Source organism: Quercus suber, unplaced genomic scaffold (genome assembly GCF_002906115.3).
Source record: "Quercus suber isolate HL8 unplaced genomic scaffold, Cork oak 2.0 scaffold_423, whole genome shotgun sequence".
In the NCBI taxonomy this organism is placed as follows: domain Eukaryota; kingdom Viridiplantae; phylum Streptophyta; class Magnoliopsida; order Fagales; family Fagaceae; genus Quercus; species Quercus suber.
Window position 1 is genome coordinate 19,860 of NW_027069874.1, and position 71,447 is coordinate 91,306.

General features: G+C 33.9%; 5 protein-coding genes and 1 long non-coding RNA gene across 16 annotated transcripts; 3 read left to right on the forward strand and 3 right to left on the reverse strand.

Annotated features, from left to right (window-relative positions):
• Positions 1–6,692: 6,692 nt before the first annotated feature.
• LOC111986448 (E3 ubiquitin-protein ligase RMA1H1) lies at positions 6,693–10,255 on the forward strand. 2 transcript variants are annotated; one of them, XM_024018081.2, is made up of 3 exons: positions 6,693–6,870; positions 8,193–8,482; positions 9,277–10,255. In XM_024018081.2, the coding sequence occupies exon 3, from the start codon at positions 9,317–9,319 to the stop codon at positions 10,079–10,081; it is 765 nt and encodes a 254-aa protein (XP_023873849.1). In that variant the 5' UTR covers positions 6,693–6,870; positions 8,193–8,482; positions 9,277–9,316; the 3' UTR covers positions 10,082–10,255. The 2 variants fall into 2 exon arrangements, with proteins under 2 accessions (XP_023873849.1, XP_023873848.1); XM_024018080.2 differs by lacking the exon at positions 8,193–8,482.
• Positions 10,256–24,576: 14,321 nt separating this feature from the next.
• Positions 24,577–27,777, reverse strand: LOC111986447 (pentatricopeptide repeat-containing protein At2g20710, mitochondrial). Its single transcript, XM_024018079.2, has 2 exons — positions 27,389–27,777; positions 24,577–25,952 (listed from the first exon to the last, which is right to left on the reverse strand). The coding sequence occupies exons 1-2, from the start codon at positions 27,653–27,655 to the stop codon at positions 24,708–24,710; spliced, it is 1,512 nt and encodes a 503-aa protein (XP_023873847.1). The 5' UTR covers positions 27,656–27,777; the 3' UTR covers positions 24,577–24,707.
• Positions 27,778–28,884: 1,107 nt separating this feature from the next.
• Positions 28,885–32,455, reverse strand: LOC111986446 (pentatricopeptide repeat-containing protein At2g20710, mitochondrial). Its single transcript, XM_024018078.2, has 3 exons — positions 31,756–32,455; positions 29,627–31,014; positions 28,885–29,247 (listed from the first exon to the last, which is right to left on the reverse strand). Exons 1-2 carry the CDS (start codon positions 32,056–32,058, stop codon positions 29,782–29,784), a joined length of 1,536 nt encoding a protein of 511 aa, XP_023873846.2. The 5' UTR covers positions 32,059–32,455; the 3' UTR covers positions 28,885–29,247; positions 29,627–29,781.
• A 7,914-nt stretch (positions 32,456–40,369) lies between these two features.
• Positions 40,370–46,098, forward strand: LOC111986449 (uncharacterized). Of its 9 annotated transcripts, none has more exons than XR_010624241.1 (6): positions 40,370–40,574; positions 42,795–43,698; positions 43,940–44,011; positions 44,209–44,319; positions 45,307–45,630; positions 45,708–46,098. It is a non-coding gene; the product is annotated as an uncharacterized LOC111986449 (long non-coding RNA). The 9 variants fall into 9 exon arrangements; XR_010624247.1 differs by lacking the exon at positions 43,940–44,011 and having other exon boundaries at positions 40,371–40,574; positions 42,795–43,396; positions 43,459–43,698; XR_010624243.1 differs by lacking the exon at positions 43,940–44,011 and having other exon boundaries at positions 40,372–40,574; positions 42,795–42,856; positions 42,920–43,698.
• Positions 46,099–48,590: 2,492 nt separating this feature from the next.
• On the forward strand, positions 48,591–50,242 carry LOC111986450 (basic leucine zipper 25). Its single transcript, XM_065761639.1, has 5 exons — positions 48,591–48,855; positions 49,312–49,369; positions 49,486–49,561; positions 49,653–49,778; positions 49,907–50,242. The coding sequence occupies exons 1-5, from the start codon at positions 48,672–48,674 to the stop codon at positions 50,132–50,134; spliced, it is 672 nt and encodes a 223-aa protein (XP_065617711.1). The 5' UTR covers positions 48,591–48,671; the 3' UTR covers positions 50,135–50,242.
• A 3,604-nt stretch (positions 50,243–53,846) lies between these two features.
• On the reverse strand, positions 53,847–57,703 carry LOC111986454 (uncharacterized). Of its 2 annotated transcripts, none has more exons than XM_024018089.2 (4): positions 55,743–57,703; positions 55,349–55,588; positions 54,807–54,926; positions 53,847–54,103 (listed from the first exon to the last, which is right to left on the reverse strand). In XM_024018089.2, the coding sequence occupies exons 1-4, from the start codon at positions 56,880–56,882 to the stop codon at positions 54,095–54,097; spliced, it is 1,509 nt and encodes a 502-aa protein (XP_023873857.2). In that variant the 5' UTR covers positions 56,883–57,703; the 3' UTR covers positions 53,847–54,094. The 2 variants fall into 2 exon arrangements, with proteins under 2 accessions (XP_023873857.2, XP_023873856.2); XM_024018088.2 differs by lacking the exon at positions 53,847–54,103 and adding an exon at positions 54,423–54,720 and having other exon boundaries at positions 55,743–57,701.
• Between the last annotated feature and the right edge of the window lie 13,744 nt (positions 57,704–71,447).

Here is a 71,447-nt window from a genome sequence, read left to right on the forward strand (position 1 = left end):
AAAATAAAAAAATAATTGTTCTCTAACTTCTCGTGGGCATGCCAACAGTTTGTACTCCTCAAGTTTTTGTCCAATTTGAATTTGAACATGGTTTACGGAACATTATATGTGAACCATGATAACTTCTCGTGGGCATGCCAACAGTTTGTACTTTGTAGTCCTCAAGTTTTTGTCCAATTTGAATTTGAACATGGTTTATGGTACATTTTATGTGAACCACGATGTGTCAAAATGTAGATTTTCATGCTTGTAGATTTACATAAAACCATGGCTGCTCGTTATTTTGTATTGTGTATCAATGCACAAAGACCCCGTGGTTTGTAAAACCACCCTCCTTTGTATGGGGGAATCTTTCTCCTATTCACTTCATCGGGAATCTAACAAAAATTATATTTTGGTGAGGATAACGATAAATCCTTTTATCTCATTTTAAGTTGTTTCATCAACTACCGTATCTCTTTATTTTTATTGGGTTCGATTCATGTGTGTCCTAAGGGTACATATTAAATTATCTACTTTTAAAAATATTTTCTTGAGAATTAAAAAAGTTGTTAATATTTTTTCAATTCTTGATAAATTTTTTTCCAAAAATAAAAATTATTGTGTGCCCTTAGGGTACACATTAGTAAAATCCAATTTTATTTTATTATACGTTTGATGTGGTGAAATTTGTCTGCTTATTTTACTATTTAGTTTATTTTTGCTACTACTTATGAGTCTCATTGTACTTTTTGATACTATTCATGAATCTTACTGTACTGTAGATAAATGTAAAAATTAGCTAAAATAGTACAATGAGATCCATGAATAATACTAAAAAGTGAAGTAGGGCCCATGAATAGTAGTAAAAATAAGATAAATAGTAGCAAAAATAAGATGAATAGTAAAATAAGCTGGTTTTTTAATTTTTGCCAAACACACACTTAGAGTTTGTTTGGGATCTGCCTATTTTGTTGAAACTGAAAATTTTTTGTCGAAAGTACTGTAAATAAAGGTAAAAGTTAGCTGAAATAGTACAGTGAGACCCATGAATAATATCAAAAAGTGTAGTGGGATTCATAAATAGTAGTAAAAATAAGTTGAATAGTAAAATAAGTTGGCAAAAATCATCTTGCCAAAAAGACACTTAATATAACTATTTTGAAGGGTTGCCAAGGGAAGTTGATTAATTAAAACATCAAGTCATCAAGTTTAGAAGTTGACTTAATAGTATGCCATTATTCCCATATGCTGTTATATACATGTATAAAGTTGTATGCAACAGAAGGACCGAAAGTGGAAAAAGAGGGAGAGAGACATATTAACCCTACCAACAACGTATTGGTGTTGTGGTGGAATGTCGAGAGAGAGAGAGAGAGAGAGAGAGAGAGAGAGAGAGAGAGAGAGAGAGAGAGAGAGAGAGAGAGAGAGAGAGAGAGAGAGAGATATTAACCATACCAACAACCTATTGGTGTTGTGGTGGAATGCCCAGAGAGAGATAGAGAGAGAGAGAGGTGTGTTTGTTTGGAGGTAAAATAGAGTGGGTGAAAAACTTTGAAGAGAAAATAGGAATAAAAACTTTTTGGAATGTGTTTGGTTAGATGGAAAGAAAAGAAAATAAATAGTGGGACCTAGGTATTTTCTTCTCAAGTTCACCAAAAAGTTTTCTCTCCAAAATGGAGAGAAAACTGAAGGGAAAAATTAGACATTATTTTTAGACAAAAATGTCCATGTGCAATGTTGCTCTTTATCTTTTTTCTTTTTTCCTGGACATTTCCTCTTCTTCCAACCCCCCCCCCTTTTTATTGGGCAAGCTTCCTACACCTGCAATGTTCATATATATTTTTTTCTTTTGCTTTCTTTTGTGTTTTTTTTTTAGATATGATTTTTTTCTAGACATGATTTTTATTTTTTAATAAATTTAGGCGATTGATTTTTTTTTAGTTGTTTATCCTTTTTTTTTGTTTTTGTTTTAATTGAGCATCATTTTTTAACAAGGGTATATGCGTAAATTTATACAAACTTATTTTTTCCATCCTTCCAATTTTTCACTCCCAACCAAACAAAAATAAGGAAAATTAAAACATTTTTTATGCTCTCACTTTTCCATCTTTCCACAATTTTCTATCTTCCCACTTTTCTACCCCTCCAACCAAACGAACCCTAAAGGAAAAATGCATTATTTACCAAGGTGGTCTAGTGATAGAAAGTCCTCGTGTCCATATTATGAATCCGAGATTGTGAGTATGAGAAATGACAAGTTCTACTATTACATGGGCAGTCTCACGCCGTTCATGAATAAAAATTAAGTGGACCGTGTTAGGAATCCCTATAGGTATATAGATAAGAATTGTTGTAATATTGCATTTAGTGAGTTAGTTATATTTCCAAGCATGTTAACTACATTTAACGCATATTGTAATTATTAATGCATATAGAATAATAGGATCATTAGGATAAAGTCATATACGCTAATAGAATAATTTTATGGTTATATTAATACCTATTTGTAATCACATTTTCATTATTAAAAAATACACCAATTTTTTAATTTATTTCTTTCTGGCAACTTCAAATTAAGTCAATTTTTTTACTATTCACATACACTCCCCAACAATTTCTATCCACTAAGTTCGTAACATGCCGGGGTCAGTAACCACACAAAGGAGTTTTTTTTTTTTGTCTTTAAAAAATAATAATGAAGGGAAAATGCTAAATATTGAGAATAGTATAGGTTTTTATTTATTTATTTATTTTTCAGATACAACAGTATAGATCTCTCATTTATTGCACTATAATAAATGGTGTGTGTGAAAGGAGAAAAAATGGTCACGATTCTGGCTTGCAGTTGTTAAACGATACTGTCAAGAGTCAATTCCATTAAGAACCTTCGAGTGCTTGATGAAAAAGGAAATCCAAATATATTTTAATTTTGATAAGACGCGTGCTCGTACAAATTGTCTAATTCTAGAAACCCAGGTCCCAGAAATTAATTAAGCTGCGTGGATTGTGTTTTTGCCCACAATTATTTCTCGGAGGCAGATAATTACTATTAACTACATGAGTCATGCAGACTTGTAGTTGAACATTCTGATATTTAATAAAATCTAGTATTTCCTATAATATATATATATATATATATAAACTACATGAGTCATGACATGACAATAGCAAATTAGGACCAATCAAAAAAAAAAAAAAAGAAAAAGCAAATTAGGAATGTCTAAATCAGTTTAGCCCCAACGCCTTCCCAAGCTAAATCGACGTATAAACTACTTTTCCATAAACACGGAATGGACTGAAAATTCATATTTGATGCCCAAAATTGCTTTTTATATTTATTTTCTTAAAAAATTTTATTTTATTTAGTTTATTTGTTTATCTAAAATTTTTATTTTTTGAATCTCACTTCTTTATTTTCTATCGTTTGTCTCAAAAAAAAAAAAAAAACAAAAAATCTTATCAATTTTTAGCAAATAAACTTTTCAACCAAAAAAAAAATAAATAAATAAATAAATTCCATCACTAAGATCTGCGAATGGAATCAAATTTTATTTTAGTAGCTTAAGCATTTTCTATTTGCTAATGTTGGTAATAATTAGACCATATTGTGAAAAGAGAAACATTGAATTGATGTCTAAACCAAAAAACTGTACATCATAGAATTTTGTTACAAGAAATAACCTAGAATAACCGTAATATAAATGTATTAGGATTAGTTTACTTGTTATTCTTTGCAAGTATAGTCAAATGACTTCTTTTACAAGTTTATGACAACAATAGGCGTAGGATCAAATGGGTCTAACATTCTCCTCAGACTCATGTGGCAAACAGACAACTTTGAGCTTGGAAAGAAGGGTGTGAAAGCGATTTGGAGCAAGCAGCTTGGTGAAGATATGAACAAAAAGTGGCTATCAGATGATTTGGAGAGAAAGCTTTATATCTCACTTTAAGCAAATAAGCTAAACAGACACACACTGTCCTCCAATTGTTCACTAGCTTATTTAACTTAACCTGTTGCACTTCTAATTATAAGACAAGTATTTTACACATTTAAACACTTTTTAAATTTTAATTTTTTTTTTGGTTAATGAAAACTTATAATATATATTATTTTAAGAAAGGTGGTCAATGTCTAATTTAATCAAGGAAGAGAATATGATGTAATTTGAAACCACTAAATCTAGTACTAGAAAAAATTTCAAATTTGTTGATGTGATTGGTATTGATGATGCAATTAATCACCGCACACCTTTAGTGCGATGACTACTCCACAAGTATAAATGTTTGTAAGGTGCGGAGGGTAAGAGTCAGGTTTCAAGTCTCTAGGAGGGAGTTTCACACATATATACACTTAGATTATAGTAAAGTGAAATTTCTATCTTGTATATCAAAAATAAAAAAAAGTAATAAAAACAAAGAATTGCTAAGGGTGTGTTGATCTACATATGCTTTAGTTGAAGATTTATACCTCCTTTGTACTCATTGGGAGAGTGGATTACTTAGTCATTGTAGCCTCGATTTTAAATTTGAATTGTAATATCCCCTTCTATTTTAATGGATATCCTATGATGGTAGGGATAGGGTCCGATGATGTTGATGGTGGTAGATCGAGTTTAAAAATATTCACGTACAAGATTAGTGGGCTTTTGTTGATTTCTTGCCTAGAAGAGCTCATTTGTCTTGAGCTCTTCGTGCTTTGACTAACCTACCACATTATCTTGCTCGAGATGTAGAATGATCAAGTTTTGTCAAGGTGACATTATCATCTTACCAATCAAATCATATATAAAAAAAAAGGTTAGTAAATAGAAGTCATGGTTATGCAAAGTGCCTATAGTTACTTTGAGACAAAGTGTTTACAATTATAAATTACTGTAAATTAAACTATATTACTAATAATAATTTACTCTACATAATACTCTATTATTTAAGTTTGAAGATATTTTAGATTCTATTTTAACTAAAATTCTATTATCAAAAGTTTCAGAGTAATATACAAGTTGAGTTTTAGAAGCCATGGTTACCCAAAGTGACTATCTTTACTTTGTGACAGATTTTGTTTATTGTAAATTAAACTTTACTACCAATAATTTACTCTACATAAAATAGTATTATTTAAGTTATTAGAAATTTAAAATTTTATTTCAACTAAAATAATATTATTAAAAGTTTTAGAGTAATACATTCTTGTAGGGTCTCGTTTCTCTACGTAAACCCAAAGACAATTAATTTGTAGAGTATGGGTTGAAGAACTAGAGTGGACAAGGGAGTTTTTCCGCAAAAGATTATCACTTCTTTTCTTATTTCTTCATCAGCTTCGCCCACATTTCATGCCCCGTTTCATACCCTCACCCTCTATTATATAGCCACTCTCACTCTCATCCCTACCGTCCACGTGCTCCCCATCCGTGGACGTGCTCAAGTACCTGTCACGTCAGGCAGCTGCTTTTCATCTCTGTGTGAGTGGCGGTAGGTCATGAAACACTGTTCAGGTGTCTTCTCCACATAAATGCGGCCAGAAAAGCTGTTGCAATGCATTGAATACGGTGGCAGCAGCCTTTCCCTCAGATATTTCTTCATCCTTATCGTTTTTGAGTGTGCTTTGAGCTTATCTTGATCAGGTGGGCTCCTCGGACGATCAACCAGGCCTTTCTCCGGCTCAATTAGTCTCCGCTATCATACCAGGGTAAAACTTCCTTCTCGGACAGAAGATGTCCTCCTCGGACTGGAGACATCCTCCTCGGAAAGCAATGACCCTCTGCCCAGAGGATTCCGCTCCAATCTGGACCTTGCATTCTACTCATCCTTCTCTTCGGATGTGAAACAGTTCTCTCGTGGGTGTTCGGCCCGTTAATTTGGGCTTGATCCTTTTATCCCCCACAATTCTCATTTCTCAAAAAAAAAAAAACATTCTCATTAATTAATTATTAAGATAATTCCTCGTAAGTTAAATTTTATTATGTTTACTCTACATAAAATTTTTAAATAAGTTTTGCATCACAGGAGCATAATAATATATAATATAAATACTCCTATAAAAATGAGGTTTATTAAAAAGAAAAAAGAAAAATTTGGACATAAATAAATGATGGTTACTCTTTTCATATTTGTGATAAATCTCACTATAAATTTAATGGTTGAATTTCATTATAAATACAAGAAGAATAATCATTCCTTTTTATTTTTAAAAATATCTAAAAATTACTGTGTTAAAGTCTGCGTCCTTGTGACAAAAATATAAGGTGGTAAAATAAGTTTAGCATGGTACTAATAAATAAATAAATAAAATAAAAAGGATAGGGGAGAAGTACTTGTGCCACGTCAAGAGGCTAGCGAGAGAGAGAGGGAGAAGGGCTGTGACGTGTGGCCATGTGGACGTGGAAGAAGCAGATGCAGCGGCAGTGGCAGAGAACGATGAAGTGCAATGTTTATCTTCATAAATAAAGAAACTAGAAACTAGAAACTAGAAATAAAGAAATAAAGATTTCTAGAAACTATAAATTCATCAAATATATAATAAGTAAATAAAAATAAAAGAAAGCTAAAGCAGTGGGTTTGTGTCGTGTGTCGTGGCCTTTCTCTTTCTATAAATTATAATAAATATAAAAATATAGTAGTAAAAAAAGAAAAAGAAAAGAAAAAAAAGAAATACTAATATAAAGTAGTAGTGGTGAGTAGTGCAGTAGTAGTTTTTATAAATAGCTAGTGCTCTTTTCGCCTCTACCACCCTACTTCTCATTCATTTTCTCTCGCCTCACCTTTCACCCAATTCCCACGCAACTTCTCTCTCTCTTTCTCTCACATTAGCCATTGGCATAAAAAGCTATAGCTAGATAGCCTCAAAGGCATATATTACAGACAAAAACCAGTCTCTACTCTCTACCATTGGTACGTTTCACAATCTCTCTCTTTCTCTCTTATTTTCTATGTACTTCTCTAGAAAATCTAATGAGTTTAGATCTGCCCATGAAATCCCTTTAATTTCTTTTTCTATTTCTCTCTGCTTGTCTCTGGGTTTAAGCTTAAATAAAACCTCTGTGCCTTCTCTTCTTGAATGGGTTAAATGGACAATCTGGTTCTTTGGTTTACTCATAAGTGCCCCCCCCCTCCAAATTCAGTTAACCAAGTTTTGTTGCTGAATCTTTAAGTACACTACTTAACATTCAATTTTTTTTAAAATGATTTTTCGGATCCGGGTTTTGTGTCTTTCCTATAATTTTATATCATTATTTTAAGTTTCATATGGTTCTGGTTGTTTCAATGGAACGTTAAAGGAAATAACTTTGTTGGAAATTTTTTTTTTATAGAATATAAAACCTCGAGAATTTTAAAAAAGAAAAGATTTTGCTATCTGGGTTTGTTCTGGTTTCTGCTATATTTTCCTTTAATGATTTAAAGAGTTAATTTTTACTCCCAAAAAAAAAAATCAAAAGTGATTTTGTTCCTTCTAATTAGTTTGGATAAACTTCAGCCTGCAATCAACTCTTTTTGTCTGCTTCAAGTCTATGGCCGGTTGCCTTGTTTTTCATGTTTCCATAAAGTAATTTAAATGCTGTGTTAGAATCCTTTGGTTTGTCATTTGTGTTTGGTCGGCCTTGTCACTTGGAAATTCTTGCTATTGTAGGTGATTCCTAAGAACTTTTTGCTCTGCTAATGCATAAGGACTTGTGTATGTGTATCCGTGTATATAAAGGTGTACAACTTAGGAATAGTAGGAGCTTTTGTTGTTATTGTTGTTTATCTCCTTGATTCTAGCTATAGGCAGCTATAGGGGGCACTTGTAGAAGTTTGTTCTTCACTAGTTGAGGATCTAGTGCCTTGCTTAAGAATTAGACTCATCCTTAGCTTTGCGTGCTCTATTAAGTCTCCAAGTCACATGATTTGATGCAGAATATGAAACTTGCATCTCTACTGGCACGTATAAAAGGTTTGAGATCTTAGTTTTGTGATATAGGATCACAAATTCTGTTAAATGTTTAGATTTAGTAATGTTCCTTGTATACATGATAGTTGGGAATGTTATAAGTGATCAATATTTGTTATTTTCTGTTGTGTTATGAAGTCTGAAATAATAGATCTTATTGGCTCAATGATTAAATTGGTTCCCCAATCTAGTACGGCTCCTCCGTAAACCTAGACCTCTATTGCTTAAAAAAAAATTATTGTTTAAAGTTCACAAGTCTTCCAAATGAGACCTTTATTTCTTGCAGGGTGATTTTGCAGCTAGTTTTGAACTGGCAAATTAAATTATGTCAAGCTTTTAGATATCTGTTAGGTGGCCCACTCATTGAATTGGAAGATGAATTGAGCAGTAGTTGGATGAGAGCTGAGCTCGTCAAGTTTATGTTGGAGGTTTTATAAAAATGGATAGAGGACCTCATGTTTAGGCTAATTCTTACCTGCCAAAAACTGTCAGGCTCACTTGATCCAAAGAGAAGACACAGGAAATTGTTTGCTGTATCCTCAAACAGAATAATTAATTCTCAAAAAAAAATTAGAGGTATTGCTGTTGTTTTGATGATGTTGGGATATTTTTTTTTATGTTTATAGAAGTTAATTAACCTATCTACCCCACCTGCTCCGCTCCCTTTGTCTGCCTAAAAAATATTTAATAATTATGGTATCTAGGACTTAAACCGTGATTGAATCTCTATGGAAGCTTTTCTAGAAGGCCATCTTCCAATTAATTATCTCCAGTCTTTTAATGCTAATGAACTCGCTCTCGTGGAGATTGGATTCTTAGAATATTAAAAGCAACATAGAATAGTTTTATGAATTTCTAGAAGAACCAATTGCTGAGTGCTTCAATCTCCAATGTTCTGCCTCTATCAATGCATAATTTATTGCAATTTGATTAGATTTAACTCAGTGGGCCTCATGTATTCATTATTTTATCTCTCCCTCCCTTTGGCGGATGGAGATTTTTGTTTCTTTTTGCCCTTTGGCCCCTTCGGATGTTAGGAATAAACTATGGGTCTGATTTCATGAGTTGGTGGTTTTATAGATTACAGTAGATGTGCTTTTAGTTGCCGCTGGAATACAGTTCCATGTTTGAGTTTTCTGTCTTGAAATGTTAAAAGAGTGCCATAACAAGAGTCGTGTTAGTGGGGTCGAATGTTTTCTTGAATAGATTGTCAGCATCTTGAAATTTTGTATGTGTGAGAAATCAACAACTAAAAGTAGTTTGAGATATCTTATCTTTACTTTTAAATTGAAATTTTTTTCATTTAACATACTAGTGATCTGCAATTAAATGTATTTGTGACTAACGTTGTTTTTGCTTATGTATCTCAGATTTAGGCATCAAAGGAAAACGCAACTGTGCAACAGATAAATGGCCATAGAACAGTACTTTGAGGAGACCATGACTCAAACTGATTCCTTTGGCGAAGATAAGTGGAAATCTGTCTCGGATATAATCCCAGATTCCGAAAATAATGCTTCCAGTGGCTTTGACTGCAGCATCTGTCTTGAACTTGTGCAAGATCCAGTGGTTACACTCTGTGGTCACCTTTACTGTTGGCCTTGCATTTACAAGTGGCTTCATTCCCAGAATGCATCCACTGAAGACGAAGAGCAGCAACAACAGTGTCCCGTATGCAAAGCTGAAATCTCTCAGTCTTCCCTAGTCCCACTTTATGGCAAGGGCCAAACCACAAAGCTTTCTAAAACCAAGGCCCCCCATCTTGGCGTAGTCATACCTCGAAGACCTCTTGGTCCTGCTTGTTGGGTTGGTACACCAAGATCAACAAGCCCAACAAGAAGTCCCCACCAAACTGAGCAACTTTATCATGGGAATTATTCATATCAATCACAACTATACCAACCCAACTCAGGCGGTTATACTACTTCATCCATGACTCCAGGTGGTACGGTGACAAATTTGCTCGATCCAATGATTGGTGTGTTCGGAGAAATGGTTTATGCAAGGGTGTTTGGAAACACCATGACAAATTTATATACCTATCCAAATTCTTACAATCTTGCAGGGAGCAATAGTCCAAGGGTCAGAAGGCATGTAATGCAGGCTGATAGGTCACTCAACAGAATCTGTTTTTTCCTCTTCTGTTGCTTAGTTCTGTGTCTACTTTTGTTCTGAGTCTCTTGCTTTTCCCGTTGTATACCTGTAAAAAAATACGAATGTCTGAGATGAACTATATGCTTATTCAGCCGGATGTAGTAGTAGTTAGAGATGTTGCATTTCCAGAGCTGCAATAATGTGATTACCAGTCTTTTTCTGTGCTTTATAATATACTCCTAGCTCTTTGGTGCATGTGTTGATGCTAACGGTGCGATGGAAATTTGCTTATTTTACTAAAATTAAAATTTTTATGTTATACCGTAAACAAAAGTAAAATTTAATTGAAATAGTATAGGAGATTTATGAATAGTATTAAAAAGTATAGTTTATGAATAATAATAAAAATAAACTGAATATGAAAATAAGTTAGTAAAAATAATTTTTGCTAAACACATAAGCTGGCAAAAATAATTTTTGCTTAACACATTAAGGTGCGGTTTAGATGATTGAAATGCAGATATATATATATATATATATTTTTAATACCAGCTACTGGTGCACTGTTTATGTATTTTTAAGATCAGCTACTGTTCATAGGACAGACAGTGCATCAATGCATATAATCAGTAAAGAAATATGAACATTAAAAAAAGGAGTAAATAGTAAATTTATTATTATTTTTTTATTATTTTCAGCATTCAGCAAAATAAATGGTATTTAAACAGACCAAGAGTTTGCTTAAAATTTATTTATTTTACTGAAATTGAAATTTTTTTACTAGAAGTACTATAAAAGTTAACTAAAATAGTATAATGAGATTCATGAATAGTATCAAAAAATACCATGGGGCTCATAAATAGTAGTAAAAATAAACTGAATAGTAAAATAAGTTGGCAAAAAGTATACACTAACTTTTAATGTGCGTTTGACGATATTTATTTTTGTCAACTTATTTTACTATTCAACTTATTTTTGTTACTATTCATGAGTTTCACTGCACTTTTTGATATTATCCATAAATCTCACTGTACTATTTCAATTAACTTTTACCTTTATTTATGTTATATTCAACAACAAGTTTTTAATTTTAGCAAAATAAGCGAATTTTTAACGAACGTTTAACCAAATGGTATAATCCTAAATGGGTGTTTCAGCCGGAACCTCGGGACTCAACTGTCTTGATGTTTTTGACGGAAATATATAAAATTCTTCAAATCCCCAAGTCCAACTGTAACTATTTTCATAATAAGTTCACTGTAGTTATCTAGGAATTAACGTCAAGTGAAATGTGCATGTGATTTGTTTTTTTGATTTCATGTGCATGTGATTTCTACCTTCAATAACTCATAACTTAATTATTTCTTATAGATTGTCTCTAAACGTCAACACAAGCGGCTGAAAAAAAAAAAAAAAAAAAAAAGAGAACCAAAACGCCAACGCCAGACGCAGACGTGCAATCCAAACTGCACCTAAGGTGCGGTTTAGATGATTGAAATGCAGCTATATATATATATATATGTATATATATTTTTAAGACCAGCTATTGGTGCACTGTTCATAGGACATAGACAGTGCACCAATGCATATGAACAGTAAGGGCATATGAAATTTATTATTGTTTTTTTATTGTTTTTAGCATTTAGCAAAATAAATAGTATTTAAACATACCAATGATTTGCTTAAAATTTGCTTATTTTACTGAAATTAAAATTTTTTTCCTAGAAGTACTATAAAAGTTAATTAAAATAGTACAGTGATATTCATAAATAGTATCAAAAAGTATTATGGGGCTCATAAATAGTAGTAAAAATAAATTAAATAGTAAAATAAGTTGGCAAAAAGTATACACTAACTTTTAATGTGCGTTTGAGGATATTTATTTTTGTCAACTTATTTTACTGTTCAACTTATTTTTGTTATTATTCATAAGTTTCACTGCACTTTTTAGTACTATTTATAAGTCTCACTGTATTATTTCAATTAACTTTTACCTTTATCTATGTTATATTCAACAAAAAATTTTTAATTTTAGCAAAATAAGGAAATTTCTAACAAACGTTTAACCAAATGGTATAATCCTAAATGGGTGTTTCAGCCGGAACCTCGGGACTCAACTGTCTTCATGTTTTTGACGGAAATATATAAAATTCTTCAAACCATCTTTCCCCAAGTCCAACTGTAACTATTTTCATAATAAGTTCACTGTAGTTATCTAGGAATTAACGTCAAGTGAAATGTGCATGTGATTTGTTTTTTTGATTTCATGTGCATGTGATTTCTACCTTCAATAACTCATAACTTAATTATTTCTTATAGGTTTATCTACATTTAAGAAGAAGAGATGTATTTTTTTTTTGTTAATAAAATATTATAAAATGTAAGTTCTAATTAACTTAATTAGTAAAAATAGCTTAACAAGAAATTTGTGGTTCAATTTTAAATTACTTCAAAAATTGATTGGAGTTTTAGTTTGATAATATGAAACACAATAATTAGAAATGGACATAATAAGTTAAAACTCCATATATATATATATATATACTCCCTCCGTCCCATTTTTTTTTTTTTTTAAATGTATAAGTTTTCAAAACTACCCTTAAAAAAATTTATCAAAATATTGAATTAGTAAATTAATAGGGGTATAGTAGGAACATTAATAAATTAATGACTTTTATTTTTAAAAACAAGACAATATTTTGGGATATTTCAAAATAGAATAAAGGACAAAAAAAATGGTACGAAGGTAGTATAAAATTTCTTCTTCGTTTCGTGCATGACTTCACCTTCAATTAGTTTGGGTATGGTTGGTTTTAGGTATGGGCAAGCCGCAACGGTTACGCTCAAATGGAGAATTGCATACGTTGGACAGTGAAGACCAATGCTTGCAAGCAATCCTTTACATACGTCTAAACCTAATTATCTCCACGTCTACAACTAATTGTGAGCAATGATGTCAGGTACTTCAAAGGAGGATTGATGATAAGATTTAGTTATCTTTCTTTCATATCATATCCCACATTTCTGTGTAAGAAGTGGAGTGGGGTACCCACCATAGCTAGAAAAGCTTGATTTAGATGAAGACTAATTGTCGACATAAGTTTGTGTTGTCAACTTTGATAAGGGACTAATAAGGGTTAATATTCAAAAAAGCAATTAAGCAACTAGTCTAAAGATTCGATTATAGAAGTAGGCTAATTGGTTAACTAAAAAGGACCTGTCCAAATACGAAACCAATAGGCCACGATGGTCACGGTGCAAATGTCAGTTCTAAATATCTTTCTTTCATATCATATCCCACATTTCTGTGTAAGGAGTGGAGTGGGGTACCCACCATAGCTAGAAAAGCTTGATTTAGATGAAGACTAATTGTCGACATAAGTTTGTGTTGTCAACTTTGATAAGGGACTAATAAGGGTTAATATTCAAAAAAGCAATTAAGCAACTAGTCTAAAGATTCGATTATAGAAGTAGGCTAATTGGTTAACTAAAAAGGACCTGTCCAAATACGAAACCAATAGGCCACGATGGTCACGGTGCAAATGTCAGTTCTAATTTTTTTTTTTAATTTTTGTCATCTATGGCTATTTTTTTTTTTTTTTTTGTAATAAACAAGTTGATGAAGATGGGTCGAAGCAGCTGGTGGTGGTGGACGATGTGGCGGCCGTAATAGGGAGGTTGAAAAGACAACGTTCCAAAAAAAAGACTTAAGAGGTCAATATGTCATGGCTGTCGCTATTGCTTTTGACGCCTCCAGCTCAGGTTTGGGAAAGCAGCCAAAGCAAGTCACTGCCCATTCCTAACTTCATTTTGTTACTTTTAGCAGCCACCTCCCTATCTTTCTCACCAAAACAAGTAATTTTTCATTCTTTTGGTATAGGTAATAAGACTATAGAGTAAACTTGTTTTTCAATTTTCAATCACGTGGGTTTGTTTTACACGGAACTTTTCGATGAGTAATAAGCTTTTTCAACAGTAAGATTTTATATCATATCATAGTACCTACTTCCCTCAAGCCCCCAATTCAGGCAGTGCCCCTTATTTTTAGCTACAAGTCACTGTTTGAAAACGTTAGAAAGCCCCAAATGAACTCCCAATAATAGGTTAGATTTCAAATGACTCTTCTTTATTGCTACAAGTTGGGCATAGAGGTCAAATCTTGAGTGTCATTGTGAAGATTCCAAGAAGCATCAATTGAGCTAAGGATGATTAGTAGTAATTGGACATCAATTGGGGGATTTAATTCTAGTGCCTTTACCTTTTAGTGGGTATGTCCCTCCAAACTGTGGACCCAACCCGCCAGTCCAAACCGTCTATGCTTTGACTCGAAAATCGGACAACCTAACACCTATAGTGATTAGCAGCGGGTTTTCACGTTTTAGAAACCAACTTTGGCGAGTTGCATAAAATCCTAAATCTAACCAAATCAACCAATCCTTATGCACTAAAGTCATAGTTCTCTGTCGGTATTAGGTAGTCTCTGGTTATACCTTGCCAAATTCGACGAGAACTTATCGAGATATAGCCAAATCCGGTAGAATTTCAATCAAATCCAATGAGTTTCGGCCAGTTTACTCTTCTTCAATTCTAACTGACAACCGACCACCACTAGCGGAGATCCAACTTCTGCGAACCAAGTCCTTTTCCTGGTTGGTGGCAAGTCTAATTCTTGGAGGCCCATAATCATTGAGACGAGTTCGAGTTGAGCACAAACTCAATTAGTGAAGAGTCTTAGTTTTTAGTTCTGTCTATAAACAAAAATTTGTAAATGAAAATGTATATAGTTTAATTTTTATTTATATATATATATATATATAATTTTTGAACCAGTCAATAGAAATTATTCTCCTCTCAAGAAAAAAAGAAAAAGAAAAAAAAAAAGAACTCCAGCCAAGATGATGTGACATGGTTTTTCTTGATAACATTTTGGCCAGGCTGGTAGCCTCTCATTTTCTTTCTCCAGCTGGGTATGGAAATCTTGTTTTGTTTTGGTTTTTATTTTATTTTTTTATTTTTATTTTTTGATATTAATCTTGGTTTTCAATCATGTAAAGTTTTCCTCATAAATGGTAGTAATCGTATAGGGAACATAAAGTTCAGAGAAGCAAGATCATTTCGTGCAATGTGAGCTTTCAGATAGTTGGGCAATGAAATTATGTTTGTGTTTTCCTTTTTTTTTTGGTTGTAGAGAGGGGGGTGTTTAGAAATAGATAGAATGGTAGCCCCTATTTATCATTATGGGGAGATGTCATTATTCACATGAAAGGATTTTTTTTTTTTTTAATATTAATACTGATATTCAATTATTCACGAGAAATAGGCATTAATTGCATAAGCATCAATATACCGTATAGGAAGGACAATCCTTTTTCTGTCACATAAATGAATATTGGTAATTGTCACGTCCTATCATATTTATGGACTGAAAATTCTCCCAAAAAATAGAAAATAAAAAATCATGGAATGGAAACAATGAGTTATAATATTTAGGATTCGTTTAGATATAGTTGAAAATTAAAAATTGAAAACTGAAAACACTGTAATAAAATAATTTTTAAATGTATAAATAGTATTATGAGACTTATTTTTAATGAAAAAATTGTTAAAAATTGAGTTTTGTAGGTTTGTAAACAGTGCACGAATGCACTATTTATGGACAAAAAGTCAACAAGTGCGGCTAGCCGCACAGTAGCCGCGTTACTCCACCACGCTTGAAAAGAAAAAAAAAAAGGCAAAACGCGATGGCAGAAACGTAGACGCAGAATTCAAACACTCATTTAAAGTTTCTCTCCTAACTAGTTAGATTTAGAGAGAAACTTTACACACTTTTCATATATTTTTATATTGAGTGTGAATTTTAAAAATTTAACCGTTAAATTGCATGTTCTTATTATATTCTTCATGCATGTAAAATTTCAAGAAAATAAAAAAAAATTAATTATTATCTCATCAAACAAATGTTAAAATTTCAAATTTTTAATGATCTAAAATTATGTATACAAAATAAGTTTATTGATTGAATAATAAATAATATCCAATTTGAACGAAATTTGATATGCATGTTAAGAACAAAAGGAATATGAAATTCAACGGTTAGATTTTCAAAATTCACAAAAAAAAAAAGATATATGAGAAGTTTAAAAAGTTTCTCTCCAAACCAATTTGGAGAAAAACTTTGTTCATTCCACCCATGTGAATTCGAATCATGGAGTGTGAAACAATGGATTTGAATCATAGAGTGTGAAACAATGAGTTAATATTCCAACATTGTGGTCACCTCAATCAAAATCCAACTACCATCCCCCTGTCTAAAAATTTAAATTTAATTTTGGTTCCAATTAACGTGTGACCTACACATATACACATATATTAACCATCTATTTTGTTGGGTTCAAATTCCATTATTGTTGAGTGACCTCAATCAAAATCCAACTACCATCCTCTAATCTAAACATATGAATTTAATTTTGGGTCTGGTTAACATGTGATTTATTTTGAGAAAGTTTTTATGGAGAATTGAAAAAACTGTCAAAACAGTTAATCATTTTTTTATTTTTCCATTAAAACTTTTCTAAAATGGTTTGCTAATTATGCCCTAAGAGTAAACATTAGTAAAAACCCTTTAATTTTAGGTGTCTTAACTTTTAACATCTCTGGGGTCACAGTGACATTTAATAAAGAGTCCAGAGTCATGTTGACATGTTTTTAAGGCAATTATTAATAAATTATAATATAAAAATTTTGACACCACTTTCATGAAAAATATAAAAAGCTGTCAATAAAATTAATTCCGTTATCATTTTCCTATTAAATATTTTTAAAAATTGTTCATAAACCAATACCTTTATCATTTTCCTATAAAATATTTTTAAAAATTGTTCATAAACCAATACCTTTATCATTTTCCTATAAAATATTTTTAAAAATTGTTCACAAACCAATACTTTTAAGGCTTAACATTTCCTCTTAAATAAAATGTTGTAAGTTCTTGTACAATCTCTCATTTCACATTCAGAATAGGAATTCAAATTGTTCATATCCTTTCAATAGATTATGGTGACATGACATCATTTGTATTTGTAAGAGTCGCGGTTTACTAATCAACAGTTGAATTAATTTCTGATTAAATTTCAATAGTGGGGGCCTCTATTTAGAAACTCCATCTAGAATGCTGAATTTTTTGATGTAAATCAATGCACCCTACTCCTAATTTCATGGGTTACTATTTACTAGTATGAATTTCGGCTTGCCTTTTATCTGCCTCCGGCGTAGCATTTAGTCTCTCTGTCAATTCTAACCGCTTTATAATCTTGTGTTTTATGACTTTGAGGTCATTTGAACTTGATATTATATGGTTAATTCATTAGCTTTTAGTCAGTTTGTCAAATCAAAATCGCTTAAATTCATGTTCTCCATGCTTTTGCAATTTTTTCAACTTCTAATGCATTGGCATTTCTATTTGTTGGAATTGTTCTTAATTTTTGTTGGCTGTGATAATTAATAATTTCAAGTATGAACAAAGCTAAAGCAACCTTTCCTTCTAATGAGCTGTCCTAGTTTTGAATTCATGGTTCTTACGGATTCAAAGTTTCTAACCTTAGTGACTTACTAGTTGGTCCATTGTCAATTTGTCATTTCATTAATTCACTCACCTATTTTTGATCTTGGCAATGAAGCATTCGCTACCATGTAAACATGGTTGGTCTCATATAGCTGAGAAAAACTGGTAGAGGGTCAAGTTTTTGGATTAATTATTATTGGGTCATATTTTAGGTTTGGTTTTTGGTGGAATAATGACAGTTCACTAGCCCCAAAAGTAAAAGATTGTTGGGGAATTTATTAGGTTATCCTAAAACAAATTTGTTTTAGACTTGGGAATGTTAATCTTTGATTTTTTTTTTTTTAGTTTGATCAAACAGTTAGAAGCAATAGATTCATTTCGTGTCCTAGGTCGAAGTAACTATAGAGGAGGATGCCTTTCTTTTTCATTTTAATATTGCCCATAAGTAAAGAAGGAAACTTTAACCATAGTGGATCGCTTTGGCATCAAGCAAATAAAGTATAATTGAAATTTGCTTCATAAACTAATATCTTAATTCTTAAAGCATAGACAATATATATGATAAAGGCCACCATATCTGTTCCATGACTTGAAAAGATAGCACATCTAATTCTTATTAATTATTCTTTCCAAAAGCTCCACAGTAAGTCTCAATAATTAAGTTATACATAATGTTTCTTTCTCTTTTCCTAGTAGGAGGAGGATCCCACGATGCTTCGTGCATCAAAATATAGTTATAAATATTTAAAAAGCTCATAATTCTAATAATTGACTACTACTATATGTCTTTGTCTTAATATGTGGAATATTGGGAAGGTGTAAGAGAAAGACAAAGATAAACAACTTTATTGGAGACAAAAACAAAAAGATAAAGTAGGAAAAGCTGTTATTTCAATAGATAAAAAATCCAAAACTTTCGAATCCAACTTGATCCATGTTCTTTCTCCCAAAAAAAAGTTGATCCATGTTGAAATGTCATAAAAATTCTCACGTTTACAACACATTAATTCCTTTTCCACACAAAAAAATAAAACGGCGATTGTTGTAAATGTTCTTTAACCGATTAATTTAAGCAAATTGCTCCACGGATTCTTTGGATGAAAAATATTCTTCAGTTTAAGACTCTTACTAATTAAATGTGTTTCACACTTTGCCTCTTGCTTTTCACCTTTAAAGCTATCTTTGTATTTTACCTTAAAAGCTTTTCAAATTTCCAAGATGTGTTTGCACTTTGCAGTGCAGTGTTTTGTAAGGACGATAGGACATTTCATATGGTACAACTAAATTAAACCATAGAAATATCTTAACCACCGACATAGTCAAAACATGATTTTCTTGTGTTTCACATTTAGTCAATTTGTTTGTCCCCAACCCCAAGCGAGGCCCGTGATGATAATGTAAACTGCATTACTGCAAATTTATGAATCGAGCATGTTGATCATGCTCATATGTGAACAATTTGGTGTTCAAGCCCTTTAAGACTGAGGATTAACACATTGTTGATTGCTCTTCTAAACCTCTATCGCTGAACTTCTGAAGTATGTTCAGATAGCTTTTCCATCGGTTTCTGCAATATCAATAGCAACTCTAGGCCATAAACTGTAGTTACATATAGAAAATGAGTTTTAGGATTAACACATTGTTTATCAAGGTACTTTGTCCTATCAAAGTAGGAAAAAAGCTTACCATTTAACAAACAAGAAAATAAAAAAACATTTAGCACCAAACCTGATGAGTCCATAAAAACCATTAAAATCTCCTATCTTAAAGGATGATAAATGCATCATTAGTAGATCATCAAAGAAAGATGAGTAACCGGTCAACACATTTAATAATGACTATCAAAGGTCTTAAACTCTCCCATTAAGACAAAGAACGTTACAATTAGGGTAATAATCATCTTTATTTATGTCCAACTGCTACCTAAGTCACCTACAAAAGGGACAATCTGTCCGTTGGCTAAGGTATGTCAAAAACCACTACAAAATGCTATCTATAGTAGAAAAGATATGGACTGATACTAACTTAAGCATCGGAGACTCTCCTACCAGGCACAATTCGATGGTCTCTTCGATCAACTCTCTTTATCTTGCAAATCCTACAAGATTGTCTAAAGCTTCGGATTTGACGAGTGATCCAACTGACGATTTTGGCTTCATCAAAACCAATTTGAATAATATACATAAATATTCTTATAAATCGTTGCATAATAGGCTAGAGGTGATTTCTCTAAATTGGTCTGGAGCTAAATTTTGTCCTTAAAAATATGTTGTAAAAATATGGCATAGAAAACGTAAATAGGATTTTATGCAATTTTGGTTGTAAGAATTTTTATGCAACCCATTATGTGGCTGTTAAAAAAACTAGCCAGATGTGCTTATAGTTTCACGTGACATTTTTAATGATTTATGTGACTTACTTAAATAAGGACAAGTTTGTAGCATAAGTTTACAAATTCACTTAATATTTTTTTATTGGATGAGAATTTTGACAAATCTACTATTAGATTACATTTTCTTCTTATATCTTCTATGCTTGCAAAATTTCTAAAATATCAAAAATCAATAACTATGTCATTATCAATTATTTCAATTGCAAGTTTTTGTTGAATAAAATTATGCATAAAAAAAAAATTATGGATTATATAGTAAATAACATTTGATTGACACAAACTTTAACATGTGTGTTAAGAATGTAAAGAATATATAATTCAGCAATTAGATTTTAAAAACATTTAGCAATATTAATTTTTTTTAAAGGAAGTTGTAGCATTAGAATAAAGCCAAATTTATAATCAAACAGTCTTTTTTTTTTAAAATGTTCTTTAACCGATTAATTTAAGCAAATTGCTCCACGGATTCTTTGGATGAAAAATATTCTTCAGTTTAAGACTCTTACTAATTAAATGTGTTTCACACTTTGCCTCTTGCTTTTCACCTTTAAAGCTATCTTTGTATTTTACCTTAAAAGCTTTTCAAATTTCCAAGATGTGTTTGCACTTTGCAGTGCAGTGTTTTGTAAGGACGATAGGACATTTCATATGGTACAACTAAATTAAACCATAGAAATATCTTAACCACCGACATAGTCAAAACATGATTTTCTTGTGTTTCACATTTAGTCAATTTGTTTGTCCCCAACCCCAAGCGAGGCCCGTGATGATAATGTAAACTGCATTACTGCAAATTTATGAATCGAGCATGTTGATCATGCTCATATGTGAACAATTTGGTGTTCAAGCCCTTTAAGACTGAGGATTAACACATTGTTGATTGCTCTTCTAAACCTCTATCGCTGAACTTCTGAAGTATGTTCAGATAGCTTTTCCATCGGTTTCTGCAATATCAATAGCAACTCTAGGCCATAAACTGTAGTTACATATAGAAAATGAGTTTTAGGATTAACACATTGTTTATCAAGGTACTTTGTCCTATCAAAGTAGGAAAAAAGCTTACCATTTAACAAACAAGAAAATAAAAAAACATTTAGCACCAAACCTGATGAGTCCATAAAAACCATTAAAATCTCCTATCTTAAAGGATGATAAATGCATCATTAGTAGATCATCAAAGAAAGATGAGTAACCGGTCAACACATTTAATAATGACTATCAAAGGTCTTAAACTCTCCCATTAAGACAAAGAACGTTACAATTAGGGTAATAATCATCTTTATTTATGTCCAACTGCTACCTAAGTCACCTACAAAAGGGACAATCTGTCCGTTGGCTAAGGTATGTCAAAAACCACTACAAAATGCTATCTATAGTAGAAAAGATATGGACTGATACTAACTTAAGCATCGGAGACTCTCCTACCAGGCACAATTCGATGGTCTCTTCGATCAACTCTCTTTATCTTGCAAATCCTACAAGATTGTCTAAAGCTTCGGATTTGACGAGTGATCCAACTGACGATTTTGGCTTCATCAAAACCAATTTGAATAATATACATAAATATTCTTATAAATCGTTGCATAATAGGCTAGAGGTGATTTCTCTAAATTGGTCTGGAGCTAAATTTTGTCCTTAAAAATATGTTGTAAAAATATGGCATAGAAAACGTAAATAGGATTTTATGCAATTTTGGTTGTAAGAATTTTTATGCAACCCATTATGTGGCTGTTAAAAAAACTAGCCAGATGTGCTTATAGTTTCACGTGACATTTTTAATGATTTATGTGACTTACTTAAATAAGGACAAGTTTGTAGCATAAGTTTACAAATTCACTTAATATTTTTTTATTGGATGAGAATTTTGACAAATCTACTATTAGATTACATTTTCTTCTTATATCTTCTATGCTTGCAAAATTTCTAAAATATCAAAAATCAATAACTATGTCATTATCAATTATTTCAATTGCAAGTTTTTGTTGAATAAAATTATGCATAAAAAAAAAATTATGGATTATATAGTAAATAACATTTGATTGACACAAACTTTAACATGTGTGTTAAGAATGTAAAGAATATATAATTCAGCAATTAGATTTTAAAAACATTTAGCAATATTAATTTTTTTTAAAGGAAGTTGTAGCATTAGAATAAAGCCAAATTTATAATCAAACAGTCTTTTTTTTTTTAACTGGACAAGTATGCTAATAAATTATAATATAATAAAAGAAATAACTTCTATTTTTGCATATAGTCATTCTTTTAGTCCCGATCTTTTTGTTCAAATTCGCAAGAGCAAGGTTTTTATGCAATATGGATTGCAAGAATTTTTATGCAATCCACTTCGTGCTAGTTTAAAAAAAACCATCTACAAGTATTATTTAAGGGACAAAGTGTGTGTGTGTGTATATATAGATAAAATAATAAAGATTATAATAAAAAAGAAATATTTATGTTTAATATGGATAGCAAATGGAACTGACAATATTGATTTTTATAATTTAATTTTTGTACATAATGACATACCTTATCCAAATAAACAATTATACTCTTAGTAAAAGTATTGATCTTAAGTTAAGTTACAGTATTTGTGTTATAAGTATAATTTAGAAAACTTTCAATACGTGTTTTATACATTTAATTATTAAAAAAAAAAGCATGTATTTTTTTGAATATTTTTGTTTCATATGGTAAATGGGATTTTTCTTTTTATTTATTTATTTTAAATCATACATACATACAATATACGGTATAATAAATTTATTTTACTATGTAAAATCCATGTGAAACACCTATACATAAACTGACTAATTTTTATCAAGTTGCCAAATTATGACTGAATTTGCCAACTGGGGCATTCTAAATAAAATTAGCATAATAATAATTCTTCAACCAGTATTTCAAATATAAAGTCAAATATATATTTTGAAAGAAATATTATGCCGCAGAAGATGTTTATCGTTGTAGGCTTGTAGCTGAACTGAAATGCCACCAGTCCTGGTAGTCAGCTCGTATATAGGGTGCATCCCACCCAAGAATCATTATAGAAGGAAAATGATGCTGCAAAATGTGCTCAATCCACTGCCATGTAGCCCTTAGTGTTGAAGATTTACAAGTTATAACTTCCTTTGAACAATTCCTTTTTGTGATGATGGAACATTTCTGTTGTCATATACTCTTAGTAAAAGTATTGATCTTAAGTTAAGTTACAGTATTTGTGTTATAAGTATAATTTAGAAAACTTTCAATACGTGTTTTATACATTTAATTATTAAAAAAAAAAAGCATGTATTTTTTTGAATATTTTTGTTTCATATGGTAAATGGGATTTTTCTTTTTATTTATTTATTTTTAAATCATACATAGATACAATATACGGTATAATAAATTTATTTTACTATGTAAAATCCATGTGCCACACCTATACATAAACTGACTAATTTTTATCAAGTTGCCAAATTATGACTGAATTTGCCAACTGGGGCATTCTAAAAGAAATTAGCATAATAATAATTCTTCAACCAGTATTTCAAATATAAAGTCAAATATATATTTTGAAAGAAATATTATGCCGCAGAAGATGTTTATCGTTGTAGGCTTGTAGCTGAACTGAAATGCCACCAGTCCTGGTAGTCAGCTCGTATATAGGGTGCATCCCACCCAAGAATCATTATAGAAGGAAAATGATGCTGCAAAATGTGCTCAATCCACTGCCATGTAGCCCTTAGTGTTGAAGATTTACAAGTTATAACTTCCTTTGAACAATTCCTTTTTGTGATGATGGAACATTTCTGTTGTCCTTAGAAATGCCCATTTTTTGTAGCGCTCAAACTTTGCCCAATGAGACTTTCTTTGGCCCTTCTCTTTTATATGTGTTTCTTTATGATATTAACTTCTTCTTTTTTTAATAAATTACTATTTAATAAGAAAATGAAAAAACCAAAAACAAAAAGAAGGATAGCTTTATAGTCAACCCATGAGAAGAAAAGAGGGGGAAAAAACGAGACTATACCAAGTAGCATTTAGCAGTTGCTCCTTTTTTTTCAAAATGGTGTCTGAGATTAGCATTTTTATTCATTTTAAAGCAATATGCTTTGAAATTATATACCAAGTAAAATATATATATATATATATATATCTTTTGGTGGTGAATTAGCGTGATGACTACAATTTTCCATGAGCTATAGTGCTATACCAGTGAACCATTACGAAAAACTTTAAATCTCAATAAGAATAAACATTTGCATTTATATCTTTGGATGCAAAGGCAGGGGTTACCTAGTCACTAGGCAGAAAGATAACTGTAATATGGATAGGCGATCAACTAATTCAACAACATTGGTAAATGAACTTAAATCTAAGCCGGTTGAAGGAGGGGAAATAGAACTCGAATCTTGAAGATTAGGGCCATCTACTTGACTGCTCATCAAATGAGAGCAATAAACCTTGCGGTGTTGCAGAAGGTGTTGGTTCTTATCCTGCTTATAGTAATGAAATGACCAACAATCGAATGAGGATGATTTTTAGGTTAAGCGGGAACAATCCTAACTAGCATTGATCACTGTGACAACTACGAGAAGAAATATGAGGGGGAAGACTGTTTGCAAAATGCATAATTAGTAAAACTAACTAGAACCTAACGGGGTGTATTTGTTTGCTAAGTAGAGTGCTATAGATTAGACAATTCATCATTTGTGTTAGCAATCATTTGAATACTTCACATAGCTTTACATATAACTCAGCTGCTGCCATCAGGCTTGAGATCCATTACCCCCTTGAATCTCACCCTCCTGATCTTGATCATCCCCTTCTGTCCGAACATCTGCTTTCATATGATCAAAGGCTCCGGAATCCTTATTTTCACTGTGAATATAATTTAGTAATCTTTCATAAATTCCAGTTGAGAAATGAACATGTTCTCTAAGTAACCTCAAGATCTCCTCTGCCACTTCCGCCTCCCCATTCCCTTTCAAGTAGTCAAGACATGCAGCCAAAGTAAAACGGCTGGGCATCCATCCTGGCTGACTTGCCAAGATTGCTTTCTTCATTGTTTCCACTGCCTTTTCCATCTGACCATGTACATGATAGCCAGTTGCAAGTCGACCCCATTTGGTTGATTCTGTCTCCTTCCCACACTCTATAAGCCTGTTCATATATGCTTCAGCCTTTTCAAGAAGACCCTTCCTGCAATAAGCAGAGATCAGCAGGTGCGGAATCCGAGAGTCAAAGAATGTATTCTCAGATTCCCACTCTTCCAAGATCTTCTCAGCACCATCAATGTCATCTAGCTTCAGTAATGAGCTTATCATACAAAGATAGCCAGAGTTGTAGAATCTCCCCATATTTTTGTACAAATTCCAAATATGGTAAAGCCCGTCTTTATTTTGAATAGCAGTGTATTGAGTAAGGAAGATTTCATAAGCACTCTTCCTTGTTTTATTACTAACGAGTTGCTCCGCTTTCTGCAGCATCTCCAAAGTCTTTTCATGTAGGCCAGCTTTCAAGTAGCCATTTGCTGCCACAACATAAGAATTCCAATCAATGGTGATTAGAGGATCAGCTTCCATCTTTGTTAGAAGCCTCTCCATTTCCTTGATGTCAGACATGGCTACATAAGCATTCAACCTGATATTAAATGTAAACATATCCCAATCAATGCCCATCTCTTCCATCTCTTTCGTTAGAACGTGTAGTTTCTCAGTTTTACCCATCCGAGAATAGAGGTTTAACATAACGTTAAAAGACAGAGATGTTTTCAGAAAACCTAGCTCCCTCATTTTCTGCATGGTGGCCTCTGCTTTATCCAAAGATTTATTTTCTGCATAGCAATTTAAAAGAGCACCATACACCTGATAGACTCTTAAAGTGTTTGGGATGCTATCAAAATACTTCTCTGCTTCTTCTAGGCCATGAACTTTTGAGATCAAATCTAGTCGAATTGCAATTTCTCCAGGAGACAGGTCGTGGTGCCTTTGGTCACTGACCCATTCAAATATCTGACACAAAACAAGATTCGGGAGCATCAATATGAAGACTATGATCATATTATACCAAACTAAGATAATTTGAGTAGAAAATCACTTTCCTATACAATTTTTCTGCCAACTAACTTGTTCAACCATGGAAAAAAATAGCACACACAAAGGGGTGGCAAATGTTCATAATGGAAACCAATTTCCAATCAGCAATACTCAACTTATGAAATTTTTGTAAAATGACATTAACTTTGTGAAACTTTATTACTTATATAAAAAAAAAAAAAAAAAAAATGTCAGACTCACAGTGCCAAGTAGCAGAAATATGAGAGTAAATAATTGGAGAAGGAAAAACAGAGATTATGTCAGCAATCATTAAGTCAATGGTGGAAGTTAACAATGCGTCAATATTTTAGTATAGGCATGTCTGGACATATGAAATAAGTTAGAGTTTAAGTCGTATAAGACCTGATAGATGTTATAAACCACAGTTTTTCCATCTGACTTTCTTTGTTCAGTTTTCTATAAGAAGATGGCAATATCATCCAAACTTAACCCAACTATTTTAGGTTTTGTTACACTAATCCTTCTCTTAAACTAATTTAAGAGTTCTATATTTAGGGCCTGTTGAAATCAGGAAACCAACAAATGGCTCTCGTTTTATCTTCAACTTTTTAGATCATTAAACAGCTTTATATTAAAAAAAAAAAGCATAAAAAAATATTGAAAATCTATTTCCAGTTAAATATATAAATTTTTCATAATTAATGTAGGTGGTTGCATAAAGCTTAGTAAAAATTTGCAATGGCAACAATGTGGTTATAGTAATAATGCTGCCGCTAGTGATGGTGCAAGTGGTAGCAATTAGTAACTGAAAGGTAATGATAGAAACCACTTCCGAATTTCTTAAACCCATCAGTGTATTTGTGATTTTAACATAAACTCCTTCTGCATGCCACTTTGTTATCCCTTCTTTCCAATATTCAAAAGACATAATTTCATGTTTCTTGATTTTCCCAGAATCTGGAAATTGTTTCACAAATCAAAAGACCAAAAACATACCTATAAAACACACCCACCCGCATTATACAAACAATTCTAAAAGCCCATAAAATCTTTACTCAGTAAGCCTTAAAAATAAGTTTCATTTTCTTCATCCCATAAGTTTTTTTTTTTTTTTTTAATAAGTTAACAACATCATGGAAACGCAGGTATTGAACCCCATACCTCTAGCTTATACTACACATATACAAATATAAAATACAAGTCAAAATTTTGGCTAATGGCTCCTCTATCATACATTCATCACTTCATTTACAACCTATTATGCATACATTTTGAACCAAATTCAAATACCCATTTACAAAATACATAGTTATATACATATAGACAATCATACATACATTCACATGTACGTATTTACATAGAAAGAAATTTAGGTTTGAGGGAAATGAAACCTGAAGAGCTTGTGAGTAGCGACGGAATTTGCGAAGCTGTTTGATCATCATTAAAATATCAGATTGTTGGACTTGTCGTCCTTCTTCGAGCCATTGGTCGATGACTCGAATGATCGAAACCTTAGGGTCTCCGGCCCGCGATACCCGACTGTACAGAGAGTCGATTGGGGGTGAAGGTCTTGCTAGGGTTCTTGTGGAGTAGAAGAACACACCCAAAACCCTTGAAATGCCATAGCCACGCCATGGATTTGAGCTAAGAAGCCTCATTATTAGGACTTAGGAGTGATCCCTTGAAACCTTTTACTGGGTTTGAGTCTTTGAGACAAGATGAAATTGAAAACCCTTCAACGTTTTAGTCAGGGTTTAAGGGATTTTTATTTTTATTTTTTTATTTTTGAGATGTTAGGGTTCCGGGCTTTTTCAATGGGCTAATGATTTTTTTTTTTTTTTAAATAAAAATTCTACTCTATTCTAATATAAATTATTACATAATTCAAAAAAAAATTTGTAGAGCTTAATTTGAAATATATAAATATTAATTTGTGTATTTTTAAAATTTATGAACTTTAATATGGGTTTCAGTTAGCTTAACCAGTAAAGTTTTTGATGACTGAATAAGAGATCTAAGGTTTAATTCCTGCCTACATAAAAAAAACCGATTGACATATGATAATAGAATTATCATCAGGAGTGGACCCCATTAGTTGAAACTCTCTAAAAAAAATTAATTTATGGACCTCAATATTATGTGGAGTTCTACTTTCTTGTAAGAGAGAGTTTAGCAGCATAATTTTTAGAACTCTGATATGATCTATTGCAAGTAGTAAAAAACCAATTGGTTCATATAAAAGTAATTATTTATCGCTTACCATTGACCACTTCAACAAATTGTAACAAAAAATGATGTGTAAAACTGAAACATAGAGGAAAAAAATAATAAAATGTAAGAATTATTTAAAGTGAAGAAGTGGAAGCTTATCTTGTTTGCCTGATACTTTTGTGATACTTGAATTAACTCATAAACCCAACCCTCTAATAAAGGATGTTATTTATGGACTATCACTGGAGCCCTCAATCCATATGCCTCTATATATGAGGAATAAGATAATTGAAATAGGGGGAAATTTTTTTTTTTTTTTTGGTCTTAAAAATGACATCTGTTTGATCTTGGTCTCATATTTTAAAATGTAGCAATTTTCAAATTTTTCCCCGTCTATTTCTTGATCATAATAGAATGTTTAGACATCTTATATGAAGGAACTAAAATCATATCAACTTTCATATTTTAAGGGGCAAAAAATGAAAGCATAAGAGGTATGAAAATTAAACAAAGGGATAAAATTGCTCCCTTTTTCAATTTAAAGGACTGAATCAGAACCTTTTAAATTAAGGAGCCAAAATTAAACAAGATCCCATATTTGAGGGGCTGATTTTCTATTTTTTATTTTTATAAATACATACACGTATAGTATACATGGTCTAACCAAACAAACAAGTTCAGGGAAGAAGAGCAAACAGCCGCTTTAATTAGAATATTCAACTGAAATTCTGAAACTTTTGGTGTTTTCGTTGAGAGCAGAGATCAGATAATTTTAAAGAGCATCTGCAAATCTAAATAAAAGTACTACTACTAGAAGATATACAACAGTATCAAGAATAATTGAGCAACATCAGCCTTGGCACTTGGCGGAGGTTTAATCTAAAGATAAAATATGGTCTTTATGGCTAAGGTTCAAGATTTTTCCTTCAATTTCAGCATCCTCTTTGTAAATGTTCTGTTCAGTCCTGTCCTAAACGAGCTCCCAGTTTGAATTTAGAGTGTAGAGACACCATCATCCAGTTCTCTATGGGAAAAACTCCTGTAGCATAAAAGCATAGGATGAGAACTCATCTATAAGCAGAGACAATGCTACAATACAGAACAAAGTCTTATGGTTTTATCATACATTGGTGAAAGTCCAAGATACTAGGACTTGTGATGGATAATAAAGATCAGGGTAAATTACATTCTAAACCCTATAGTCTCAAAAGTAACAAATTAAATCCTGAGATTTGGCAAGGTAACAAATTAAACTTCAAGCACAACGAGATTCCACTTAAATGGGTAGAGGTTTTATTGTTACTTTTTGAAACCTCAGGGTTTAACCTGTTACTTTTGAATCTATAGGATTTAATTTGTTACATACCTGAACTATAGGGTTTAAAATGTAATTTTTCCCAAAGAGACTCCGACCATACCTTTATGATTCCTCAGTGCAAATGAAAGATCCAGCCAACAAAAAGTCAAATGTAAAATGGCATCCAGAGTTGAATATTGATGGATCACAGTAAGTTCAAGGTCCCTTGAACCAGCTATAACCTTTTAGAGCTCACATTTATGGAGTTCCTCTAAGCTATAAACTTGGTTTTATTTCAAGGATCTTCTGTGTTTCATCATCAGTAGTAAAACCATCCAATTTCATCTGACTAAGAACCTCAGAAACTGATTTCCCACTTCCAACACAAGTCCTCAGCAATCTGTGATTCATCTCCCTGCTCAAAGGAACCAAGTTCTTTAATAATCTCAAGAATTCCTCCATTCCTTCAACATCACCTTGCTCTTCTAAGTAATTGAGACAGGCAGACAAAATGATGGGATTTGGTCTCCAACCTTGTCTTCCAACCAATAGTGCCTTCTTCAACATCTCAATTGCCTTGGGCATATTCTCATGCTCCATATACCCCAAAGCTAACACATTCCAGGTACTAGCATAAGGTGTTCTTGCTTCCATATTCTTTTTTAAAACTGATTCTGCCTTATTGAAGAGACCCTTTCTGCAGTAAGCTGAAAGAAGGCTATTCAACACCCGAAAGTCATACACAGTGCATTGGGCTTCCCAATCCTCAAAAATCCTCTCAGCCCCCTCCAAATCATTCAGCTTTGCAAGAGATGAAATCATGCAGGCATATGATCCATCTATTTGTTTGGTTGATGGCTTGTACGTATTCCACACTCTGTAAAGCTCCTCCTTATGGCCAGTGTTTGTATAGAGTGTAAGAAGAAAGTCAAAGGCCGATTTCCTTCCCTGAAGGGGAATATTTCCCTCCATTTTCTTCAGCATTGCAAGAGCCTTTTCAATCATCCCAACTTTCAGATATCCACTTGCTGCCATGGAACACACTTTCCAGTTAACAGAAAAGTGCCTATCCTCCTCTGTCCTCTTCAAAATCCTTTCCATTCCAGAAATGTCAGATGCTGCAATGTAAGCAGCCATTCGGTTTAGCATGGTATACTTATCTTGAGGTATTCCCTTCCTTTCCATCTCTTGCATCAACATGTCAATTTTATCATATTCTCCAGTTTGAGTGTAAAGGTTAATCATCATGTTGTAAGGAAAGGATGAGACTGCCATCTCCATCTCTTTCATTTTTTGCATAATGGATTCGGCTTTCTCAACAGATTTCTCTCGAACATAGCCACTGAGAAGAGCACCATACGCATTGACCGATTTTAGATTACTTGAAATATTATTAAAGTAATTTTCTGCATGCTCTAGTCCACGAACTCTGTGAATTAATTCCAACCTAAGAGCAACATCTATTGGTGATAATGTGAAATACCTACGATCAGTCATCCACTGAGATATCTGAATCACAAACAAAAAAAAAACAAAAAAAACAAAAACACAAAAAAAGAGAGACAGAGAGGGAGAAATTAATTACTTCACATGTAGTCAACAATTAATTGAAACGTCATACAAATAATCAGAATTTTTGGCAATACTTTAGTCTTCTCATATTGTTATGGTGCTGCATGAACCATTATATGACAGTAAATGGATAAAACAACAAAGGGGTAACAAAGAATTGAAATCAGATTATTCATTATTGTTAAAAAAAAAAAGAAAATCCAGATTAGAATTGGGCAAAATTTGCAATCTTTAAGCCAGAAAGTAGACTCTGAAGACTACCTAAGTTTCTCCATAGAATCAAATAGCAAGAATAATTCACATACCCAAAATGTTAAAAACAGAAAGATTGTATCGAATTTGAATAGACAATCACGGGGCAATGGAATACTTTGGAAATTACAAGTAACTCAAGGGGAAAAACAATTTTGAAAATGATTTCAGCCATATATACACAAGTTACATTATCCAATGGTAAAGTCCATCTAAAATCAAACAAAATTATTTGCAGAAACCAACTTAAGTACATATTGCTTTCATGAATAAATCAAGCACAAAAAAGAGTTACAAGAACACAAAATTGAGTAAATCGAACTGGGCATGAATAGATACTATAACATAACATTCAATGAAATAAAATCCAATATCCACATATAAGAAAAGGGAAAAAAGGAAGAAGAAATGGGTTTAGAGAGAGACCTCGAGAGCGTGATTGAAGCGCTTAAAGTCTTTCATGAGTCGCACCAGTGATCGGAGGTGTTGTTTTTGAACGGGTCGTCCCTCATTGACCCATTGTTCCAGCACTGGAACTACCGAGACTTTGGGATCTCGAATGACTTGGATGCGATCGTAGAGAGAACAGGAAGAAGAAGAAGAAGAAGAAGAGGAGGAGGAGGAAGGTGGGGCTAAGGTTTTAGTGGAGAAAAGTGAAGCTAAAGTTAAAGGACTTGGAGCGTTCTGAGGCAGAGTGGGAATGATATTGTTCAGGCAGCGAAGCCTCATTTTCTGTGCGTGTGTGTGTGTGAGAGAGAGAGAGAGAGAGGGAATTATAGTCAGGGTTTAAGCTGGAATGAAGATTGGGGTTTAAGCGGAGGTCGGAGAGGCAAACAGAAACCCCTTCACAACGAGGGGATATATTTTCATATTTGGAAAGTTCAAATGCTATTTTAGGCTTTTTAGTTTTTAGCAGCTTAAAACACAAAAAGCAACTACATCATAGGTATGAAAGTTATTTATTTTTAACACCTCGCTATAGTAAACTATAGTCACGGGTATGGGCTTGTGTGAGTGAGATGTCTGGGTTTGTGTGAGTGAGATGTCTGTGGTTATGGGTTTGTTGGGGTTGTAGTGGTGGTTGTGCTGTTAGGGTTTTGTTAGTAAATTGGAATGAAATGGGTTGGTCACCTCAAGGGGACCTAGCCTCCATGGAAGATGAGAGAGAGAGAGAGAGAGAGAGAGAGAGAGCAATGTATTATTCATCAAAACAATCCATGTATTCTGTTACACAATTCCTTCCTTATACCCATGTAAATCTAACTAACTCACAGAACAACCAACTCACCCTCTTAACCACTCTTCACCCTATTAACTAGTGTGGTAACCCTTAACCCCAAAGTAACTAACTAATAACTACCTATCTATTGCAATCAATAAAGTCCACATGTACAATTACACTGCAATTGGAATATAGGTTCCTAACATTACCCCTCCCATTCAAAGCACCTTGCCCACAAGATGAGGGAAAGAGAGCTGTAGTTGATGAAGGGATTCCCAAGTTGCATCATTAGGAGAAGCACCTAACCACTGCACCAAGACTTCAGTGATGACCCTAGACCTCAAAGACCTAGTCCTTTTCTGCAGAACAACCATAGGTTCAGTAAGTACTTGACTAGACTCATCAACAGGATGCAAAGTAGGTAGGGGTGTGACATGCTAGCCCAACTTTAGCTTCAGACATGACACATGAAAAACAGGGTGAATTCTTGACTCAAAAGGCAAATCCAACTTGTAAGACACATTACCAATCTTTTGCAATACTTGAAATGGCCCAAAATATCTTAGAGATAACTTCCACTTGCCCTTGGAAGCCAATGACTGTTGTTTATAGGGCTGCAATCTCAAGAAAACCCAATCCCCCATTGCAAAAGACCTCTCCTTCCTATGCCTATCAGCTTAGGTCTTTATTCTAGCTTGAGCAGTAGCCAAATGAATCTTTAAGGTGTCCAAAATAGCTTGCCTTTGACTTAACAATGAATCCAAAGCATCCACCCTAGTAGTACCAGGCACATAACCTTGGAGCTTAGGGGGAGGAAAGCCATACAAAGCTTCAAAAGGAGTTAGCTTCAAACTAGTATGAAAGGAGGAATTAAACCAAAATTCAACTAATGGTAGCCAAAAAGCCCACTAGTGAGGTCTATCACTAGTGAAAGCGCTTAGATATTGCTCCAAACTTCTATTCACAAATTCAGTCTACCGATCTGTCTGAGAATGATAGGTAGTGGACATGGCCAAAACTATGCCTTGCAATCTAAACAATTTAGACCAAAATAGTGAAGTGAAGATGGCATCCATGTCACTCACAATAGAAGAGGGCATGCCATGTAATTTAAAGATATGATGCATGTAAAGAGAGACAATCTTGGCTGCATTATATGGATGAGAAACAGGAACAAAATGCACATACTTGGTTAATCTATCCACCACCACCAAGATAACCTCATACCTCATAGATTTAGGAAGACATTCCACAAAGTCTAAGCTCACATTAATCCAAGGAGTACTAGGAATAGACAGTGGTAAAAGTAGTCCAACAGGAGAAGATGTATCAGACTTGATCCTTTGGCAGATATCACAATCCTTGATGAACTTCTTGAGGTCATACTTCATTCCATGCTAATAAAAGTCACTCTTAGCCTTCTGATAAGGCTTCAGGAGAAGATGTATCAGACTTGATATTTTGGCAGATATCACAATCCCTGATGAACTTCTTGAGGTCATACTTCATTCCATGCTAATAAAAGTCACTCTTAGCCTTCTGATAAGGCTTCAGGAACCCAGAGTGGCCAGCCAAGGGGCTGCCATGAACATGATGCAAAAATTGAAGCTTAAGGGGACAAGATGGACCAATAAAGAACCTACCCTTGTAAAACAATAACCCATTCTGAAAAGTGAAGCCCTTAAGAGGAGTACCAGCTTGGACAGCAGCAATAAGCTGTTGGACAGAAGCATCTAATGAATAGCCACCCTTCAATACATCCAACCAAGTAGGGTCAGGGACTATTAAAAGCATCAAGCAACTTGTCTAGCAAACAGAACTAGAAGCAGGTAAGTCAGAATTAGTCCCAAACTGTCTAGACAAGGCATCAACTACCCTATTATCACTACCCCTTTTATATTCCATCGCAAATGCATATCTCAAGAGTTTAGCAAGCCACTTCTGTTGAGATGGGGTAGTAATTCTCTGTTCAAGCAGAAACTTAAGGGTCTAGCGGTTAGTTTTAACCACAAAAGGCCTTCCCAACAGATAAGATCTCCATTTTTTTACTGTAGAAGCTAAAGCCATCAATTCAGTCTCATAAGTGGATAAATGAAGGTATTTGGTTTTCAATGCTTGACTATGGAAAGCAATAGGTATCTGATCCTACATTAGTATAGCCCCTAAACCCCTCACTGAAGCATCACACTCAATTATGAATGGCTTAGAAAAATTAGGAAGAGCCAACATAGGAGGATGAGTCACAACCTTCATCAACCTTGTAAAAGCTTCCAAAGCCTTATCACTCCAATGGAAAGAATCCTTCTTTAGGCGATCAGTTAAGGGTTGTGCAAGGCTACCATAACCCTTAATAAATTTCCTATAATAGCCAGTCATCCCTAGGAAACCTCTCAAAGCCTTGACAGAATCAAGTATTGGCCATTGCACCATAGCTGATATTTTCTTGGGTTCTACTTTAACACCCTCATCAGAAATGATATGACCCAAATACTCCATCTCAGGACACCCAAACACATACTTAGATTGCTTAGAATATAATTTGTGTGACAATAAAACCTCCAAAACGGTCCTAAGATGAGATAAATGAGCATCCATGGACTAACTGTAAACCAAAATGTCATCAAAGAACACTAGGACAAATTTCCTTAGATAAGGTCTAAAGATAGAATTCATTAAAGCCTGAAAAGTGGATGGTGCATTAGTCAACCCAAAGGGCATGACTAAAAATTCATAATGCCCTTCATGAGTTCTAAAAGCAATTTTAGGTCCAACTTAGAAAACGTTAAAGCACCTGCCAATTCATCCAATAACTCATCCACAACTGGTATAGGAAATTTATCTTTAATAGTGGCCTTATTAAGAACCTTATAATCTATACACATGTGCCAACTACCATCAGCCTTCCTCACAAGCAAAACAAGTGAAGAAAATGGACTCTAGCTAGGCTGTATTGACCCTACTTCCAACAATTCATTCACTATCTTTTCAATTTTAGACTTTTGGAAATGAGGGTACCTGTAAGGCCTCTCACACACAAGTCGGGTGCCCTCCTTGATATTGATGCTGTGCTCATGGCCTCTGATGGGAGGCAGGCCAATAGGAACAACAAAAACTTTGGAGAACTCACCTAACAAGGCAGCGAACTTTGGTGGAAGATGTGACTAGATAGAAGTAACATAATCTGAAGTAGTGATTTGCAACACCAAGCTCTTTCTAGTTGACCCACTAAAAAGCTTGTTAGCATCAGAAATGGTTGAAGAAGCAGTAGGCTGCAACCGTTGGAGAAATAAACTCTTATCCATATATAGGAACCTCATAGTCAACAAGTGAAAGTCCATGCTAATTACCCCCAAAGTACTCAACCATTATGTACCCAAAACCACCTTATAACCACCCAAATGCAAGATATTAAAATCCACAACAAACATATGCCCTTGTAAGGTGATAGTGATCCCATGACAGCTCCCTAAGGTCTTAAGAACTGTGCCATCAGCTACTCTAACCTTTAACATTTGAGAGGTATCTAGGTGCAAATGTAAAACTGGTAACACAGTAGCATCCAGGAAATTATGGGTGCTCCCATAGTTAATAAGAGACACCACATCATGATTTTGAATCCTATCTTTTATCCTTATGGTATTAGAAGTAGGATTCCCGACTAGTGCATATAATGTAATCTCAATAGGGTCCACTCCACTCCTTAAATTGACATCCTAATTATCAAGCAACACTTCATCCTTATTAATCTTCACCAGTTGTACCCCATAAGGTTTAGGTTCCACCTCCACTATTTCTTCCAACAAAAACAATTTAGCACCTTTACATTTATGTCCCATCTGCCACTTCTCATCACAATTGTCACAAAGCTGCAATTTCCTTCGTTTCTCTATTTGTGCTCCAATCAACCTTTGTAAAGGAACTTTAGTCCTAGGCTCCACTCTAGTCTCCAACTTAGGTGTTCCCAAAACCGAAACTTTACCAGTATCCATTAAATTCCTAAATCCCTTCCTACCATTAATTAGGTATTCTTCTTGAATTTTTGCCAACCCAAAAGCTTCATTAAGAGTTTTAGGGACTAACATCCTAATTGATAGTCTAATTTTATCCTTCAATCCACTTAGAAAACAACTCAATTTGTGTGACTCAGATAACCCAAAAATCCTATTAGATAAGATTTTAGAGTTACCTTTGTAAAAAATTATAGTGGATGTTTACTTGAGTCTGGTGAGTGCCTCCATAGGATCATCATAAGTCGTGACACCAAAATGAGTCTGCAATGCTTTGATGAAGACCTTCCAGTTAGGAAAACCACCTGCTTGTTTTGCATCTTGGAACCAAATGAGAGCTTCTTCCTCAAGATGATATGAAGCCATCATCACCTTTTGGTGCTTAGGGGTATTATGATAGGAAAAGAATTGGTTAACTTTATAAACCCAACAAGTTGGGTCCTCCATGAAACCTCGGAAAATCCAACTTCAAATTCTTGAGGGAATTAAGAGTGGAGGACTCTGGGTTTCCACCATTACTGTTGATGAGAAGAGCTCGAGAACTTGAATTGGGAATTTGGCACTTATCCTTTGCTTCAGCAATTCTTTGCATGAACCTAGTAATGGTCTACAATTGCTTCTGGATTTCTTGTAATGCATGTTTGTGATTTTCAGAAACCTTAGCTAAAGCTGCAATTTTCTCTGAATTCTGTTTCTCTGAGTTTTGTGATTGGAATTTTGGGAAGTGGAACGAGTTTCAGTCATGGTGTATGGAAGGATCAGATGCTCTGATACCAAATGTTAGGGCCTTTAGTAAATTGAATGAAAATGGATTGGTCACTTCAAGGGACCTGGCCCCATGGAAGAGAGAGAGAGAGAGAGAGAGAGAGAAGCAATGTATTATTCATCAAAACAATCTATGATTCTGTTACACAGTTCCTTCCTTATACTGTGTAATCCTAACTAACTCACAGTACAACTAACTCACCCTCTTAACCCCTGTTCACCTTGTTAAACACTTTGATAATATTTATCTAGTTTTTGCTTAAAATTAGTTTTGATTTGATGGGATAAATTTAGTTAAAATTTCAAGTATATTTATATTAATGAAACAAGTTTTATTGAAAAATTTGTAATAGTTGTGGGGCAAAGAAGAATTTTATAGGGCAAGGAAATTTCCCGTCATATCAGATAGGGCGGGGATGGGGCACAACAAAATCATACGGGGTGGGGGTGAAGAACTCATTTTCTGGTTTCACCCCTCTCCATTGCCATCCTTATATGGGAGGTCTTGAAACAATAGTGGAAAAACCAAGTTTTAAAATAAAATTTCCACTTTAGATTTTTGTAAATCCTTTTTATTTAATTTGGGGGGGGGGGGGGGGGCATTGAAGCATATCAAATCAAAAATTCATCATATAAACTTTCTAATGACTCCTTACTCAAACTAATTGGTGGTAATTTGATTATAATTTATTAAAATTAAATTATAATCACACGTCACAAAGAGGTTAAGGCTTTGATGTTTTTGTGATATCTCATCCGTTTCAACTTTGATTTGGGCATGTGAACTATTGTTTTGATTGTAAATTCATGATCTTTAAAATAAGCAAAATTCATCAAGATCGAGTAGTCAAATTTTTGGACAAACTTTGACTAATCTCATTTAGGGTTGGTCAAACTTAGCCAAAATGACAAATTTGTGATTTTAAAAACTCTTGGACCATCAAAATGATTTATCCAACATCTGACTAGGAAAAAAAATTATTTCATGAAATTTCTCATTTTTTTCATGTTAAAAAAAAATACAATTTTTGGCATTTTTGGGCTTAAATTGGTATCTTGGCACATATTAGGCAAAATTTGGTACCAAGAGGAAGGCCACTACAATGTGGTATTTATTTGATATATATTAGAAGAGTGTTGGTATCAATTTAATGTTTAGTACCGATAACAATTTTACAACAAAATTTTATGCAGTAATTTGTTTTTGATGAGTAAAAATAATTTTAGTGATTGATTTATATTACATGTGATGGAAATTCTTAGGTATTCAAAGAAATAGCGTTTCCTCCTTTTACATTTATGGTGGATCTCACTACGATTTTAATAAGTGAACCTTACCATAAATATGAGAGAAATGAAGACCAGAGAGCATATAAGAATTCAGATCTAATAAATAATATTAATAATTTATTACAAAATTGTTGTAAAAATGTGGTGTGATGAGTACCGTTGGTTTCTTTACATAGCTGTAACTTTTTTTTCTTTACTTTAACAAAATGCGTGAATGTTGTTAAACATATAAATTGCATCTTTTGTGCTTGACTCAATTAGGGTTGCTTTTGTCCTTGAGTTGGGGTAANGACCTGGCCGCCATGGAAGAGAGAGTGAAAGAGAGAGAGAGAGAGAGAGAGAGAGAGAGAGAGAGAGAGAGAGAGAGAGCAATGTATTATTCATCAAAACAATCTATGTATTCTGTTACACAGTTCCTTCCTTATACTTGTGTAATCCTAACTAACTCACAGTACAACTAACTCACCCTCTTAACCCCTGTTCACCTTGTTAAACACTTTGATAATATTTATCTAGTTTTTGCTTAAAATTAGTTTTGATTTGATGGGATAAATTTAGTTAAAATTTCAAGTATATTTATATTAATGAAACAAGTTTTATTGAAAAATTTGTAATAGTTGTGGGGCAAAGAAGAATTTTATAGGGCAAGGAAATTTTCCCGGTCATATCAGATAGGGCGGGGATGGGGCACAACAAAATCATACGGGGTGGGGGTGAAGAACTCATTTTCTGGTTTCACCCCTCTCCATTGCCATCCTTATATGGGAGGTCTTGAAACAATAGTGGAAAAACCAAGTTTTAAAATAAAATTTCCACTTTAGATTTTTGTAAATCCTTTTTATTTAATTTGGGGGGGGGGGGGGGGCATTGAAGCATATCAAATCAAAAATTCATCATATAAACTTTCTAATGACTCCTTACTCAAACTAATTGGTGGTAATTTGATTATAATTTATTAAAATTAAATTATAATCACACGTCACAAAGAGGTTAAGGCTTTGATGTTTTTGTGATATCTCATCCGTTTCAACTTTGATTTGGGCATGTGAACTATTGTTTTGATTGTAAATTCATGATCTTTAAAATAAGCAAAATTCATCAAGATCGAGTAGTCAAATTTTTGGACAAACTTTGACTAATCTCATTTAGGGTTGGTCAAACTTAGCCAAAATGACAAATTTGTGATTTTAAAAACTCTTGGACCATCAAAATGATTTATCCAACATCTGACTAGGAAAAAAAATTATTTCATGAAATTTCTCATTTTTTTCATGTTAAAAAAAAATACAATTTTTGGCATTTTTGGGCTTAAATTGGTATCTTGGCACATATTAGGCAAAATTTGGTACCAAGAGGAAGGCCACTACAATGTGGTATTTATTTGATATATATTAGAAGAGTGTTGGTATCAATTTAATGTTTAGTACCGATAACAATTTTACAACAAAATTTTATGCAGTAATTTGTTTTTGATGAGTAAAAATAATTTTAGTGATTGATTTATATTACATGTGATGGAAAATTCTTAGGTATTCAAAGAAATAGCGTTTCCTCCTTTTACATTTATGGTGGATCTCACTACGATTTTAATAAGTGAACCTTACCATAAATATGAGAGAAATGAAGACCAGAGAGCATATAAGAATTCAGATCTAATAAATAATATTAATAATTTATTACAAAATTGTTGTAAAAATGTGGTGTGATGAGTACCGTTGGTTTCTTTACATAGCTGTAACTTTTTTTTCTTTACTTTAACAAAATGCGTGAATGTTGTTAAACATATAAATTGCATCTTTTGTGCTTGACTCAATTAGGGTTGCTTTTGTCCTTGAGTTGGGTACATGACACCCAGTCTCCGCCGCTCAAAACCACCTCTTATTCATCGCTCTGCCGCTCCACCGGTCAAAACTACAACCCTTCGCGGATGAACAGAGAAAGATCTGCATTTTTTTTTAAGGGTTGGTCTTCCTTTTATTCCTTCACTTTGTTTTGTAAAAATTTGGAGCTTGTGTTGTAGATTAATGTGGTGGAACTCTTATATTTCAAATAGTTACTTTTTTTTTTTTTTGTTTCCTTGAATGAATTGTGTTTGATTATTAAATGGGTGTTTTTGATTTTCTGGTTTTGGTTGATTATTACTGAGATTGTTTTAGTTTAAAGATTATTTTGAAGTGATTTGGATATGATGGCAATAAAAGTAAAAGGTATGAGCAAGAAGAATATGTTGGTAGTAGTGACAATGTGCAAAAAAACGAAGAGGGCCCTAGTCCTTGTTATAGTTATAGCATTGTGACATTCGCAACCTCTTCTACAACAAAAAAATGTTATGCTTTTGCTTATTTTATTATTTGCTTAATTAAGCGTAGCAACGGGTTGTATGAAAAAGGCGTGGGTTACATTCTAGTATGGAATGCTAATCTAGACTTCTCCCGACATTCTTATTTCAACATTTTGTCCGCTACCAATGTGCTTCCTGCATTGATCAAACCTTCGTGCTGATCCTTTCACTCTACTATGTTTGATAACTCTGTTTTTTTTTTTGTTTAGTTTTATAAATGTGGTGTTTGAGAACATTAAGGTGGTAATATTAGTTGGATTAGCTAATGGCCGAAGTGGGTAGCTGCACGTGCTGTTTTTTATGGCAAATTGCTACATTTCACATTTCCATGCATCTTATTTGCACGTTTTTCTTGTGCCTTCATGCTGATCCAGTATTGCTTCTTCGTGCTTGACTCAATTAGGATTGCTTATGTCCTTGACCGTGGCTCTTCATAAACAATTCAGCTAAGAAAAATCCTACATAAAAAAGAAACATCTATTTGACTCTTTTCTATCATAAAAGCTTGTGAGTTGTGATGCGTGCATGCTCACATGTGTATGATATAACAGTCTTCAATAAAATAGAATCCAATATCACCCGTTACTGCCGGCAGACCCAGTCTCTGCCGCTCAAAACCACCTCTTGTTCATCACTCCACCGGTCAAAGCTACAACCATTTCACAGACATACACAGAAAGATCTGCATTTTTTGAGGCTTGGTCTTCCTTTTATTCCTTCAATTTGTTTTGTAAAAATTTGTAGTGTTGTAGATTAATGTGGTGGAATTCTTATATTTCAAATAGTTACTTTTTTTTCCATGAATGAATTGTGTTTGATTATTAATGAGAGTATTGGATTTTCTGGTTTTGTTTGATTATTACTGTGCGTGTTTTAGTTTGAAGTGATTTGGATATGATGGCAATAAAGTAAAAGGTATGAGCAAGAAGATTATGTTGGTGGTAGTGACAATTTGCAAAAAAAAGAAGAGGGCCCTAGTCCTTGTTAAAGTAATAGCATTGTGACATTCGCAACCTCTTCTACAACAAAAAAAAAAAAAATTATGCTTTTGCTTAATTAAGCATAGCAATGGGTTGTAAGAAAAGGCGTGGGTTACATTCTAGTATGGAATGCTAATCTAGACTTCTCCCGACATTCTAATTTCAACATTTTGTCCGCTACCAATGTGCTTCCTGCATTGATCAAACCTTCATGCTGATCCTTTCACTGTACTATGTTTGTTAGCTCTGTTTTGTTTTTTGTTTGTGTCTTAACAATTGCACATTTTTCTTGTGCTGATCAAGGAATTTTCCTGCATTGAACAAAACCTTCTTGCTGATCCTCTTACTGTATTATGTTTGTTTGCTCTGTTGCTTTTTGTTTCTGTGTAAGAACAATTTGTCCATTGTCAATGAAATTTTTGAGTTTTATAAATGGGGTGTGTGGAAACCTATTTGTTCTCCACTTTGATCAAATTATTAGATGGGATTTTGAAGTTATTGTATGTAGCAACAATAAGGGGTAAAGATTTCAGAGGGCTTGGGTGTGTTTGTTTCCCTTCAGTTGATTTAGCTAATAGCAAGCCCATTTGGTAACGCTGTTTGAGATAAAACTTTTTCAAATTTCACCTTTTTCTTATTACAGCTTTTTCAAACAACCTTATTTAAAAAAACTGAAAATTAACTGTACCAAACAGGCACAAAGTGGGTAGGGGATCAGCAACAGAATCAACCTACTCAACTTGGTTGATGGACTCCATGTGTTGATTTTGTGTGTTTACTTATTTCATTCATACTGCTTATCTTGTTTTGGGATATTGGGAATGATGGTAGAAAATTTTCTTTTTTCCTTTTCTTTTCAGATAGAGCAATCTGTCTTGGAGAATGAGTTGGTGGAGGCTTAGTTTCTGATCCCAACACCATTGTATGAAATTCTAGTCTTGTTTAAGTGTCCTTCTAAATATTGTTTATAATACGCTGATTGCAGGATATTGCAATAAGGCTCTTTTGAGCTTTGCGATAAAGCTTAAAAACTCAATGGGGAAGAATGGGGTCCATCCGAATGTCGTTACATTTAACACACTCATCTATGGGTTTTGCAAGGAAGAAAAATTACGTGAGGCTGGTAAGGTTTTCAATGAGATGAAAGCAGTGAATGTTTCTCCTAATACTGTGACCTACAACGCCTTGATTAATGGGTATAGCCAAGTGGGTAACAGTGAGAAGGGAGGTAGGCTTTATGATGAGATGTTGAGGAGTCAAGTTAAGGTTGTTATCTTGACTTATAATATATGCCTTGATTTTGGGACCATGCAAGGAGGGTAAGACAAAGAAAGCAGCATATCTGGTTAAAAAACTTGATAAGGAGAACTTAGTATCAAATGCCTCGACCTTTTCTGCCCTTATTAGAGGTCAGTGTGTGAGGAAGAACTCTGAGCATGCCTTTCAGCTATATAAAAGCATGGTAAGGAGTGGTTGTTGTCTGAATGAACAAACTTTCAAGATGTTGATATCAACCTTCTGCAGGAATGAGGATTTTGATGGAGCAGTTCAAGTCTTGTGGGAAATGATTGAGAGATCTTTGACTCCTGATTCAGGCATCTTATCTGAAGTTTTTGTTGGACTTTTTTAGCGTGGAAAAAGTCAATTGGCAAAGATGTTATGCAGTGAGATGGAAGCTAGACATCTTATTCCAGCAGGTTTTGAAAAATCCAAAACCATCAACTTTGGAGCTGAGAATGAGAACAAAGCATCTGGAGATAACTGGTAAGGTTGTATGTACTATATACCTGAACTTTCCTTGTAATGTATGGGGTTGTGTGGATTTCATTGTCTGACCTCTCCTTGTAACTTTTAATAATTAGCCTTTAGTTGTAAGTCTAGTTTTACTGTGACAGCAAAACTAAAGAAAGTTTTGCTTGTAAAAAGAAGTAACATACTTAAAAGTGTTTTGAGTCTTTTGAGTTTTGACAAACCCACTGTTTTGTTGGTAATCTCACTGTTTCAGGCATAATAAGGTGCAATTGTTTACAGATTTCTTACTTTGAGCATGTAGCAGATTTTGTGCTCTGCTTCAAAGGTTATCTTTTCTTATTAACATTTTACTGAAAGACTCTTAAGAGCCTTTTTTTTTTTTTGACTGAATGGCACTTTAGTTGTATTTTGATATCAACCTGTTTGTTGATATGGAATTATCACATGTTTGCATTTAAACTGTGTTATCTGCTTGATCTTCTCTTCTTCTTTTTCATTTTTCTTTTATTTATTTATTTTCAGTGAATTTGTAGTCTTCATACAACCAAATGGAAAGATGCAAAGCTGCCACTTACACAAGTAGGATAGGCTGTAGGCACTCTACACTTTCTTCTAAACCAGCATACTGACGAGGCAAGTGAGATAACCACTCTCAGTTGTTGATATCGACCTGTTTGTTGATATTATTTTTTTTTCATTTTTTGAGTTGTGAAATCTAATACAATTATAAGTAAAAGATGTATGATATTTCTTTTACTAGCTAAAAGGAAACAAAGTTGGCCTTGTACTTTACTAATTTAAGAAGTAACTATTACTCTCTAATAAAACTTATTTCACTGATCTCTATGTTGCTATTGTTAACAAATCAATAACGGAGTGAAGTAAATCTAAGGAATGGTGAATTTTGAAATTAGAGCAAGCAAGACTTGTTGATTTTATTATGAGGGTTTGGGAAACAGAACTAAAAGATACACAAAAGAATAAATAAAAAGGAAACCTGGAAAGAAACTAGAAACAAACAAAAACAAATCAAAGCAAAAGCCAAGGCTCAATAGTATGTATACTGACTATTGAGCAATCATGAATAAATAATTAAAGAAATTGAAAGAATCAAATGAGGAAGGAGAAGCTGGGCATGGAGGATAAGAGTCGGAGCCTCCCCATGGATCCGAATCTGCCCCAATGGGACTGCCAGAACTGCCGCCACTCCCTCTGCGTCATCGGCGTCGATTCTTATGACAGCAAGTTCTTTAACAATTACTTCTCTTGCTCCAGTAACCTATTGAATGTGCTTTAATTTTTTTTTTTTAAATTATAAATTTTCTTGCGGATTTTGATATGAGACCCTTTTGAGTAACTCAACTCAGAAGCCCTTTTTTTTTTCTTCTTTAGTTTCTGTATTTTGAGTAATTATAGCATCTGGGTTTTGTAAATCAGCCTTATTCAAGCTACATTTTTTTTTTTTTAATTGATTATAGTATTTGTGTTACACATTATGGGAGATTAATATTATAGGATTTGCTTGCTTAATTTAATGTTAAAAAGTGATATGATATGTTTGGTTGGTTGATTGGTTGTTGATAAGTATGGTATGTGGTTTTTGGCAATGAGGATGTGCAGGAATGCAGGGGTCTTCAATTCATGGGGTCAATAGTGTGATAGGTTCGACGAATCGACGCGTATGGACAACTCTTTTGTTGTGTGACCAAAGGAAAAGCCCCAGCAGCAAAAGCCACAAGGGATTTTTCCTCGTCCTCGTGCTGGAGGCTGGAGCTGTCCAGTCGGCTATTAGCCAAGCCTGGGAGACAATGTAAGATTCATTTGTGGGTTACAATCTCCTGAAGGATGATCCATTGTTCCTTTGCAGCCTCACAACTTGGATTTCTACTCGACTATATAAGTGTTTTCAAACTTGCATTTGAGATTGCCACAATTCAGACCCAGGTATACTTATTGCAGAGGAACTCGGATATAAAGTTTAATGTTTGTTTGAAAATTTGACTCCATTTTCATATTTACAGGTTGAGCAACCTTTATGTCTTGAATGCATGAGAGCGTTGTCTGACAAACTTGACAAGGAGGTTGAAGATTGAAGCGTATGAGGGTTGTCTGACAAACTTGACAAGGAGGTTGAAGATTGTAGCGTATGAGGCACGTCTTAAGCACTTGGAGGGAGAGGCACACGATGTTCTTAGTGAGGCTGATTCTCTTAAGGAGAAATTATAGGTGCCTACTCAGCAACCGGATCTAATCCATTAATCTTTGTTGGACATGCTTTTGCTTTTGCTTTTGATTTATAGGAAGTTAGTCAGCATCTTTTTAAAAGAATTTACCATAATTTGGTGGTGGACATGGTTGACCAGTTCTTCACTTCTGAGTGAGTATTGAATTTAGTGATGAAATTTATCGATCCATGCAGGTATCTAAAGACATTTGAATGCTAATGCTATCATAAGTTATATGATGTTATGTTCGGAAGTAGAGGGGAGAAGAGTAGAGTAGAATGGTTACCTTCCATCTTGTTTAGATGTTTTTAAAATTAAGTAGGGGGAAGAGAATAATTAGTCATTCCTTTTGTTTTAATGTATTAAAAATTAGGATGAGAAAAAGAGAAAATGATTAAATATATTTAAATAGACAATTTTATCCCTATTTGAAAATGGACCTGTAAAGTTGGTCTATGATTAATATAATTAATTTGTTAGATTAAATAATTATGTGCCTCAGCACACTTTTATTATTATTATTATTTTCCATTACTGCGCCTTTTTGCCATTAGCTTATTAACTTGTTTGCTTATGTACAACTTCTTACATTCAACATTTTTTAAGGTATAAATGTACTTTTGCCAACTTTTATTAAAATGCTAATCTAAACTCACATTCCCCCAAAAAAAAAAAAAAAAAAAAAAGTTAAAAAAGAAGCCCTTCAAGGGAATGCTTCCTTGTTACTGTAAGTTCATCTTGTTTCATTTAGTAGTTTTTAATCTGAAAAATTAGCTGCCTGTAGATGTTATTCTTGTACTTCAATTGGCATCCCTAAAATAGTAACATTAAGATGTAATTTCATGCTTGCGGAATTAGAATCTAAGGTTTCTTCTTGTTACATTGGATGAGCAGAAGTTATAATAACCTTAGCTTGCGATGGGCCAAGCCACTTGTAGCTAGTGAAGACTGCCAATCTTACATTATTCCAACTAAAAAAAAGTTTCTTCCAACAATTAATTATTCAAATTAACAACTTCAAGATCAGAATGAAAGGAATAAATTTTTTAATGGATTGATCCTCATATTGCACACGTTCAAATTATTGCTTCTAAAGTTGTAGTACTTGGTGTTGTAACCGCTCTTCATCAACAAGGCATCAGAACCATGCAAAGTGACCAAACCAATAAAATATTCTGTAAGTTCAATACTTTGATTCTCACTGTTTGTCTCCTACTCCACATGGAGTAATCTTCCATCACTCCATACGTACTTGTATAATACCCTTTTTCTCACAAAGCATTGCCCTTGATTGATATTCCACAAGTTTCATAAAATTAAAATAATCTTTCTTACATAGTTAATGGTGGAGACAAGTTTTTTTCAGGAGCCAAATTATGTATAACAAAATTTTAAGTTAAAAAAAAAAATTTCATTACTTAAATTTGGCTCAATAGAGTTGTGACACGCTGACATACATTCTTTTATAGTACAAAAATTGATCATCAATTAAATTTTATAGAAGTTTTTTTCCATACACTGTTAGACAAGAACTTAATCATTTTTCATCTTGTTACTAAGTTTTGTATTGACAAGTTTCGTAGTTAAACATGCATATTTTGTAGTTATTGAAACAAAAAGAGTAAACTAATGCATTTTTTTGGCCTCTTTAGAGGATTCAATGTCTTAAGTTTCAGTATTTAAGACAAATGATTAAGTAGTAGCTTCAAAATCTTAAACACTTTTACTAAAGCAATGCCTCCTGAAATTAAGAAAATAACTCAAACATCGCAAACCATTGTCAACCAACTATATTATATTCTTGTTTCTCAAAAAAAAAAAAATTATATTATATTCTTAAGAAAACAAATATAATTTATATTTGTTTTCTTAAGAATATAATATAGTTGAATTCTGGCAAGTATGGAGATTGACGGTGCAGGGACAAACATATTGATGGCGCCATGGAGTTACCGTAAGACAGATTTGGTTTTTTTTTTTTTTTTTTTGGTACTGGGTACTAGGGGTTTATTGAGGAAGATGGATTTGGGTTATATATATATATATATATTGTAAATAGGGATTTGCTTGGAGGAAAGGAATTTTGTATTTTTTTGGGTTTGTTGTACCAACTTTATTTTTTATTTTTGAATTTTTCTGTACTAATTAATTAGTAATTGGAAGAGGAATAGGACAGATCTATTGTGTTGGGTATTACGCAATTATATTATCTAAAAAAAAAAAATCTTTTAAAATTTTATTTGTCTAGTCTAATGTCGGTAAACTTGACTTAAAAATAATTTATTTTGTAAAACCAATATAAATATAAAATTAATTTTAGATAAAATATTATTTTGTATGACACGTACGCTGGTGATTGCTATTTCCTTTTTCGATCAGTATTTGTGGGTGTGTTATTACGAATTGGAAGAGGAATCGTATAGATGTATTATTATGTTGTGTATTACGCAATTATATTATCCTATAAATTAAGTTCTTTATAAATTTTATTTGTCTAATTTAATGTCGGTAAACTTGGCTTAATAATAATATTTTTAAATTAAAAAAAAACCAATATAAAATTTAATTTGAGATAAAATATTATTTTGTATGACAAGTAAGGCAAGGCGGTGATTGGTCTTTCCTTTTGCGATGAGTATTTGGACATTCCCCCCGCCCTCTCCTACCTATATAATATAAATTGGCCTATTCCTATTCCTCGTAAAAAAAGCAAAAGCGAAGCAAAGTTAGTCAGTGTTTATTTCTTTCTTTGGTTTGCTGATGGTCTCCCAGCAGCAAAACGCAACTACTACTACTGCTACCATGACAAACTACTTCGACTTCTTTCCTCTCCCATTGAATAATGCTGCTGTTCATTCTGATAGTGAGCGCGCTTGCGCTGCTGCACATGCACTCAATGCAGTCAACAATACTCAATCGCACCCTCCAATTCCTAATACTAATGGTATTTTACTTCTTATCATAATTTTTCCTTCCTTTTAAGAGTTTATTTTATTTGTATGTAGTGCTTACAGAATTTCAACGATGCTCTTTTTTTTTTTTTTTTTTTTTGGGCTTTGTAGATTGGTCAGTTTGGTATTAGCTTGAAAGTTTTATTGCTCTTTGTTTTGTGTTGTTTAGGTCTCTTATTTATTGTAACTTGGAACTAGCCTTGTTTCTTCTAATAAATAAATCTTATTGATTTATCAAATTAAAACAATCCTATTATATGTTTATTTGCATTGAGAATAGAGGTTTTTTTTTCTTTTTCTTTTTTTAGTTTTTCCGATTTAGCATGATGTGTTAAATAGTTATTTGATTATTGAATAATTACAACAGAAATTTGTGTTGTGGTTGTGGGTGTTTGCAATTCACTTGTCTCTGCATCACTTGCTGAATTTGTTCTCTTGACTGTGTACAGTTTTTCAATTGACGGCAAAGATTATTGACAATTCTGATGAGGCAAAGCGTCAAAGGAGGTTGGTAACAAGATATTTTTTGTTTTTTCAAATATTGTTCAATGCTTCTCAATTTGTTTTTTTATATTTAAAATGGACTGCATCCTAATTTGATTTTTTTTTTTTTTCCATATTAGAAAGCAAGCAAATATAGAATCAGCTAAACGGTCTAGAAAAAGAAAACAAGACTTGATGAAAAACCTTGAGAAAGAGGTAATGCTTTATGTTTTTTGTTAACGCTAAATACTCTCACCAACAATATCCTTATATGAATGATAATTTAAGTTTTCTTGGTTTTATATAGGTTGAAGTTCTTAAGAATACAGCCTTAGAATCATCACAGGTTTGCCAAGAGCTTCAAGAAAAGTGTGACAAAGCTCATTTTGAGAGTAGAATTGCAGTAATTGATTATGTGACAATACCTTTACTGGTAAGTCTAAGAAACAAATCATGGAAGTGCTAGGGTGTAAAATTACTTTCACTTTCTTTCTTTTTTTTCTTTGTAGTTTTTGCATTCATATAGAATATGTTGTTTATATATCATATGGATTTTTTTAGGTCTATAAGACTGAGCTACAACTGAGAGTGATAGGGTGCCACCCACTTAATGACCCAATTTTTATATCTATGGCTAAAAATGCGGGTCTGAATTTGTCGGATGTTAGAAGAAGCCTGCTACGTGCACCTACATATCCGGGCAAAGTTGGCATGCAGCAAGTGCAAAATCAAAATTTTCCACATACTGGTTTGCATGGGGCCGTGCCTGGTTGGGACAATGACCAATAGAATAAGTATTAGTTCAGATTTATTGATATTGATTTGTAAAACATCTTTCTAAATTTTAAAATGATTTAGTTAAATCACCATTGGTTGATTTGGACGGAAGTACTTATAATGTAGGACTTGGGTTTCAATTTCTAGTTCAAATGACTTGAATGATATATTTGCCTTTTCTATTGATGAAATTTATGGATGGTTGAGCCTTATTAATTTTTTGAGTTGAAATTATTATGCAGGATCTTACTAATGTTTTTGTTGGAGCAACATACCTTAAGTTCAAATCTTTTGTTATTAAATTGATATTAACCAATTTATAGTAGCAATTGTTCCCTAGATCACTTGATCTTAGATTTTGAAGTCCAAATGAAACCTTGGTGAAGATACTTTGTATGTTCTAAAATCTAATGGTCTGTTTGGAATCTGCTTATTTTGTTGAAATTGAAAACTTTTTTGTTGAAAGTACTATAAATAAAGGTAAAAGTTAGTTGAAATAATATAGTGGGACTATGAATAGTACCAAAATGTGTAGTGGAGCCATGAATAGTAGTAAAAATAATTTAAATAGTAAAATAAGTTGGCAAAAATAAGTGTTGCCAAACACACACTAAGTGTTGAAGTTTATTGCCCCATATCTTTATTGTTCTTCCATTCCTTATTCTCTTCCTTGTACCTCCTTGCAGCACTTCACTAGCTTCTTTATACTTCTCCATGAAAATAATGCATTTTGACCAATATTTGCTTCTATTTGCTTTTATGGTTCTTGAGTAAGTACTAGTGTAATTCATCTTTATGATTTAAGAAAGTGGATATGCCTCATTAGAGAATTTATGCTCTAATGAGGAATTGTGGTTTATCATTCCATTATGATGATGTCGAAAATCGTTAGTAAGCCGCACAATACTCGCGTGCTCGAAACAAGACCTGTGAAACAAAAACAAAGAATACCCTAAGAGAGTACCGGTGTGGTATTAGCCGAAGACCATCCGAAGGTTAAGTTAAAGAACTTTCACAACTCTAGAGTGCTAGAGCTATGGGGAATTATGCGTACCTTGGTTTATAAGGGTCTTAAGGTTTTTATAGTAGTGTAGGATTGACATTCGTGTCTTGGTTGAGAAGATGTTTCCTTGTAGGAGAGATCCTCTTTAATTTGCATATTTTGCGGAGTTCTTTCCTTATAGAACTCCCCTTAATTAGGGGTAATCGTGGAATACAAGATATTTCCTTACATACTTATGCCGTGGAGGCCAAGTAAGGCCATGTCAGACTCGTTAGGGGTTCAATTATTCCCTTTAACTTCTTTTCGTCAGCTACTTATCCCCGTCTACATATTCCAGTCGTCACCTTTAGGTGTTTGATGCCCTAAAGGTGCAGTCATTAGCTTTAAGGTGGGACCGTCGACCTTATCTTGTTGTTGCTCGGGCTATGGACGTGTGGGTGAGGCCAATGAGTTCATTAGGGCCGTTGCCTTTGCCCAATATATATATATATATATATATGCATGATCTACTGACTGCCATAACCAGAGGTGGAGCCAAGGGGGGGCGAGAGGGGGCAAGTGCCCCCCCTGACTCCTCCAAAAATATTCCATATGTACTACTATTAGGAATTTTTTAAAATGCTTTACCTTCCTTGATGCAGAAATTAAACAAAAATCAGGAAAAAAGCTTCCTGGCCTTGCTGAAATAGAGGGAAAATGACAAGCTTACCTAATGCCCAATAAGTCAATGACACCGTGTAAGGAAAAAAATTGGAAACAGGGAAAAATTTTCCTGACACAAGCAAACATAAATGGAAGAATTTCCCACAATAACACACACCAAGAGCTTTGACTTGTTAGCTGTTAGCTTTTAATTACCATGCGCTTAAGCTTAGCATAATAATAATGCATTTTAGTGTCTTTCTTATGACATTTCAATTGATAGTCCTATATTTTACACAATTTTTTTTTTGTCCTCAACTTCTTGACATTTCAATTTTAAATTGTGGGTTTATATGCTATGAACAAAAATTTTAATTATTTTGAAAAATAAATAGAAAGTCGAACTTTTCCTATAGTTTCAAAAACAATCAAGAAAAGATAGTGAGATGTGTATACAACTTTGCAAGTAAATTGCTATATTTTTAATATTTTTCAACTTAATTTATTTCCACAATTTATGTTATAGTATTAACTTAAATGTCTAACTATAGTTTACGTATAATTAGTTTTTGTATGACACTTATAGTTGTTTTTATAATTTTTTTTAATATAGTTTTTATTTTATTTAATATTGATTTCTAATCTTACCCCCTCTGAATTGAAATTCTAGCTCCACCGTTGGCCATAACTATAAAGTGGTTATATATATATGCGATTCTTTCTTTCAATAGTACATGAGTGATCTACCGACTGCCATAACTATCCAAAGCTAGTAGTAACTTAACTTGTGTATCACAAGAACTACATTGGCATTTTAGTTCTGTTTTCACCATACAAAGAAAGCTTGAATCAGTTTATGTCAGGGTTCGGACCTGATGGTGGAACAGGACCTTTGGGAAGCATCGTGGCAAGTGCCCCAAGGTTAACTTCATATGTATTTTCAACTCTGGCTCCTGAAACTTCTACCCCAGAGCCAAAGAGTGGCCGAGCCTGAAAGCCTGATCCCACCATTAGAGAAAGAACCGTGGCTAGAACTATTTGCAGGGACATCATGCTTATAAGGTGAAAGTACCTCATTCTTTGATTACCTTTTGTTTCATGCGTAAACGGTTTATATAGTGTGATTTCTGAAAATGATGTTTCATGCGTAAATGGTTTATATAGTGTGATTTCTGAAAATGACAAAGTCTTTCATGGAAGATAGGTGGGCCGGCTTGTGAACTGAGATTTTATTACAGGTCATCTTTTGTTGGACGTAAGAGCCGGCGGATTGTGACAGAAATGAATTTCATATATAAACGAAAGATCTCAATGGGCCGGCTAGTGATTTTCTTATATGATTTATATTCATACCAATTCTCAAACTCAAATTGAAATATTTATGCAGGATTTTTCTTAGGTGGGTAAAGAGACATCTGTTTGACTTTTTTCTATCATAAGAGCTGCTTGTGATGTGCACGGCTTGCATGCGTGACTCTTTTCCTACCGTTGGAAATTTCCAGTTCATTTCTATTTGATCATATACTGCTTGTGATGTGCACGGCTTGCATGCGTGATTTTTCTTAACGTTGGAAATTTCCAGTTCATTTCTATTTGATCATATGATCATTATCTAAACTCTAGAGCAACTCAAAATTCCAATTTATCATTTATGAGAAGTGCTACATTTACAATATTTTTATAATAAATCACAAGTGGTAAGCTGTCATTGATCCTGAGTTGAACCTACCAATGAAATTATTTTTTTTGCCTATCAATAACAACCCAACCTCAACCTGTCACTTACGATTGGTTATGAAAATATTGTGATCATAGCATTTTTCATTCTTTACAGGAAAATTGGTTTTTTCACGAGTTTCAAATTGTTTCTTAGGAAAACTTTTTTTCTAAATTAGTCTTGCCTAAATTAGAATGCCATGTGTATGATAAAAGTGTAATCCCCCAACCTCCTCTAGCAAACAATATTTGCTAATCCTTTCCATGATTTGAGAAGAAAGTAGGAGAGTAGATGGAGGCTCCCCCATCTCACACATATTAGATAATTACAAGAAAGAATCCCTTAATATCACCCCGAGATACTTGTTAAGAATTTTAAACATGGAGGACTTTCGAATATAGTCATGCTGCCAATGAAATAGCAGGCAAGTATATCTTCCCAAATTTCTCATAATTTTGAGATAATTATATTATATATCGAACAAAAATGATATACTGATTATACTCTTTATTTCAAAGTCACAAAGAAGTCTGTCACGATGCCAAAGAAAGATCTCAAGTTACTCCCTTGATAACCCGCAGCTTTCCAGCTTGCCCTGTAAGACTGTCACCTATGCATCCTTGAAAAATGCAAGTTCATGGCTTCAAAAGTCATGCTTGTGCACAGCTAGCCATCTAATTCTCACATCTATTCAGTTTGTTAACAATAACAAAACAAAAACATGTTTCCTGTACTTAATACAAATAAAATGTACAAGTTTCTTAGAAGCCTTAAACTGGAAAGGAATACCAAAATTCATCTGACAAGCCCATTAACTTCAGTCTTCAGCATTAAATCAAAAAATAAAAAATAAATCCTTTATCATAGAGTAAACATGGATAGACAAAATGCACAAATTTTGTTATGAATGACAAAATGCAGGTTACCACTCACATCCATTAAGAGCAAATCCAATTCATTTACCATGCAGATATATCTCAGCAACGTATACTGAATGTATGCTCCTCTGTCAAACAACAGTTATATACAATGTTTACGAAATCCTGGTTATATGTAAAATCCTACCCATGGTTTGTACTAGAATCATGATACTTACATGAACAACAACTTACATGTTAAAAGCAAAATCTATATGCTACTGTGAGACTAAAATCGGTACAAGGTTTAAAGGATCTTGCGGCTGATCTATACATCACATCCATAGAAACGCAGCAATTTCAGGGGTTTTGCCTTTTCCTATGATCAAGAAATAACATCCTCAACAGCAATTAATATTTACTTTAGAAAAAGAAATATAAATTTTGCACATATCTGTAACATACCTGATTTGTTTCTTCTGACTGACAAGGGAAATGAAAACCTGTTGAGCAGTTCTCCAACACTTCAGGATTTTTCATCCATGCTCTACGTCCATCACTTGCCTTTATTTTACACTTGAACATCTGATGGTAAAAAGAAAATAACCAAAATCAATTAGAATATGCAAATTTCTCAGTAATCTATAAGAGACAAAAGTAACTGGGTATTTTAGTTAGAACTTATAACAACAAATTGACTCTCAAACTTTTGAGGTGATATCTTCTGTAACGGTTGCATACAATATCCCTCTCATACGGGGTGAACCCCACAAGTGTGGGACCCACATCCATGTGAGAAAGACGTTGTAACAACTGTTACACAAAATAGAAACCGAAAAATTCCTAGTGAGTAATACTTTTCATCATAGCTTAGTTCATCTTGAATAATATTTAAGCCTATTCTGTAATAGACTGTTAAGTGTACATAAGAAAAGGGAAAAATGGAATGACACGACCAACAAGATGAAGTCTTGAATGAATTTAAAATTATCCAATAGTGAACAAACCTCAGAAGGAAGGATATTTGGTGTCTCCAGCTCATTTCCTTCAATTATGATTCCAGTGCCCTCACACTCTGGGCAGAAAACAGAATCATCTTGTGTTCTTGTGGCTTTTGCCTCACCATCTTTTCCTATTTCATCGTATTTAGCTGCATTTCTTTTGTTATGTAACTCCTTTGTAATTATTTGAAACTCACAAAAAAGTATCCAATGTACGACGCAGGAAGTATGAAAAACATGAAATGCCTGCAAAATGTAAACAATTTACAAGTTGTAACTTTAAACAGAGCAATAATAGACCATAATGAATACATCATACTTCGAAATTTATCAAGACATATAAAGTTCCAAAGATACACAGCCCAAAGAAAAAAGAGACAAGTTGCTAAGAGAATTTTACCCCATTCACGTTTCGACTGCTGCACGCAAGCCTTCCAGTCTTCATATTCATAAGTGCTGATACATCTTTCCCAGGAAGCATCCTTTGTTGGCAGATGTCACACATCCTTTCTGCCGCTACACGCTGTTGCCGTCTCAATTCCCGCCTTATAGCCTTATTTGAAATAAACCTTGTATGCAGAAGTTGATCATCAAAGTGAGTCAAAAGCAATCTTGAAGAGGAATCATTTGATGCTGAAGTATCTTCCACAGACGAATCATATTGGTTACTCAAGGACTCGCTAACATCCTCAGGGTCAGAAAATGCTGCCTTTCTTTTCCTACTAGTGCCATTCCCAATCTCTGATTTTGTTGTCGGACTAGATGAGGGCAATGACTTCACATTATCAAACAGCTCCTTGTGACCCATATCTAAATTGTAATTGAAAGTAATAACAGCAAAATCATGCTCTGGAACCTTGAACTTATCGTTATTTCCACCAGGACTCTTTTTCCCTAACCACTCACACCATATTCTATTAATCCCAATTGAAATGTCATCCTTCTCACAGAACCTGGCACCAATTAGTCCAAAACCAACCTCCTGCCCCTTTATATCAGAAATTTCATGCCCAATCCGCACACCAGGAATTACCAAACTGCCATTCTCCCCATTAGCATTCAAAGTCAAATCATCAGAACTAATTTCAGTATCTGAATGATCAACAACATACCCATTACCACTAGATTTCGAATTTCCATCATAGTTGACAATAGAAAGATTGTTATCATCGTTGTGCCACTCCAACAACCTACTTTTACTAGTATTTGAAACCCCCGAATTTTTATCATTTTCCACTGAATTATCAAAGAAAAGAACACCATCATTAAAGGGCCAGGGATTCGGTCCCATAAGTGTAACCTTGGCAGTAGATAACCTCTCAGTGTGAAGATTCCCCTTCAAGTGATCAAACAACACAGTATCACTATAACATGGTGCAAGACACAAAGTACAGAAGAAAATAAACTTTTTCCCATCTTCCCGAATCTCAACGTATGGATGCCCTTGCGCCCTCACATTCCGGAGAATGGTTCTTGCTACTTGTTCTTTAAGACTAGAAGCATTAGACTTCGGAAACCCTAATTCCCACCTTTTAGCCATTCAAATTTTCCCGCCAAAAAAATCCCAAATTCAAATTCAAATACCCACCCAACTCCTTCAAAGACTACACAGAATAACGTTCTTAATTCCTGATAAATTCTTGGATATTCAGAAGCAGAGCATTTACAAGAACCACATGAAACCCTAAAGAACTCAATGTTTGACAAGAAGTTCTTTTCAAACCCTAGAAATTGAACTCAAACTTCCCCCACAAATCCCAAGCTACAAACATTTCACGAACTATGTGAAACCCTAAGGACCTCAAATTTCACAAGAACATTCCAGAAGCCCTGGAACTCAAATCTGAAACTCCAAATCTTCAAGAAAATCACTAATATTCAGAAATGAAATTCACAAACTGAGTGAAATTCACCATAACCCTAGAGTTCTTGAACTCAATTCCACGAATTTCAGGTCCAAAACAGAGAAACACACAAAACCAAAAGAAAAACACACTTTCAAAGTTGTAAAAAAAAACACAGAGAGGTTTAACAAACCCTAAGCAGCTTTACTTATTCGTTGCGTACTCTGTATAGGATTCGTCGGAAACAGAGGGCTCCGTCCATTGTCAATCACCGCCGCGCGAGCCATGGAGAGAAGGAGAAGATCGTGCGAGCAGTGCGAATCTTCCATAGCCATCTCCATTTCTCGCAAGCGAAAAGAGTAAAAAAAAAAAATTAAAAAAAAAAAAAAAAGCTTTCGAAACCTGTTTGCAGGGAGAGAAAGTGAGGGAAAATAGAAAAAATATCTCAGAGAGTGATGAGAAAACAAAAAAACATAAAAATCATTTAACTGAATTTCAAGAGGTTCTCTTTCGTGTTAGTTATGAACTTTTTTAACTTTAAAGAGCGATTTAAGTGTTGCGTAAGTGTGAGAGTATGGTAATGATTTCAGATGTTGATCGTGGAGCGTTGGATGTGATGGACGGTTGAGATGGGAAATAGGGATCGAGTTTAAGAGGATAAGATAGTTGGGGATGAAAGAGAAAGTAGATTCGGATTTTGGTGAGAGGATGCTTTCAGGTGGAGAAAGGGGAGATAATTGATTATTTATTTATTACGTAAGCTAGTTGTTAACTGCATCTGCAAGTTTATTTAAGATTTAAGAATTGAGGCTGGATATTTTGTGGGCGTCCTCATTTGCTTTACTACATGCTAGTTTTTTTTTTTTTTTTTTAATATTATTTTGTTCTTTAATAATGTTTCCTAATATAAAGTAGTAGATTTTTATAATGATAGAAGAAGATACACCAAATGATGACGGAAGTACAAATCATATAATGTTCCCCCATATGTGAAATGTCTCTTGTGATTATACTCAAATTCATGTTATCTTACACCCAAATTCATGTTATTTTTATATGCCAACTTGTGATTGAATTTTGTGAGAGTGCTTTTTTTTCTTAGCACACAGGCCCAAGTAGAGATAAGGATCCCGGGCCCAAATACTTGTTATTTTGGTGGACTGGGCTTGGTTCACCGCAGCTAAATGGGGCTGATTACGAACCAAGTTGTGCGCAAGTCATATAAAGCTCCTCAAGATGAAAAATGCAATTCCTCTTAGTACCCTGGGGCGTATTGTCGTGAGATCCCGGACATACTGTCGTGGGATCCCGGGCATATTGTCGTGGGATCCCGAGGCGTGTTAGGCCTGTAAGAACCCAGAATCTCTGGTTCTCTGAGCTATATGATCTTTTCCATGTTTATTATGTAATAGAGCTTTGTCCTTTCCCTTTATCTCTATGGGTGCTACATAAAAAAACAAAACACACTACACATATCTTCAAATAATTGTTAGTTTTTTAGATTAGGACATACATTTTAATACATATACATATATGCAAATGAGTTTCATGAAAATGATTCTGCCACGAGGATCCTGGCCCCAATTCTCACAGACTTGGTGCTTTTGCACAAGACTTGTGGGATTTGGAACTCAAGTCCGAGTGGCTTTGCTTGAGCTTTGCCTTCCAAGATAGTTAGATGAGAAGGATTTTAGCAAGAAACAGTAAAGGAAGACAATGCAATAAAGAAATGCACGAAATAATTGTTAGAGATCTCAAATCAATATGAGGTATTTCATTATTTTCTTGATTGTGGATTACAATATGCTCACTAAGACGTGATACAAGGTTCAACTAAGTTCAAAAATTACAGACTTTGATAGCTATTCAAGCTTCCAAGACTTGCAAAGTTTGAATTTGTTGAATCCGAGTATGTGCTATAGTGGCTGTCTCTGGGATACCGGGAGCAGTTCCTCTGTTTTCTTTTGTTTTTACAGAGCGTTTCCTATAGTTCTATATTCACATGATACAAGGTTCAACTAAGTTCAAAAGTTACAGACTTTGATAGCTATTCAAGCTTCCAAGACTTGCAAAGTTTGAATTTGTTGAATCCAAGCATATGCTATAGTGGCTGTCTCTGGGATACCGGGAGCGGTTCCTCTGTTTTTCTTGAGTTTTACAGAGTTTTCTTAACGATTCCCCTTCCCCTCTCTATTCTGCATCATGCCTTCTTTTATAGCACAGATCGAGCTCTGGGTACTGGTGATTTCTCCCTTTTGCCCCTTAGAGTTTGTCCCGTGCCTGGTTGCTTCAGGATCACGTCGTTTCCTTTTCTTCATAGTTTCTTTCTTTTTGTTGCGACCAGATGAAAGTCTCCCAGCTAGCTTCCTATTTCCAGATTTTCCCGTTGGCTGACCTGAGGCTTTTTGGCTTTTGCTCCAGCTTTTCCAGTCGTACTTTTCCTTGTCTCTTTCTTCAAATGGTTGGAACCAAAGCCCTGCGTTTTGCTTTATACTTCCACTGTGTGTCTGGGTTATAAGGTTCACGTGCCTTTTGTCTCTTTTCTCTCTTCAAATCTGCTTTAATTCACTTTAGCTGTGCTGCACGTCCTGAGGATCCCGAGCCTCTGGCAGCCTCTAGGGATCTCGTCCCAGTTCTTTCACTAGAATTTGCTGGACTTTTTAATGGCCTTTTTTTTGCTGGAAATCTGAACATATATAAGGCCTTGATGTTGATTCTTCTTGCTGCACGAATTGGGCCTTCTTTATTTTTTTATGGAATGGGCTTTGTTGTGAAATTTTGGACCTCAACAAATTTCAACACTTTTTATTTGAGCCCACCACAAGTACCTAAGGGTGTTATGTCAACTTATACTTCATTGCACAAAGTCCCATGTGTATAAGTAACAGGATTCTCTCATCAATTATTAATAGGGAATTAGGGACCTAGGTTTTAATCATTAGTTGTTCTTATGTTTGGCTGATTTAAGGGCATTCTCTTTTGTAATGAAGATTTTGTTATAACCTGAATGCCCATTACTTCAGTCCTCCTCATATTCTAGTAACTTCTCTCATACATTGCTTATGTGAAAATTGTAACTGCCTGCACACAGGCTGGCCTTATGATTCCTGCTTGCAATAATCTTTTGATCCACTTCCATCAAATAAAACCCTTCCATATTTTAAATTTTCTTCTATATACATTCGTTGCACTATGATCCATTATGTTAATCACTAATGCACATTTTGATTATTATTCACTCCTAGACCCATTCCACTGACAAAATCATTAGTTGTTCCTACATTTGGCTAATTTAAGGGTCTATCTGTTGAAGGGGTTCATCTTGATACCCAAGTTAATGATTGGAGAAACCCAATCATTGGCCAATTGCGCATGAGTTAATAAAAGAAATCAAAAGGGTGCAAAGAAGATGAGGATATATTTGCTAAAGCTTGAGCCATACTTGATGCCCAAGTCTTGAGATTTAACCACCACATCATCTATATAATCTTCCATAAACTTTCCAATCAGACCAGCATGTATTCCCACTATGGTCGACAATTTGTTGTGAGAATACAAATTATCAACTAATGATTTTGTTAGTGGAATGGGTCCAGGAGTGAATAATAATCCTTCATTTGAGAATGTCCAAAATATGGAAGTTCCTTTAGGATTAGGAAATGTCCAATCACCAACAAGTTACCTAATTAGTAATTGTGAATCACCATAAACCTTCAAACTTTTTATTCCCATTTGTCCTCTATGATAATACCTTAATCTTTATTTATAGTAGACCAAAAAAATTTACCTTTTATTGCTTTCTGTGATAACATAAACTAAGTGAAATTCAACTAAAGCTAAACTCCATTTACCCATTCGCCTTCACACAAGAATATGGTATTCGAATTTTGAATTCCACACCATATTATGCATAGGTAAATGGTCAAACAGATACCACTAATAAGATTGTTAAGGTACTTTTTTTTTTTTTTTTACACTTAATTTTATTTGAGTACCACCTATTTATTTTCAAATACCACTAATAAGTTATTGGCTTTCCCAAATATTTTTTGCTCTATTATTACGTCAATAACAAATGTTTCATATCTCATTGCTTAAATTGGGTTAGGATATAAATTATCACAAAAAGCCCAAAAACTCATATTTTATCCAATTTTATTATCATCATTTAGCTAAGCCCAAAATTGGCCTTATAAACCCAATAAACATATCATATTCTATTTAAAACCCAAGAATACTTATGCTTGACAATATTTGAAAAGCCCATGATTCAAATCCATGGCAAGATAATTTTATTAATGGAATTCAAATTCATAATCAAAGCCCATGGTTTAAACTTGTGGCAATTTATTTATTAAAGCTCAATTCTCATTGGCAACATTAAAGCCCAATTCTCATTGGCAACATCAAGGCACAATTTTCATTGGCACTATTTTGTCAAAAAAGAGCCCAAGATTATCAATACTTGGCAAAGAAAAATATCATGGCAAAAAACCATGGCAATTGGCTAATAAAAAAACTCACTGGGAGTTACCTTGAAGATTATGTTTCTCATATTATAAACCCATGAAATACATGGACATCATCTACATCGCGGTGTCCATAATATACACCTTCAACACTCATGGTAAATATTCAGACCCACAAGATCATCATTTAAGTTATATTTGATTATTGGAAACCATGAACATTATTTGCAACATAGAATTCATCAAAGTGAATATTATTTACAGAAGTATTTTGAAACTTGTCCTGTTGTTTCAAACATTACAACTAATTTCCCAAAGGCCCATTGCAAGTATTTATGAAGAACCCAAAATATTTACTAATAAAAGTCCATGAGGAATGAAAACCCATGGCAAGCATGTACACACAACCCAGCCCAAGGGAACCAGCCCATGTGAGCAAGCACAAGCAAAAAACACTAGCAAGAGGCAAAGGAATTGAGAGTGGGCAAACAGCCATTGTTCATCCCTAACCAAAAAGGAGCAACTAGGGACTCATACAAGGGAACCAAGCCTTTAAAAATGGACTAAGGGTTNACAATGAAAATTGTAAAATGAAGCTATTCCCAAGCTATTTGACTGGACAGGCATTTGCCTAGTATGCATCTTTACCTCCTAATTCTCTAAATTCATGGGCTGAATTAGAGGACAAATTCCAAACTCATTTCTCTCACACAAATTTGAGAGTGTTAATTGCTGATTTGGCCAGATTAAGACAAAGGCCAGATGAAACTGTAGAACTATTTATCATGCGTTTTAAAAGAAACTGCATTCATTGTCAAATTATTCTCCTAGAGAGAAAAATATGTCAAATTTTGCAGTAGATGGTTTAGATTCTGAATTTCGAAAAAAATTCGAAGGGGTGATATTCTTTGATCTATATGAATTGTTTGATAGGGATTTCTAGGTATGAGAGTCTCATTGAAGAAGAAAGAAACATGAATAATTCTACATATGGGACTTATTTTCATGACCTTAATTACGAAGTAGACATTGCAGAGTTTATAGGTCATAATCGCCAAGTATGTGATGCATTAGATAAGAAAAACATTAAGGCTAAGCCAGCAAATAAATTCTCAACACCTATAAGGGATTACTCATTTGACATAGAGAAGTCTGATGAAATCTTTGATTGGTTGTTAGAGGCCAAGTTGATAAAGTTAGTAGGCAAACAAAAAATCACAACAAAGGCAGAGACACATGGTAGGGATTACTGTAAATGGCATAATGCTTTTATACATCAAACAAAGATTGTGTAACTTTTAGGAATGTTATTCAAGATAAAATTGAAAGAGGAATCTTGAAATTCCCTAAAAAGCTTAAAGAGCAGATGAAAGCGGATATTGGTCCCTTTCCACCTATGCATGATTTAAATATAATTTCAGCTGATTTTGAATCTTTGATTAATAGCTTCAAAAATGATGAGAACTCAGAGTTTAATGCACATCAAAGTGTTAATGTGCAGGGTAAACAATCATTGCACCTCACCCAAGGGAAGAAGAGACTGAAAATCAATGAAAAATCTTCTATGCAAGTAAATAAATATGGCTCGCATGGTAAAGAAAACTTCTTTCAGGGCAAGAATGTCCAAACAAACAAGGGAAAGGCTAAAATGGTAGAACAACCAAGGCCTACAACTTATAAAGAAGCCTTACAAAGGCATAATTCTTTTTCAGATGATCAAGTTTTTAATTCTGATGAAGATGATTGTTTGTGTGAGCGTTGTAGTCGCATAGTGGCGCAAGTTTTTGGAAAAGTGGCTGTTGGGATAAACTCTTCTCTAAGTGATATTGATTCTGGGCCAACTGTTGAACCTGAAAAAGTTGAATCAGTGTTTTTAAGAGTAGAGAGGCCAAAACAACTTCGCACCTTCAAACTTCTAGTAGGGTAGCCAAATAAATGGTACTCCATGGAATCCGTTAGTGATAAACCACCACAAAAGCATCATTTTAAATATGGATATAACCCATATTTTCTGCAAATGACAAGAACCCGAAGGAGACGCTGGCTTAGATAGCAAATGTATAAGTCACAAGACCCAAGACAAACTCTTGAAAGTTCAAATTATGAGAGATCGGAAAAATTGGGTGCTAAAAAGAAAGAGATTTAGGTACTTTTAAGGGCAGCTCTCTTTTTGGGTAAATGGTGTGAAGTCGCCACTTTTTTTTTTATCCAAAAAATAAGAAAAAATAAATACACATTACATGGTCAAAATACTTCATTGTCATTGATTGAATAAAGAAAAGTACAACTTTGGTAAATTAACCTTACAAGGCTTTGGGTCCTAGTTACGATCTACGCAAAAGAATACAAAATTTTGGTCCTAGTTACAATCTACCAAATTAAAAGAACAAAACACTAATCTATCTATCCAAAAATCCTAGGCTCAGGGCCTAGGTTATGGAATGGGAAGGTGTTAGGCACCAATTTTGCCCAAACAGAGCCTTGTCTTCTAGACTCTAATGACCAATATACTTTTTTGCATGATATTGAATGATATGTTGAACACACACGACACACACTTGACAAAATTAATTTAAATAAATTTGCCTTATGAATGATGTGTCCTCTTTTTAAAGAAAAATCATACCTATTGTTTGTAAAGGGTAAGAAAAGAGATTTTATCAAAAAAGAAAAAAAGAAAAAAAAAGATTTGTTGTTTGTGAAGTTAAAAAAAGGAGATTTGATTTGTGAAAATCAGATCTGTTGTTTGTGGAGTTTAAAATATATATATATATATATTTTTTTTTTTTAAAAAAAAATCATATCTTTTTATAATGAAAAAAAAAAAAAAAAAAAAAAAGAGATTTGTTTTGTAAAAAAAAATCAGATATGTTGTTAGAAAGAAAAAAAAAAGGACTCTTGAAGGAGGATTTACATTCATGAAACAAATTCCTTATGCGTGCATCACATAAAAAAAAAAAAAAAAATTAACCTAACTTTCAATCCTTTCTTATAAATTTCAAAATCTGCAATTTTGTGTCAAAAGAAGAATTTTCAAATCTATATTTAATGAAAATACATATCAATTTTGGGTTTAAAAAAATCAGATATGTATTTAATAAAAATACAGATCAGTTTTTGTGTTCAGAAAAAATCATATTTGTATTTAATGAAAATACAAATCAGTTTAGTTTTGAAAAAAATCAGATCTAAAAATACAGATCAGTTTTGTTTTGAAAAAAAATCAGATCTAAAAATACAGACCAGTTTTGTTTTGAAAAAAAATCAAATCTAAGAATATAGATTAGTTTTGTTTTGAAAAAAATCAGATCTAAAAATACAGATCAGTTTTGTTTTTTTTTTTTTTTAAATCAAATCTGAGAATTTAGATCAGTTTTGTTTAAAAAAAATCAGTTCTAAAAATACAAATCAGTTTTGTTTTGATAGTCATTACAGATTTTGAAGTCAAAGAGCTGAAATAAACAATCATCTAAAGCATCTAATCATGGCAATCATATATTAAGAACAAGTTATAATAAAACGTACTAATCATATTCATGCATTAAACACAAAAACATGCTAATTAACGGGGGGGAAAAAAATGAAAAGAAAGAAAGAAAGAAAGATAGAATACCTCTTGCATGAGCGTGCTCTTCTAATGAATAAATATTTTAGAAATCAAAGAAGTTTGTTCACCTCTTTAAGGTCTAAAATACCTTACTTACAAAAAAAGAAGTCCCTAAAGCACTAAAGCAAAAGCCTCCAGAATGTCTTTAACGTAAAGGGAATTGAAAAGTCAGAAAAGAAGAGCCTCTAATTCTAATTTGTTTCCTCTATTTATAAAGGTTGGGATGCCTAAAAAAAAAAAAAAGCAAAAAACGTATGGGGAAAATCCAAAAAAAAAAAAAAGGAGATTTGGATAAGAGTAAGTTGATTTTTTCAAATCAATACCAACTTCAGTATTTTGATCATATCATTTTACTCAAAATTCAAATTAAGATGAAATTTTGACAGCTGAAGGGAAATTCAATTCTCTGCAACTTTGCCAAAAATAGCCTAGTCCTGCTGTATTTGGACGAATTTAAGAGTTATTTTCATGATAAACCTCATTCGAAAGTGATAATTAGGATTTTTAAAATAATTATTTTGAATATAATTATCCTAAAAGCCTAATTATCTATAGTCTTTAAATATTATTAGCTTATTTGTTTTAATCCCATGCAACAAATCTCATTTTAAGAAAAATACTCCACCAATCACATAAATTCATTTAATTAATTTTAATAATTAACCAATCAAAATTAATTTTAATTAATCACACATGATCGGCTTCACCCCATACAATGCATGCAGATTGCGAAAACTTGATCTCATGATATCTTTCAATTCGACGGTCCGATTTGGGAATCGGACATTCCATCGTGACCATTAGAATTTCAAAATCATTTTTATGATATGCAATGAATTAATTAATGCATGTAATGCAACTACGATTTTTTCGGGTATATGAATAGTCATTTTAGCCATCTTTCAAGATTAAATTATAGGTGCAAAATCGAGTGTCTACACTGATAATGCATTGCTTAACAAGGAGAAAGAGATTAAAGTTGAAATACAGCAAAAAGGAGGCACATTAACTTCTAAATATGTGAAGACGTCACCGAGTTCCAATCGGTTGATAGAAAATGAAACAAGTATGCGAAGAGCCAAGAGTGACAATAATATGCAGCAAAGAATGTTTGAACCAAAACAACTCGCACAAAGTGAAATGGTTCAGGATTTACCTAAAAAAGGGAACCGAGAACTAGTGCGACAAAATCACAAGAGATTAGAGAGATGTACAAGTGATTTGGGGTTGATCGAATGGATGATAACACAGTCACTGTATACATTGCAAGAAGGCCAAAAAAAAAATAAAATAAAAGGAAAAGAAATATCTAAAGAAAAAGAGATGCAAAAGGAGAAATTAAATGAATTAGAGACTAAAGAAAAAGGCAAAGGTAGAATGAATTCAATCATTCAAGTTGAGGAGATTAAAGGAAACAAGTTTTTGGAGGAACTTGGAGATGCAGATATGATGGAAGGCCTTGAAGATATTGAAGACTTGGATGATCTGGAAGCATTCAATGAATTTGGAGAGGAACTCGAAATGGAACAAAGAATAGAAAATTCCAGTAATATGGAATGTAATGTGGTCACATTGCCAATAGAGTTTATGGCAAAACAGAACATTACCAAAGATGAAGACTTTAATTCCAAAGGCTCAAATGCTCAGGGGGCATGTCATATCCTATTAACAGATGAAGAGATGGAGAATTTGAAACCTAAAGTAGAGGCGGAGCTAGAATTCCCACCGGGTAAAATTATTTTTGAGAAACCATCTAAAAGAATGTCATAGCATTTGAAGCCTTTATTCATTAAAGTTCACATGGATGGAATATAGGAATGGCAATGGGGCAGGTTTCTTTATGCCTGAACTCGACTTGCCACCTGCCACCCACCCCCCCAAATCCTAAACCCACCCTATTAACTTAACATGTTTTTTTAACCCCCAAACCTGCCCTGATGGGCCCCTGTGAGCCCCACGGGCCCTGCTTCACCATGCCACTTTAGGGCCTATAACGAAAATTAACATAAACTCGCATAAAAATGATAATCTATTAATTGGACAATCACAATTCACAAATATACATGTAGGAAACCAAGTAATGAACCCAAAGTTATCAAAAAAAAAAAAAAGTAACGAATCCAAAAAAAAAAATGTGGAGAGCAACGAACCCAAATTATAGTGACAGAACTACAAAGGGGGAGCTGGCCTTGACGTGAGGTGGAGACGCAGGGAGGAGGGAGGGCTTGAGGGTGTGGTTGGTGACAAACTGAGAGAGTGAGAGTGAGGGTGGATTGGTGAGGCCTGAGGGAATGAGAGTGAGTGTAAGAGTGAAGGGCAACTGACTCTGAGAGAAGAATTGAAAAGGTTAGGGGTAGGGTTGGTATAAGTGGTACACACACACACATACACATATATGGGGGTATTTTGTAATTTTGTCTACATGGGTCGAGTTTGAGGTGGGTATTCCTAATACCCGTACCTAACCCGAACATGCTTCAGGTTTCATAATCAAAACCCAAACTTGACCCTAGTGTTTCATGGGTCGGGTCGAGTTGGGTACCTGCGGGTTAGGGGAATTTTGCCATCCCTAATGGAATATCTATTAATAGAGTTTTAGTAGATAATGGTGCTGCAGTTAATATTTTGTCTTGGGGAATGTTAAAAAAATTCAATAAAACTGTAGCGGGCCTTTTTGTTATATTGGGCTAGGCTGTTTTCTGCAGTACTAGACCTAAATATTCTGAGTAAGGGAGTTGAGACCGGTCCAACTGCAACTCAACTTGGTCTGGCTTATGCGCAAATTATGCCTTGTCTGCCAGGAACATGCTTACGGCAGGCGGAGTTATTCTAGATGAGTTATGGCAGACAAACATGATAATAAAACAAAAAAGAGAATACTTCGACTTCTCAATTAAAGTAAACAATTAATCCTTAATTAAAAGAGATAATCACAATAATCACAATTATTTTTATAAAGAAAGCAAGTTAATAAGTGGTCAGCACATGGGTCAATCAAGAGAAGAATGAAATTAGAGCAAATCAAGTCCGCAGGACCAAGACTAGAGAGGGAAGAATGCTTCTTCTCAACGCAATCAACCTTCTAAGGAAAATCTTGTTGTGGAAGTTAATCATTTTGAGGGAAACGGATCTGAATGGTTGGTGCCTGGAGGAAAACCCCTTTTGCTTTTGGCAGAAAGCAGTATTTTGAGAGGGAGAGAGGGAATTAACCTATTGGTGCATGTCTGTCGATCTAACTCTCTATTTTTTTCTTTCTTCTTTCTTTGTTTTAAGTTTTCCTCTTATCTTTTCTTTCTTTTCTTTTACACTTATTTTCTATTTCGTGATTTCTCAGAGACAGTTCTTACTGTAATCCTCTAATCTCCCTCTTCTGGGCACGACAAGGGTCTCCTTTTACAGTGCCTGCCATGACCAGAATTTACTATTTTAGCCCTTAACCACCTTTTTCTAGTCTGGGTGTACTTGCCGACCACCATTGATCCGTCTGTGTGCCACTCTCGATCTCCAGACAAAGGAAAGCTATTTTATTTATTAGTCTGCCGTGGTACCCTTTACTGCCACGATGTGGGTGCTCTCTCTCTCTCTATCCCTCATGGCATGCACCTAGTGGTTCCAACTCAAGCTTACTTCTTTTGGGTGGTATGTCATCCTAGCAAGACGTACTCCCTAAAAGAGCTTGAGCAGGAACCGCAGAATAGGTTTTCCTCTCTCCCCACCGCCAAACCATGCTCTCTTACCTTTGACCCATGACCTCATTATGTCCTATATTGGCTGGGTATAGATTGGTAGTGCTTGGGCCTTGCATGTGCCTCCCTTTCATGTATGTCCAAAATCTATATGTTGCTCATGCGATCGCTACGGTCTGAAGGTTTGCCTACATAGACTACCATCCTTCCTTAACCTTTTATGTGGGATGCTTTATGATTTCCCGCTCCCCTTAGGGGCTGAGCTTTATTTGATACTAGGCTTTATATTTCTTTCAGCTTATTCCTTAATTGCCATCATGTCCTGTCATATCACTCTGTCATTCCTACTGTAATGACTCAATCTTGCTGGACCTCTTCAGGCCTGCCATTTATTCTTTCCCCAGTGGCTTAGCATGGCCATGGGTTTCCTCACTTATGGGCTCTTGTGTCCCTTTTGTTTTCCCTTGGGCATCCTTGGCCCATTTGCCTTTCTTGGGCTTCCTCGGCCCTTTTCCTAACTCTATGTTCTCATGGGCTTTCACTAACTTCATTGGGCTTCCCCGGCCCAATTACCTTATCCTCATCATTGGGGTTCGTGGGCTTGCCATCAACCCCTTACTTTCTTTGTTTGTATTGCCTTGGGCCTGCCACCGCCCATTCTTACTTTTTTATGTCATATATTGCCCATAGGTTTGCTATTTGCTATTTCTCTATTTCTAATCTCCTTTGAGCCCATTTGCTCCCTTAAGGTCCATTTATTTATTTTATGGAACTGTGATTCATTATTTCTGCTGCTTGGACTTAATGGGGGGTTTTTTTTTTTTAATCTATTTGCCAACTTCTTTTCTGCCCGTGTTGCTGGGCTCCCTCTTTCTTTTTGGCTTCCAAAATGACCATCAACAAAAACAAAGGCAGATTTAATTCAGTCAGATATTTTAGTCAATGGTTTTGCAGGCAAATCTACTAAACTAGAGGTATTATACTTGTAGAATTAAAGGTGGGGAATAAGATTACAAATGTTGCCTTCTTTGTTGTTCATACTAAGGCAGCTTATAATGCCTTGGTAGGAAGGGAATGGATACATTCAAATTGGGTGATCCCTTCCTCCCTACATCAATCTCTAATGTTTTGGAATGATGATAATTCTATTGAGATGGTGAAGGCTAATAATAGGCCATTTGAAGCATGTAATAATGCAATTGATGCCAATTATATGACAAAATGTTGGAATTTTGAAACTGATAGGGTTTGATTACAATGGCAAGCCAACAAGGGTGGCAATGGTTGGAGAACAACAATGTTCTACTGGAGAAGATGTTACTAACCAAGAAATTGGCAAGGAATGGTTTGACGACAACATTGTAGAGCCACAAATGCCATATGTAGTTGAGGAACCAATTAAGGATGAGTAGTTCACTTACTCCAGGGAAGTTAAAGGCCATTAAACTGGCCGAAGACAAAGTAATAAGTTATACTCTTGAGAATAAAATAGAACAAAGTATGTTCCTTACAGAACGCGTATTGGAAGAAGAAAGAGAGATAGGAAACCAAGTTAAAATTGGTTAAATTCTCTCAGTAAAGCTCCTATCCAAATGGGTGACTTGAAAGCAAAAGTTCAAGACCCTTTGATAGAAGTGAATCTTGGAATTGAAGAAGAAAAGAAAGTGACGTATATTAGTAGTCACCTTACACAAGAACAATTCGATGAAGTGCTAGCTGTGGTGAAGAAGTTTAAGGATTGCTTTGCATGGGATTACACTTAATTACTAGGTTTAGACAGAACACTGGTAGAGCATAGACTTCCAATCAAGAAAGAGCACCTTCCACACCAACAACCTCCTCGTAGGATAGCAAATGAGGTTATTTTGAAAGAAAAAGAAGAGATCAAAAGATTATTGCAAGCAGGATTCATAAGGCCAGTTAGGTTCGAAGAATGGCTTTCTAATATAGTTCTAGTTCTTAAGAAAATAGCAAATTACATGTATGCATAGATTTTAGGAACTTAAATACAGCAACACCTAAAGATGAGTATCCTTTGCCAATTGCAGATGCATTGGTAGATGGAGTGGCAAGACATAAACTATTGTCTTTTATGGATGGGCATTCAGGTTATAACCAAATCTTCATTGTAGAAGAGGATGTCCACAAAACTACCTTCAGATGTCCAGTTCTATTGGAACCTTTGAATGGATAGTAATGCCATTTGGCTTAAAAAATGCTGCTGCAACTTATCAGCGAGCCATGAATTTAATTTTCCATGATATGATTGGAAAGTTTATGGAAGTTTATATAGATGATGTGGTGGTTAAATCTCAGGACTTTAATACCCATCTAAAAAACTTAGAGAAAGCCTTTTTGAGGATGAGAAAACATCAATTGAAAATGAATCCTTTTAAATGTGCCTTTGGAGTGCAAGCATGAAATTTTCTAGGTTTTCTAGTGCATGATAGAGGAACTGAGATCGACCAAAACAAAGCCAAGGCAATCATGCAGGCTAAA

Bases quoted from the DNA above. Each gene is read 5' to 3' on its own strand.
- LOC111986448 (XM_024018081.2), top strand. From the start codon at position 9,317: ATGGCCATAGAACAGTACTTTGAGGAGACCATGACTCAAACTGATTCC.
- LOC111986447 (XM_024018079.2), bottom strand. From the start codon at position 27,655: ATGAGGCTTCTTAGCTCAAATCCATGGCGTGGCTATGGCATTTCAAGG. The intron at 25,953-27,388 runs GTTTCATTTCCC...GTTTTGTGTCAG, and splicing joins GCTACTCACAAGCTCTTCAG to ATATTTGAATGGGTCAGTGA.
- LOC111986446 (XM_024018078.2), bottom strand. From the start codon at position 32,058: ATGAGGCTTCGCTGCCTGAACAATATCATTCCCACTCTGCCTCAGAAC. The intron at 31,015-31,755 runs GTCTCTCTCTAA...TTTGTGATTCAG, and splicing joins GCTTCAATCACGCTCTCGAG to ATATCTCAGTGGATGACTGA.
- LOC111986450 (XM_065761639.1), top strand. From the start codon at position 48,672: ATGGTCTCCCAGCAGCAAAACGCAACTACTACTACTGCTACCATGACA. The intron at 48,856-49,311 runs GTATTTTACTTC...GACTGTGTACAG, and splicing joins TCCAATTCCTAATACTAATG to TTTTTCAATTGACGGCAAAG. The intron at 49,562-49,652 runs GTAATGCTTTAT...GGTTTTATATAG, and splicing joins TGAAAAACCTTGAGAAAGAG to GTTGAAGTTCTTAAGAATAC.
- LOC111986454 (XM_024018088.2), bottom strand. From the start codon at position 56,882: ATGGCTAAAAGGTGGGAATTAGGGTTTCCGAAGTCTAATGCTTCTAGT. The intron at 54,927-55,348 runs GTTTGTTCACTA...TTTTACCATCAG, and splicing joins CAAATATCCTTCCTTCTGAG to ATGTTCAAGTGTAAAATAAA. The intron at 54,721-54,806 runs GTATGTTACAGA...TCTTGATCATAG, and splicing joins AGTCAGAAGAAACAAATCAG to GAAAAGGCAAAACCCCTGAA.